Here is a 71,845-nt window from a genome sequence, read left to right as displayed (position 1 = left end):
ATCCTGGACAATGATGATATCAGGCCCTATGTAATGCATCCATTACTTGTTGCAGCTTAAGGACTGCCAAAATGCCGCTCACGCAATATTAGTGAATTGCCGAAGTGGAGAACTTTTGAGGTCTAAAAATATTTCCACCAAGAAGCCATAGGTAAGTACTTGGTAACACAGGGGCTTGTTATGCCTCCTGCTACTTACTAAAAAACACCATCGTATTCAGCATGTGAAAGATTACTGGAAAAGCAATCACAACGGACACTGAAGGAAACGCCAGATCCAGCTCTGTCGACAGAGGCTATCCAGCGCTTTCAGTATCACCAGGCAAGAGAAAAGTTAAAAGGATGAAAGTGTTGATTTTTGTCACCTAGGAGATTTCTGTCACCTGTTCTTTGACCTTCACATTTTTTTTTTTTTTCAGAATGTGGGAGCGGCTGAAGATGAATTGGAGCCATAGCAGCTCTGGCACGACGTGAAGCTTAGATTTTATTGCACCGCCTCAGAATTACCCTGAAGCAGAAATTGTGAGCTTTCACTTGCTGTCATTAGAAGGTTCCCCCTCGCCCCAGCCTAGACTGCTGGGCATTATTTCACCTCACAGATTGGTTACAGTTTGAGCTGCAGCAGCTGTCCACGGAGGAAATGCTTATTAGCTTATCCACCGTCCTTCTGCGAAACGTACTTGTAAAATGAAATCTAACAGCAGGAGAATTATCGGAGAAAATCCCTTAGCTCCTGGAACATCACAGAAGCCCGCTGTTACATTTCAGCAGAGTTATCTGGAGACTGTATGTTTATCTGCTGTGTGTAACAATAAAGGGAGGCAGGGCATCGGATAATGGGACTGGAGATCAGATTTCATGTAGTAGAGGCAAGACGGTGCTAACAAAAGGGAATTGAGTTCACCTATCCCTCTAAAGCACTGAACTCTCCTACACCAGCCTAAAACACCTCTGCAGAAACATTACATTAGCAGTTTCTGGGTGACTTTAGATATGAAGAATGACATGTTTTAGTTGATACACCTTCTGGACTACAGACTTGCCTGCTTCTCCCTGAACTGCTGCAAATGTTCTGAAACCTTGCTGCACTTCAACGAATAAATCCCAGCAGCTAATCAAGTGCCTTAGAAACCAGGTGGTATTTTCGTTTCATTTAGTGAGTTTTCATTTAGTGGTAACTAGAGTTAGACATTCTATACCATTGTGCTATAAGGCAGGGAAATATTCTATTAATAGTAATTGTACTTTCTATAGGGCAAAAGGTTGATGGTGTTCAAGATTTGCTTGGTATCTTACAACTGCATCTCATTGCAATATTGTTTAATGTAAACTCTAAAGTCTTAATTATATAAAATACAAATAGCATTCTATTGTGAAAAGTGTATTTATACCGAGGACAAAAATTTATTTATTGCTCAAAATAGTTCAAAAATCATTGCTGTTTATGATATATTTGCATGGACTAGAGCAGATAACCTAAAAAAAATGTTTCTCAAGAAACATTTTTTTGACAAAGATGACAAAGATTTTTTTGACAAAGATGACTGTTCCCAAATGAAACAATAGTTATTAGACTTATAACAAACATTTTATTATTTGAGGTCTCTAGAGTAATTTGTATGTAGGAATTCATAGTTTAACTCTTAGAAATGCCTTGGCACCGATTCAACAGTTCTGATATGTTGTGTTTTCATTTGATTTTTAGCAGCATGCTAACTTCTTTATTCCTTCAGGGACTGCGGTAGCTGGCATGAGAATGGCCCTCATAGGCTCGTCTATTTTAATATGCACCCCCAGTTGTTGGAAATGTTTGGGAAGGGTGAGAAGATGAGGCCTAAAATGAAAAGCTTTCATTAACGGGTTGTCTTGGTCATGATGTATATTCACAGCAAGAGAACAGTAACTGAGATAGTGATCAACTGGTTCAGTACGTGCTTCAGTGACTGCTTATAATTTCACCGCGTGGAAGGCAGAGACTGGCCCTCCACAGCAAGCTGACTCACTAGAAAATGTGTATGGGAATCTTCTTCAAAATTGGTTGACTGAACTTGAGTGGACTTATATGAATAGACTTCTAGTCTATTCTGTTGATCTACATGTCTGCTTTTTTAAGGGAACCTGGCTTTTATTATCCTGGATCTTTAATATATCTTGAAACAGGTATTGACACATCTCCAGTATTGTGGGGGTTTTTTTGTTTTGTTTTGTTTTTGTGATTCTATATTAATTTTAAGATTTTTTCCATTTATATGAAAAATGGTACTGGGATTTCATTGAATCTGTAGATTGCTTTTGGAAGGGTGGTCATTTTCACAATATTTATGCTTCTGATCCGTGAGCACAACAGATAGTTCCATCTTCTATTGTCTTCCTTGAATTGTTTTTTTTCTTCAGTATTTTGAATTTTTCATTGTAGAGGTCTTTCACATCTTTTATTAAGTTTATTCCAAGGTATTTTAAGGCTGTTTTGAATGGGATTGTTTTCCTAACTTTTCTCAGTATGTTTATCATGGATATATAATAAGAAGGCTACTGAGTTTTGTGGGTTAAGTTTGTGTCCTTCCACTTTGCTGAAAGTGTCTATTCTCTCTAAGTATTTTCTGCTGAAGCCTTCAGTGTGTTTTATATAGAAAATTACGCTGTTTTCAAATGGGGATACTTTGACTTCCTTCTTTCCTATTTACCTCGTATTTATTTCTTTCTCTTGTCTTATTGTTCTAGTTATGATTTCAAGATCAATACTTAATAAGAATGAAAAATGTGGGCACCTTTATCTTGTTCCTTTTTGTAACAGGACTACTTTGAATTTTTTCCCATTTACTATCTTATTGGTATCTTATTGGTTTGTCATACATGAGTTTTTTATATTAATATAAGTTCCTTCTGTCCCTAGTTTCTCAAGTTTTTATCATGAAAAGATGTTAGATTTTGTTAAAAGCTTTCTCTGCTTCTATGAGATTATCGTGGTAGTCCTATTTGAGACCACTTACATGATGAATTACAGTTATTAGTTTACATATATTGAACCATCCTACACCTCTTAAATGAACCTAACTTAATCATGATATATGATGTTTTGATGAGTTCTCAAATTCAGATTGTATTTTACTGCAAAAATTTTTCAAGTATGCCAACCTCTACTGCGATTAAAAGTTTCTTGGATGAGAGACATATTGATCTCTGGTTCTAACAATGTCACTGGGAGTTGGTTTAACACCATAGCCATTTTTAGCATTATAATAATAAAAGTTCTCCTCTAGGGCCTATGGCCTGTCTATCCATATTGTTTTAGCCTAATAATGGTGCCAGGTATGGGTTTCATCTCATGGAGTGAGACAAATCCAATCAGAAAGCATTTGGTTATTCTCATGACATACATGCCACTCTTGTACTAGGGGACATGTCTTGCCAGGCCAGTCATTGTTGTAGCTTGCAGAGTCTACATCTTGGTATGATTGATGATTGCTTTTCTCCTCTGTTAGAATGCCTAAAATAGAGACATGCAACTGGCTAAGATATCTGTGCAGTATATATAAAGTATATATATATATACATATACAGTATATATATATATACATATACTTGTAATGTCCTTTTGATAGGTCATTCCCTTAATCAGCATGAAATGATCTCTCCTATCCCTTATGACTAGTTTTAAAGTTTATTTTAGCACATGTTTCAATATTGACTCCTTATAACACCTTTGCCTAGCCTCTCACCCCAAGGTAGTGTTTATCTTTAATAGTGAGCTATGTTTGTTGAAGACAGAAAAAAAGCATTCTGTTTTCTGATCCAACCTGCTAGTTTATGTCTTTTTATTGGGATACTGGGAATGTTGCTATTCAGAGATTCTTTTGAAAAGTAGCTTTTAATTCCTGTCATTGTATTGACTTTCATTGTGTTTAGAGTTTTCTTAGTCCTCTTTTGTGCGACAACTGTCATGGAGTCATTTTCCCCCTGTTCCCCTGTAGTTTCTTGGATGTGTTCATTCTTCTCTTCAGGCTGCAGCATCCTCTGTAGAGCTGGCCTAATGGCTAAAAAATGATGGCACAAAATTGAATTGCTAGGGAAGGGAGAATGGGTCTGGAGGGCGTTGTGGGAGAAGAAATAAATATGATCAAAATAATTCCTGTAATCTCAAAGAATTGATAAAAAATAAATAATCACTTTAGTCTATTTATCATGGGCACATTTTATTTCTTTTTCTATTATGAGAGATAGTTTTCCAGAAATAGCAGTCTTTTTAGCAGCTATGGCCTTTCAGAACTTTAGATACATCTTTCCAAGCTCTTCCAGATTTAGAGTTTCCATTGAAAACATGGCTGTTATTCTGGTAAGCCCTTTGTATGTGATTAGCTCTTCTCTCTTTCAGCCTTAATATGGTTTTTTTTGTTGTTGTTTTTGGTTTTAGTTTTTATTGCTGTTCTGTATACTTAGTGTTTGGGGTATAAGACGGCAAAAGATATTTCTTTTCTGGTCTTGTCTATTTGGTGTTCTGTATGCCTCTTGTAACCAGATAGGCATCTTTTTTTGATATTTGGGGACATGTATTCTGTAAGTTTCTTAGAAGTCTTCTGTGCCTTTTGGCACGGACTTCTTATATTAATTCTAGGCCCATGGTCCAGAGGTTGTTGTCTTTTCACGGTGTCTCAAAATCTCACATGTTCTGGTATGCATTTTTAAAGTTACAATATTCCTTGATTGAATAATACAATCTATCTCTCTATCTTTCTTCAAGACTTGTGTGGTCGTTTGAATGTGGTACATAAGCTCATAGTGAGTGGTGCTATTAGGAGGTATGGCTTTGTTGGAATAGGTATGGTATGGCCTTGTTGGAAGAAGTGTGTCGCTGTAGGGGCAGGATTTGAGGTCTCTTTTGCTCAGACTTCCCTCACTGTGACACTAAGACCACTTTCTGTCGCCTGCAAGATGAAGGACTCTAAGCTCCTTCACCAGCACCATGTCTGCCTACACGCCGACATGTCCTACCATAATGATAATGGACTGAACCTCTGAGCTGTAAGCTAGCCCCAATTAAATGTTTTGCTTTACCAGAGTTAGCATGGTCATGGTGTCTCTTCGCAGCAGTAAAAACGGTAATATAAACTGATATCCTGTCCTCTACACAATACATTCTGTTGGTGAGGCTTTCCACACAGTATTGAAATTTTCATTTTTAGTTTCAGCTCCGTTTGTTTTGTTCTTCAGTATTTCTATCTCTTTATGGATTCTATTTTTGTATCCTGAATTGATTTCCCCCATTTCATTCAGCCATTTAGTTATATTCTTTCAAATTCATTCAGTTGTTTATTCCTAGCCTGTTTAAATTTATTCAGAAGTGTGTGCATGTCCTCTATTATTTCCTTGAATATATTTATGAGTTCTTTTGAATTCTTTGTGTGGAATTTCTTCTAAGAGGCTCTCATTAAGAATCATTACTAAGGAACTGGCAATTTTGTAGGGAGACTTGTTTCTTTGCTGTTTCTTTTGCATTGGAACTCGCACATGTAGGCTTAGTTTTCGGTGTTGCTTGTTTGGGTATAAGTGTTCACCCCCCCTGCAGTGAGGGGACAGTTGGATCTATGCTTGGTGTTCCTAGGGCGTACATGATTTTGGATCTGTTGGTGATGCTTAGAGCTCATCTGTGAGGAAGGTTGCTGCTGATCATGGGTAGGAAAGGTGAGGTGATTCTGGTTCTTTTGCAGGAGATATAATACAGGATGTGTCTGGAACCTGGAGAAAGGCAGTGGTCTGAGGTCAATGGTGACTTTGAACAGGTGCCTTGGTTGTCTAAATTCCTGACTGCTATGAGAGAAGCCTGGAAATCAGTGGGTGTCTTGGCTTTTGGGTATGTGACCACCTCATCCCAGCCGGAGCCTAAGGAAGGGAAAACCCATGGGGTATTGTATCAACTGATTGTAAGGGCTAATGAGAGTTCATGTGGGTCACAGTGGGAACTGAGACAGGAAGATCCCCGGGGTCACTCCTCTATAACCACAGGCAGCTGTCAGAAATATGGGGTTGGGTCAGGATCTAGGGTCACAGTTGCTTTAAATCTCAGACAGGTGCCAAGGCTTTATTTGAGTTTGTCCAGGTCTCAAGAGGAGCTGAGACCTGAGGGAACCTGAGGTCATGTGTCTGTGACTTTACACAGTCCTGGTTTATGCAAGTTTGTGTGGTCCTGGGGAAAGCTGGGGACAGAAAAAAAATCATAAATTCCAAAGGTTTCATGATAGAGCTATAGAACTAAAAACAGCATGGTATAAAACAGATACACAGATCCTGGGGCCAGACCAGACTATCTAGAAAGCTACAGCTGCCTAATTTTTCACAAAGATGCCAAAAATACTTATTTAACAAATGATGGTGGGAAATATGGGTGTCTGCATGTATAAGAATAAGACTAGGACTTATGACTCACCCTGTATACAAATTAAACCCAGGGAATGGCAAAATAGCTTGGTTGTTTAGAGCACTTGCTGTTCTTGCAGAGGACCCATGTTTGATTCGCAGTTCCGACATGATGTCTACAAAACGTTTGTAGCTCTGGTACCAGGTGCTCCTCCATGGTCAGTCGCCATGCATACACGCAGTACATGAGCATACATGCAAAAGAAAAGAGCTATGAAACTGAACAACTTCTCAAAGGAAGAAATAGAAATGACCAATAAGGTTTTTTTGAAGTGCTCAATATTGTTTGCCATCAAGAAAATTCAAATTAAAACTGCTTTGAATTTTGAAGTTTCGTGATAACTTGGTTACAATGGCCACTATCAAGAAACAAATGGTGACGAGTGCTGGCAAGGTTCTGAGGAAAGGAGAACTCTTACTCACTGTTGGGGAGAGTATAAATTGCTGTGGCCACTATGGAAATAGGTATGCAAGTTCCTTAAGAAGCTAAAACTAGAACTACCATATGAGCCAGATTTACCACTCTCAGGCATGCATCTGAAAGATTCTGCACCCTGCCATCAAGAATCTGGTATATCCATATACTACTGCCCTATTCACACTAGATAGGAAATTATGTCAGCCTAGATGAAGATCAACCTGCAAATGGAAAATGAAAATGTGATAAATATATACAATGGAATTTTATTCAGATATTTAAAAAACAGAAATTAAGAAGTTTGCAGGAATGGGTCTAGAAAACATATTGCATCAGTAATTTAGGGTGAGACAAATACCACATGTGGATGCTAGCTACTAGTATATGTAGAGGACAAGAAGTTCAGAAGGGACCATGAGAGGGGTGGAAAAGACAGACTAGAAAGGGCAGTAGAAACACAAGGCGTGACAACGGTAGTGGGGACACTAGGAATGGAAAGGTCTCAGTGGCTGTGAGTGGGCAGGAAAATGGTGGGGAGCAGGGCCACCCAAAACGAAGGATGTATGAAAAACTCTTAAGTAAATCTGCTACTTTGTAAAGCAATTACAAAACCCATCATGGACTATCTTGCATACATGCACTTTACCTGAAAAAGAAAGTTGCACCTAGATGCCATAGGTTGATAAGTGAAAGTCCCAGAGCTGAGCTTTGACTATCTCCGTGTGAGTTGGTAGTCAAGGAGGCTCCTGAGGCCCCCAAGTCAACACAGGCTATTTCCACTGCTCTTGGCTGCCCAACACAAAATGGCGGTAAGACTGTTTACACTGAAGACGCTACACGCTTTGGTTGCATAGCTGCTAGGGGATAAAAAGACATCACCAGTCTCAACCAACTGTGGACCCTGGGCTATAACACTGTCCTGACAAGAAAGATATGCCTATTGATGAAATTGTGGCGTGGCTGACGCTTCTTGTGGGTTTGAGACCCGCTCCTCATGAGGAAGTTCATTACTAATACTGTAAACCTGGTCAAATAAAACCTGTGGCTGAGGAGGACATAAGTCCTAATGAGGAAGTGGCTACTGCTGTGGCACTGATTATGTTGTGCTTGTCAAACTACTTTCTCAAGAAGTGATGTGCATAGATGAGTGTTGTCACCTGTGGTCAGAGAAGCTTCTTTTCTGTTGTGGGTGTCAGTTACTGCAGTGATTCATTAACTGATCAAAGTGATAAGAATAAGCGACTAGCGCATGCTCCACCATAAACTAGCATGGATTAGCATCAACCATAAGGTTCAAGGAACGTTGCGGATGAGGGGGCAGAGAGACTGTACGAGCAAAAGCAAGGTGAGGAGTGTTGGACAAGCCTGCCATCTGGGCATAATGTAATCGTTAGCTACACTTGGGAACAGCACCGAAGATTATCTGCATGAGACCTACAGAAGATGGGGACTCTCCGGGCTTAAGTCATCGTTGAGGGAAGAGATCACAAGGCCCCACCCTTCCCTAAGGAACAACTGGCCAGAAAGAGAGAGAGAGAATTTTCTTTAGCGGTGTAGCCACCGATAAATTACTTGCACTCGTGGAAACAATTCTAGTAGAATCCACTGGGTTACCAAGAAAAAATACGTAAAAAGACATGCAAGTAAGAAGGAGGACTGGTTGTGAAGAGGAAGGGTTTCAGTGGGAATGGGAAGGAGACAAAAGAAGGTAACAGTAAATGTGAGCAAATATACTATATCCATTAGTGACAATGCTGTAATTAACATCATAATAAGAATTTTGATTAATTAAAAATCACTTCAGCAATGAAATTTGAAAGATTTTCCCCAATCCTATATATAATCACCACTAGCACACTGGAAGTGCAGCTCTTCTTTGGGGAGCCCATACCCACTCTTTTGGGTGTACTGTATTCTTTACCTATGCACGTTTCTTTCAGATTTTAATGACACAAAACTCTGTTTCAAGAAAAAAAATAAAAGAGAAGTATCACTTCTTGCTATCAAATTTCACCAGGAAGCAATAGTAATCGAAAGAGCTTGGCAAGGGCCTAAGTAGAGCTATGCGACTCAACAAAACAGAACTGAGATCTACGTAGCTCCGAGGAATTGTTGACAAAGATGTCAAGACCATTCACTGGGGAGAAAACAAACCAGCCTGAGAAAATTGGATAGCTACATGCTAAAAGGAACAAGTGAGATTGTGTCTTTCACCACATAGAAAAATGTGCCAGCTAGGTTTTGTCAATTTGACACAAGCTGGAGTTATCTGGGAAGAAGGAGCTATACTCGAAGAACTGCCTCCCTAAGACTGGCCTATAGGTAAGTCTGTATGACATTATCTTATTAGTGATTGATGTGGGAATGGCACCGCCTACTGCCAGTTTTGCCACCCCTGGGAAGGTGTTCCTGGGTGACATAAGAAACCAGGCTGATTCACTCAGCAACTGATGGAACCAGATGCAGAGATCCACAACCAAGCACCAGGCCGAGCTCTGGAAAACAGTCAAAGAGAGGGAGGAGGGAATGTATGAGCAATAGATGCCAAGATCATGATGGGGAAATCTACAGAGAAAGCTGAACCAAGCCTGTGGGAACTCAGGAACTCTAGACCGACAGCTGTGGAGCCTCCGCGGGACCGAACTAGGCCCTCCATATGTGGGAGACAGTGGTGAAGCCTGGACTATCTGAGGGGCCCCTGGCAGTAGGAGCAGAGTCTATCCCTGAGCTTTCTTGTTAGAACCCATTCCCTATGGTGGGAGGCCATGCTTAGCCTTAATGCAGGAGGAGGGGCTTGCTCCTTCCCCAACTTAATATGCCAAACTTTGTTAACACGCCATGGGAGCCCTTACCCGTTGGGAGGAGTGGAAAGAGGTGGGCTGAGGGGGGGAGAGAAGGGGGGCAGGAAGAGGGATGGGGGAGAACTGTAGATGGAATGTTAAATAAAATTTAAAAAAATAAAATTAAAAAAAGAAAGCAGAACCAACTATGGAGAGTAAGCTACAAGCATGTTCCTCTCTTGTTTCTGTTTCAGTTTCTGCCAGCAGGTTCCTGCCTTGAGATCCTACTGGAAATAACACCATGACCAAAGTGAAGTCACAGCTCATAGAATGGGAGAAAAATGCCAACTTATCCTTAATGTAAGAGAGTGCTCACTAACTATATAAAGGTCACTAAGGATTCAATAATAAAAGTGGTCCTGGAATTTGAATAGACATTCCTTCAGGATAGTTATACAAATAGTGTGGCAACTTGAAGTAATAGGCTCCTATAGGTTCATAGGGAGTGGCTCTGTTAGGAGGTGTGTGGCCTTGTTAGGGCAGGTGAGGCATTGTTGGGAGGAAGTGTGTCTATGTTCACTCTCTGCTGCCTGAGGATCAAGATGTATAACTGAGGTCCTTCTCCAGACGGCGGCAGAAAGATCCAAGTTCACCGTGTCTGTGCATGCTGCCATGCCTCCTGCCATAATGATAATGGACTGAACCTCTGAACTGTAAGCCAGCCCCCAACTAAATGTTTTCCTTTCTAAGAGTGGCCGTGCTCATGATGTCTCTTCACAGCAATAAAACCCTAAGATAGACAGTAAACATGTGAAAATAGTCAGCATGAGCCTGAGCTAATCACGCAGGCTCAAATTTGCAGCTGCTTCAGAGACGGCGGCAGAAAGATCCAAGTTCACAGTCAGTCTGGGATACAGAGTGATTCGAAAAGCAGCTTGGGTCACTCAAAAAAAAAAAAAAACAAAAAACAACTTTGTCTCAAATTTGAAGGATGGGAGCTTGGAGATAGACTTAAGTGGTGGTCTATTTGCCCAGAGTGCACAAGGTCTTAGTTTCTTTTTTTTTGGTTTTTCGAGACATGGTTTCTCTGTGGTTTTGGTTCCTGTCCTGGAACTAGCTTTTGTAGACCAGGCTGGTCTCGAACTCACAGAGATCCGCCTGCCTCTGCCTCCCAAGTGCTGGGATTAAAGGCGTGCGCCACCACCGCCCGGCAAGGTCTTAGTTTCGAAGCCCATTGCTGACAGTAATAACCAAAGAGTAGAAACAGCCTAAAGATCCATCAGCTAATGACCATATAGACAAATTATGCTTTATTCTTAGAGTGGAATATTATTTGACCATAAGAAGGAATAAAGTAAATACATGCCCTAACATGGATAGACCTTGAAAACGTTATACTGAATAAGAAGACCATCTGCTACATTAGTCTATCTTTTTGAGATTCCAGGATTGGAAAATCTGTAGAGACCAAAAAGCCACAAACAGTAGATTGGGGTGCAAGTATCTCTCTAGCAGGATACAGAGTCCTTTGGGTATGTATCCAAGGGTGGTAGAGCTGGATCATGTGGTCCGTCTATTTCTAGATTTTTGAGGAACCTCCACACTGATTTCCATAGTGGCTGCAAAATTTGCACTCCCACCAGCAGTGAGTAAGTGTTCCTCTTTCCCCACATCTGTGCCAGCATTTGTCGTCATCTGGTTTTTTGGATCTCAGCCGTTTTGACTTGGGTAAGGTGAAATCTCAGAGTAGTCTTAATTTGTGTTTCCCTGATTGCTAGAGATGTTGAGCATTAAAAACAAAACAAAACAAAACAACCATTTCTCAGCCATTTGTATTTTGTCCCTTGAAAACTCTGGTTCAATTTTTTAAATTGTTTTCTTGATATTTAGTTCTTAGTGTATTTTAAGTAGTAACGCTGTGTTAGATGTATAGCTGGTGAAGTCTTTTTCCCTGTTCTGTAGGCGGCCTCTACATTCAAATTATTGTATCCTTTGATATACAGAAACCTTTTTGTTTCATGGGATCCCATTTATTAATTGTTGGTCTTAATGCCTGAACTGTTGGGGTCCTGTTTAAAAAGTTCTTTTCTGCACCAATGAGTTCAAGCAAATCCCCTTTTGATTCCATTGATCAACAAATCCAGTTTTTGTGTCAATCACATTCTGTTTTTATTTCTGTATCTCTGTAGTGTAACTTAAAATCTGAAACGGTTTCAACTGCTTTTTTATGGTTTAGGATTATTTTGGATATCCCAAATCCTCTGTGTTTCCATATGAAATTTAAGATTATTTTTCAATTTCTGTGAAAAATTGTGTTGGAATTTTTGATGTGATGAATATGTAGATTGCTTTTGATTGGATAGTCATTTTTATTTATCCTTCCAGTCTATGAGTAAGGGAGCTATTTCCATATTCTTCAATTTCCTTTTTTGGTGCCTAAAAGTTTTCATTTCACAAGTCTTTTAGTTCCTTTGTTAGATTTATTCCAAGATATTTTTGAAGCTATTGTGAATGGAATTATTCCTCTGATTTTTTTTCTCAGTCTATTTCACTTATGCATCTTCTGCAAATCATGATACTTTGATTTCTTCCTTTCCAGTTTGTATCTCTTTCAGCTGTCTTACTGCTCTAGCTAAGACTTCACGTACTACATTGAATAGATATGGAAAGAGTAGACAACCTTGTATTGTTCCTGATTTTAGGGAATTGCTTTGTTTCCATTTAATTTGATGTTGGCTACAGGCTTTCTGTAAATCACCTTTGTTATGTTGAGGTATGTCACTTATGTCCCTAATCTCTCCAAGACTTTTATCATGAAGAGGTGTCGGATTTTAAGACTTCTTCTGCATCTAATAATGGTTTCTGTCCTTAAGTCTTTTCACATGGTGAATTATGTTTATTGACTTACACATGTTGAACCATCCTTGCATCTCTGGGATGAAGCTACTTGGATCACAGTGTAAAATATATTTTTAATCAATATAATTGAAACATTCTCCCCTTCTATTTTCTTCCTCCAGCCCCTTCTATGAACTCCTTCACCCGCTCTCAAATTCATGGCCTATTTTTCTCCAATTATTATTATGACGTATGCGTATAGATGTATAAATATATAAATACAATAGAATGAATCTGTTTTATGTTGATTGTATGTATATGACTTCAGGTTTGACCACTTGGGACCGGACAGCCAATTGGTGTGCTCTTCCCTGGGGAAGACTCCTTTTCTCCACTCTCAGCGTTCCTTAGTTGCCTGTAGTGCATTGTCTAGGCATGAAGTCCTGTGAGAGTTGCCCTTTCCATGATAACACATTTATTGGTGTTTTCATTGTTTGGTTCCTATTTAAGAGAGCTAAATTTTTAGTCAAACATTTTTTAAATCTGTTTTTATCATGGCAAGTTTTTATTCACCCTTTGATTTTAATAAATAGTTTTTTGCTGAGATTAATAGCCTGGTTTGACAGTTATAGTCTTTGGGGGCTTGGGGTATATTTTTGGACCCTTCTGGCTTTAAAGATTTCAGTTGAGTAATCAGGTATTATTTTAAGAGGCCCTTTTTCATACGTGACTTGACCTTCCTACCATGCGGCTTTCAATACCCGTCCTTATTCTGTGTTTTTAGTGCTTTAACTATGATATGTTGTGGAGACTTTCTTCTTTGAACTGTTTGACCACACACAGTTGCAATCATTCTGTCGAATGCTTTGCAAGTTCTTTCAGACCATTTTCCTTACAGGCCATTAATATGAGACATGTAATTTTTGTAGGTGACGTTAGTTTGGTTTTTCACTTTTTTTCTCCTTGTGCTGGGTTTTGCTATCTTGAGTTAGTTCATTGGGTGAATTTTGCTTCCTTTATCAGAGATCTTTACAGTGTTCAGGATGGGGCTAATTCAAAAAATCATAGCAGGGAAAATCAATTTCCTCTGTTTGTCTAGTATTTGGGAATATAGCCTCTATTCAGGTCTTCTGTTTCTCTGCCACAGTTGAGTGCCTTCAGCAGTTTGATTAAGGAGCCTGGAGCCAGCTTCTCCAGGTGGTGTGTACTCAAGGCCCTGTAGGATAGGGCAACTGGCATTTCTCAGCCAGGAAGAGGCACGGTTCTGTGAGTCTTGGTAATATGTGATGGCCGAAAGGTCCCTGGTGAACACTGGGGGTGGAGTATAGGGAGTCCTAGAGGTGGGTAGACAGGCTGAGAAGCGGAAGCTATCCCTGGCAAGATGGTAAGGAACTTGGGTGACCCAAATGGTGGGGAACCAAGAGGAAGAGTGTGGGTAACCTACTTAGGTCCTCATTATGAGTGGTGGCTACAAGGCCCCCAGCAACAAGTGATGTGGGGATCAGATGAGTCCCAAAGAAAGAGAGATGGGTGGGGAGGATGTGAGTATTCCTAGCAAGCATCCAAAGGACTTTGAAAATCTGAATGAAGGAGAGTGAGGACAGGGATCGGGTAATCTACTTGAGTCCACAACACATACGGTGGCTAGAGTTGAAAACAGTTGATTATTTTGTATCTACTTATTTTTTACTTATTTTGAAACATGTCCTCATATAGCTCAGGCCAGACTGAGAGTCACAATCCTTCTGCTTCACTAGTGTCTGGAGAATTCTTGATTTGTACAATTTTTCTTTTCTTTTTTTTTTTTTTACTTTATTTGATTGGTTTTCATGTAGGAAGGTAGACCAAACCCCTTTTACTCTCTCTTAGCTAGAAGTAGAAGCTTCCCTAATTTTTAAATTGAAGAAGTTGAGATCAAAGGCAGCCAACTGCTTATAGAAAACTTAGACGAGTTGTTGGCAAACTCAGAAAAATGGTGGAAAATTGCCCGTTTGTAGTTTGAAATTGAAACAAGTGCCTTCTTTTAAAAGGGATGTAATTTATTACATTTGTTTGCAAGTGTGCTTGCTCAAGCACACATATGTGTGCGTGGGTACTTACATGTCACTGCGTAGATGTGGAAGACAGACAAAAGCTTACAGAAGTAAGTTCTTTCCTCTCACTGCGTGGGGTTCTAGGGACAGAAGCTCAGGTCATCAGGCTTGGTGGCAAGTACCTTCACTGGCTAAGCCATTTCTCTGACCCACAAGTTATTTCTTACCTGTCTAGCATCTTCTGGAGCAAACGGACTTCAGAAAGGTTAGTATTCTGGATTCCACTAAGTAAATATCTTTGACTTGAGAGTCCCTGAATGGTTCTGATCTGTTCTCTTGTCATCTCAATCTGTTCACCGATATGGCAGGGCCTTATTCCTGAGGGTAAAGAAGCAAGTGGCACCATCTATGACAACCAAACAGGCCTCGGAATCTGGGAGAAAACTGCACATGAGACCGTATCTGACTGGAATGACTCAAGCATATTTGTCTACAAGATCATGAGTCACTCGGCGATGCAGCTAAGGGAATCAGAAGGGATCATGGCATGTAGGCTTCTCTCAGGAAGGGCTCCTCAGGAGAGGAAGCATGTGGGGCTTTGAAACAAAAGCAGTGTTCCGTGAAGGAGGAAGTAAGGCAGGCTACCATCTCCGCATGCCCACAGTAAGGCACGCACAGGTCCTCGAAGGGTCTTTGGTTGTAGGAGAGGGATGGTGGTGCTGTCCTTGATAAAACGCAAAGAATTTGGTGGGAGTTGTGTAGTGAGTGAAAAAAAAAAAGAACGAAGAATGGGGAACCTTCTTAACCTGCCACCCAACTGAAGCCTCCTGGGGACCTTGCTTTTTCTAAGAAAGCAAGCTTCTTTCCAGGTCTGCGAAAGCTTGATTGTCCACATGAAGCCATGGGGCAGACATTTCAGACACAAGCAATTCAGTCATGCAGTGAGCATGTTTTGAGCGCTTACTGTATGCCTGGAGTTTTGCTGTGGACCGAGAACGCACTGGTACCTAAGACGTACGGCTTGCCATACTTTACAATCTCCATGGTGTGAACTAATGGATATGATACCAGATCTCCTTAGGGAAGGGCATTCTTTCCCATCCCTCTCCCTCTACCACTCACAGAAATGGCCAAATGCAGATCTTCAGATGGGGAGGGGGGCGGCAGAGGGAGACTCCAGAGTATACCACCTGAAGTATTTTTTTCATATACAGCCAAAAAAGACAGGATGTATTCCTGGAAAAAATCAATTAAAGCCTCCCCTTTATATCCTGCCTGAAAACGAACCATGTTTGGGAGACTTCTTTTCTGCTTGTGCTCAGTCCTCCACGCTATGTTGAATTCAGAAAGACGTGCTTAGGTCAGTGTTTAGCTTTTCTGGAAAAGCACAGCCTTCTGAGAGGTCATACCCAAGATTTCCTCAAGGTTTTATCACCTGTGGCACCTGCCATGGGATTCTGCACGGGATGAGTATTGGAAAAATGTTCCTCGAATAAATCCGGGGCTTTGGAAACCCTATCACCCTTAACAGTGCTTCTCTTCCACGTGCACTGGGTCTAACTGTGCACACAGGCCTTCCCATGCTGCTTCTTTCATTTCTTTAGATGCCTTCAGGGGCATCAAACGAGATCACTGCCCTTGTGGCTAGTTATGATTGCCCTGGGATGCTGAAAAAAATGAGGATGTTATACTTGATATGTGACCCTGCCTCCACTTTGCACATGTGGCAGGAAGCCCCTTGGCCTTTCACTGACTTCCTAGTTACCATGCTGCAGAGAGAGGGTACTGTAGGTGCTCCTCAAAAAAAAAAAAAAAAAAAAAAAAACCACCCACACAGGGTGCCTCCTCCATAGAACGAGAGTAAGGCGCCCAGGGTTCTCAAACTCAGCCTATCGTGCTGCTCATGCAAACTTTGGAAGGGAAGCAGGGCCTAAGAAATGCTGGCCTCTTACAACAAAACCTAACCTTGATTCTCATATTCCAAGGACCTTCACCGTCAAAGTACTGTGACCGATACAACTCCAGTGTTGGGAATGTAGTTGCATTTGGCTGCTCTGTTTTTTCTGTTGAGTGGGGACTGCCCCCCCCCAGCAGCTTGTAGCCCCCTGTGCCTTGTATCACCCCAGTCTCCTTTGCACTCACAGCCTTACCTAGCTGGAAACAATAATTGCTACCATCATCTCCCTCTGCATGGGCAGCGCCTTGCCATTCACTCAGGCGATGCTCCATCATCTTGATGCCTCAGGGTAGGTACATTAGGTGGATGTTCTGGAAGCTGTAACTTCGTCTCCTTGTTCATTTTTCTTCTCTCAGTGAATTTTCCATCCTTGCCAAAATAAAATCTTCTTAATACAAGTGTCCCAGATAGAAACATACCTATGTATCTTGGGTTGACAGTTTGGGTTTGATAACACCATGCTCAGCAGTTCCAGGACAGGGACATATTCCCAAGTGAACAAATAGTGGAGTTTTGGAGAAAATTCCTCTTAACTCCAAGGACATTGGATCAGAAAACTCATTTGCTGGGCATACTGATAGGTGAGTATTTACTTAGTTTAAAAGCACATTTATTTTTAAGAGGTATTCATAAAGTTATTGAATTTGAGTGCATTTTTTTGTCTGTTCTCCCTTGATTTTCAGATAGGAATTTATAAGACAAATGTGACTAGCTATGTCTCACAGCTATTTGCAAGTGACACTGAGTTCTTTAATATAAAATTCTCATTATCACTTCTTGACCTTTCGGCTACAATCAAGTGATCTTTTGTGTCGGCGTCTATTTATTGTACATGATGATGGATTTCATAAAGACCTTTTCGTACATCAAGTACTTTGACTATATTCTCCTCTCCCTCTCTCCTTTCTCCCTCCCTCCTATTATTCCTAGTCATTTCCCCTAGGCACTCTTATTTCTGTTTGCAGGTTCTATATACATGAGTGATGCTAAAGTCCAGGATATACAAATTGCTGAAAATGTGTTTGTCTGCGTCCAATTGCACGCACTACAATTATTTCTAGTTGCATCCATCTTCCTGTAGATGACATAATTCTTCTCTTTCTGGCCTTTTCCAGCTTTTTTATCTGAGCCTCCCTGGGATGCAAAGGTTCCCTTGTAGGCTTCTTACTCACTTAATACTCAGGCAGATGGAAGGGGAAAGATCTGAAGGTTAAGGATTCAAAGCCATAGTGCATTGATGACCAATTAAGAACCGATAAATGACTTCTGAAATGACTTACTATTGCACAACAGCCACTAGGGAAGCAGGGCTTGGGGACCATAAAGGGATTTACTCATGCAGATGTAGAAACTTGTCTCCCAGCTTCATCTATCTCGTGAATGAGTGAGATGTCAGTGTGGAATGCCAGAGTCCATATGACAGAAAGACCTTGTACAAGCTACTTAGCTGTTCTCAAATCCCACTGTCTAGCTCGAAGGAAACTGTACTAACACCTAAATCTCTAACTGGCAAAGTGCTGACCGAGGTCCGAGGCTGTCCATTCAGTCCCACTGCCTAGCTCGAAGGAAACTGTACTAACTAACACCTAAATCTCTAACTGGCAAAGTGCTGACCGAGGTCCGAGGCTGTCCATTCAGTCCCCATCTCTGCTCTCAAATACTGTGCTTCTTTCTTTTCTCAGCTATATTCTAGCCTCTCCTCTGTGGCCAAAGAGATCTTTCTAGAGGATATATATATATATATATATATATATATTCTCTAATCCTTTGGCCAGCTGTCTGTTATTTCCAAGATAAAGATTCCAACTCTTATAATTGAGTGCAGTAGCTTATGTAGGCTCTTGGGGGATTGCCAAGAGTTGGAGGGTCAGCCTGAGCTACTGTTATGTTTGAAAGAAAAAGAAAATATTCCAACCCCCTTCTCTGGTCTAAAAAACTTACCATGACTGATGAGTGCTGCACTTTCCAGGTTCTCCCACATCACTCTTTCCCTAAGACTGCAGTCATAGCAAACTGACAGTTCTTTCCCAAGGCAGTCTCTTTCACCTCCAGCCTTTGTGCTAGTTTTTGCTGTACCTAGAACACTCAGTCCTTCCAGCTTGCCCTTTTCTTTCTCTTCGCTCTTGAATTGTGAAGAATTCTGTGCCCTTATTATCTTCCCAGGAGGTCCTCCCCCAATCTGAATTGCTTTCTTCCCTGTTTCCTCCCCTTTGTGCTCCTGTCTTCTTAGCGCTCATCAGCCTGATTGAAACTGCCCTTTCCCTGGTGTATTTCTCCCACTCAGCTCTCCGGGACTGCATCTTACTCGTGATTATGTTCTCAGCAGGGCCTGTTGAATGAATGATACATATTGAAGTGTTTTTTTGACACTGCAACCTGCTATACTAGTATTAAGTATTGCATAATACTACCATGTTCAGCTTGGTTATTTAATATTGTTGGATAAAGCTTTTTGATAGGAACTAATACCACATTTCAGTGATGTCGTTCTCGTTCTTTCTTCAAGCTGATACTAAAGAAGGCCTTCCAGTTATTGAACATTTAAAGTGGGCTCGACTGAGGTAAGATTTGATGTGACGATGCCATTTACTCCTCATATCAGTCTTATAAACTTGATTCTCTCATACATATCACCTTAATTTTTCAGATGAAGCCGGGCGGTGGTGGCGCACGCCTTTAATCCCAGCACTTGGGAGGCAGAGGCAGGCGGATCTCTGTGAGTTCGAGACCAGCCTGGTCTACAAGAGCTAGTTCCAGGACGGGCTCCAAAACCACAGAGAAACCCTGTCTCCAAAAACCAAAAAAAAAAAAAAATTCAGATGAAAAGAAGACAACAAAACAAAAAAAGTTAAGCCCACAAATGTAGGTTCAAAAACATTGAGAATCTTACCCAGTGTCTCATAGCTAGATTTTTATTGTTGTTTTTGAGACAAGATCTGCCTGCCCTGCAGGCCAGGCTGGTTTTGAACTGGCATTGGTCCTTGCACCCAGTCTCCCGGATTCTGATTGCAAATGCATCCCACAATGTCTAGCATGCCTAGCTTCATAGCCAGATTTTGGAAGTAGAGATTTCAAGTTCAAAATCCTAATCCTGACAAACTTCTCAAATAAGAAAACTGCCAAAAGACTAAAAAGGTAATCCACAAGATGAGAAAACCATTCGTCAGTGGTGCGTTTGCTGGGTTACTGACAAGCAGCAGAACTACCAGTACTCAGCGATTTGAAACAAGTCCAACATGATATTAAAAACGAATACAGAAACTTGGCTAGCTATTTCTGTAAAGAAAATATATAAGTGTCCAAAAGGCATATGGAAATACATTGAACATCATTGATCATCACAAAATGCTAATTCAAACTACAATGAGATAACACTTCATAACCCACTAGGGCGGCTTCTATTTTTAAAATGTGTTGGCAACGAAGTGGGGAAGTTAGAACCTTGTGCATCGTTCGCGGAATGTAAAATGGTTCAGTTGTTGTGAAAAACTGTATGGGGATTCCTTCAAAAATAGGAGTACCCACCATGTGAGCCAGCAATTTCACTTCTAGGTATATAGTTCACAGAGGTAATCACAGGATCACCAAGGGATATTTGTTTACCTCAGTTCACAGATGTTCGATATACAATTGCTCCAAGGCAATGCAGTCTCAGTGTTCATTAATGGAGGAATAGATAAATGTGTAGATAGTCAGTGGAACATCATTCATCCTTTTAACCTTAGGACATTCTGTCATATACCATGATATAGGTAAGACCAAAAGCACAGTGCTAAACTGAAATCATTCAGCCATAAAAAGAGAAAATCATCAGGCTCCAAAACCACAGATAAACCCTGTCTCGAAAAATCAAAAAAAAAAAAAAAAAACAAACAAAAAAAAAACAAAAAAAAAAGAGAAAATCATATGATTCCTCTTATTTGAGCTACTATCATAGTGCACTAGCCAGACTGACAGTAGAATGGCGGTGCCAGCAGTGAGGGGATGGGGGATAGGGTGCTCGCATTGAATGGGCTGTGCAGTCCTTTTCACAGTGGGAAAGAAAAAGCTCTGGCTGTTGATAGTGGTCATGTTTTTTCAATGGCGTGACTACACTTAATGCCACTGGCCTGTGCCCTTCCAAACGGTTAAAGTATAAAGCTTCAAATGTAGATTTGAGGACAAGTGGAAAAGCTAATTCTAATTAGCGCATTCTCACCGGTTTTCAGTCTTGTTGATGTCTGAAAATACACTCCTGATTGATTAATCTTTTAATTTGTATTTTATTTTCTCCGTCCTAAGGTCAGAATGCTCCCTGTCAGGGCCTCTAGAGCTTTCACACTGGACACTGCTCCCCTGGGTGCTAAGGTAGGACCCAGACATACACGTCTGGTTCATTCTCCTCCTGGGAAGAAGATGCTTTCTCTGAAGGCAACATACACACATTTTACTCACAAGCATGGGCAGATGACTTGGATCCCTTCTGTTCCCAGGAATGGTATAAGACTAGTTACAGTGTGCCCTTTCCATCACTGGGAGATAATCCCGACAGTGACATTGGACATGATGATTAACAGGTGAAGAACAGACATAAAGAGAAGGGGAAAGTGGCTTGGCCTGAGTCACACCGTGAAGTTAAAACAGCATGCTCCCAGCAACAAGCATCACCCTGGCTTTCCTACGTGGCTGCCAGCTCCACAACCTTGCTCCTTTTTTGTACTTTGGACACCAGATTGACTGGCTTTGGAAGCAGGTCTGAATTGTGTTGTTAATAAATGAAGCAAACTTTCCTCAGTTTGCTATTTTATGGTCTTGCTTTGTTTCCTGCTTGGCAGGAGGCCTCATCATTGAAAATCTCTAAATGTTCAGTTTGCCCTCCACTCAAATATAGCAAAGAACTCTCGATATCCCAGGGGTCCTTTGGGGATACTGAGGATGAAGTAGGGAAAGAAGGACCTGTCTCATCTGTAAACAGAATGCTCTTTTGTTCCTGGACTACCAGACCCGAATAATCACACAGAAACTATATTAATTACAACACTGTTTGGCCAATGGCTTAGGTGTATTCCTAGCTAGCTCTTACATCTTGAATTAACCCATTTCTATTAATCTGTGTATCGCCATGAGGCTGTGGTCTACTGGTAAGGTTCCAGTGTCTTTCTCTTTGGTCAGCTACATGGTGTCTGCCTGACTCTGCCTTCTTTATCCCTGCATTCAGTTTAGTTTTCCTGTTTAGTTCTATTCTGCCCTGCCATAGGCCAAAGCAGCCTCTTTATTAACCAAGGGTAATAAAACATATTCCCAGCAAACAGAGGGGAATCCCACACCACTCATTTTTTCCACAGGTGAACGTTAGACCACTTGGAGCATCACAGTCTCTTGGAGACCTTCTAAAACCACAAATGCTCGGGCAAGGAGTGCAGCACAGTGGTACACCACCTGTCGAACATGTGTAGGGCCCTGGGTTCAATCCTCAGGGCCACAAAATGATACCCTGGGGCTTGGCCAGCTCAACGTGGAATTTTCCCCTTCCCCCCAGGGAACACAGCCCCAATACCAAGGGAGACCTCTTGAGTTGAGAAGCAGCGGTTCAAAGCTGCTGTCACCTAGCTGACAGGCACCTTCTTCGTGAGATAGGAAGTGCCGTTGTTTGTATGTAATCTTTGATCGTTCCCATAAGCACACTGTCCCTCCTGTCTGGGCATTTTTCACATGCTACCTGTTGTCTTCATGTCATTGCTTTAAATCTTTGTTTCTCATACCTTCAGGGAGCTCCCAGAGAGTAGGTAGTGTGTTCATCATAGCCTATTATTATTGTAGCCAAATGTCAGCTTTGCTAACACAACAGCGCATGTTCAGTGCACATTAATTGAACTGATGGAAGTCTTATAGATGGGAAATCTGACATAATTTATTACTTATTTGGACAGATGCTCTGTGTCCTTTGGAAGCAAAATGATCACATGGGAAAGTACTCATGGAGACAGAAGCCCTGGCTTCCGATCCTGACTGTGTCCTAAACTCCCATTGTGACTTGTAGTAAGTCACTAGCTTTCTCTGGCATTGAATTTCCTCATATATGAAGCCAGGAATGATATGTAGGCTTCATCTTAGTGCTGGACTTGGGATATTCTGCAGAGCAATGGGAAGTCTTTGTCTCCTGTGAAGGTGTGAGTGTCTTTAAGAAGTGCGAGCCAGTTCCAGGTTCTGACATGAGAAACTCGGGCAGTGAGCAAAGCATGTGCTTTGGTCAAGGGTCTGTGCCTTGTGTGTGTGGAGAGGAGAATGTTGCTCACTTCTCATTCATGTCCTTGGCTTTGACTGAACTCTTCCATCCCAGGAATGTCAAACATTCACTATCTACTTGCCTGTTCCGTTCTTTTTATGAATGAGCTGTTGCATTCCAGCTGGATTTCTGCTTACTCCTCGGGATGTTTCTAGTCTGGACTAAAACATTCGTTATTGTGTTTGATAAAGCTGTTCAAGTGACGTGCTCTGAGGAGGACAAGAGCAATGCCAGGCCCCAGACTTTCCTCTTTTTCTTTCCTTCCTGGAACATCTCATTTACTCAGAAAGTCGGCACACAGACATGGGGGGAAAGTTGTGCTACTGTCCATAACACATGGGAGCTGAGGGTTGCTTACAGAAATCTCCAGTGCCTAGAATGGACTGTGTTACATAGGTGATACGAAATATAAATATCTGAAAGTGAATGAAAATGTCCGTAACTCTCCAACTTTTTGTTTTAAAGACACGCCTTTAATGGCATTGTACCTTGAGCTCACGAAATGAATGAGGTAGAAATGCTACTGTCTTGACTGAGGAAAGCTAGGGTCCAGTTCTGTGTACTCTCTCCTCTGGGATCCAGAAGATTCCTCCAGTAGAAATGAGAAGTGGTTCAATTCTTGTTCTCTCCCCAAGTTCATTCTGGCCATGGACAATCTTAACAAAATACAGAGAATATTATTTTTCAGTGGGGACATGGGTATCTGAAAAGAAAATACCGCAAATTCCCTCCTCCCACCCTCACTCCAGGGGTCCCCCAGTTATTACTAAGAGCATGGAAGAGGCTACTTTCACTAGGAAACTTGATCCACCAATGTATATGAGACTAGTGTTTGTTTAACTTAAATAAAAGAAGGATAGAAAACTGCTGTGCTAGTTTTCTCAGCGCTCAGTAGAATGCTTGTTGGATATAGTCTACTACAGTGGATTACAGTGTAAAGCTCTTCTGTGGAGTCTGGTATGGCAGTGACCAACTAGGTGCAGCTGCCCTTTGCCCCAGTGCACCCTGCATTGCCCTTGGGGGCACCCTGCATTGCCCTGACAATCAGAAATATTCCAAACGCAATTCATGGTCAGCGTCGTGTACATGCAGGTGTCCAGAAGACCTTCGTGGAGAGCACATCCTTCTCCATTAGGAGGACTGTGACCCTCTGCCCAGCATGTCTGACATTCTTCTTTCCCCATCACCAATAGGTCAAGGAGAGATAAAGTCAAGGAGCTTACTTGACAGAGTGGTCTGAGAATCAAGGCACACCCCCATCTCTATCTTTGGAAAACAATCTGCGGTAATGTTTTAGAAAGGTCGGAAAGATAATGCTTTTCAATTAAGAGGTTTCGTTGTTACTGGCGTCATGGCCCTTTCATATGAATCTCTTTGTGCCCTACAGATTGTCCTTCATTATAGGAGGACACTTATACATATAACTTCGTTATATGCCAGAAGCGGTAGGCATAAAACTAGTTCTGAGAGTTCCATTTGACAGTAAACTAAGGGGTTTCACTCCGTTCAGGAGTGCCACAGTTCAGACAACAAGCCACCAGAAACAGCAGCTTATTCCCTACTGACTTGGCTCCACCTCCTCCATCTCCTGGTCAGTCTCCTGATGGGCTTCCTGTCTTCGCAATCTAGCTCAGGCTGGACTCTCATAGACGACAGCATTTGCTGCCACTGGATCATCTCCAGTTCCAAGCATCCCCTCTGCCCCCTGCCATGGCATATGGAATAGTTATTTGGGATTCAGTAGTTAACACTTGAAATTTGGTTTTAGGATCAAGAACACTCAAGGTTGGGGTGTGTGGGGGGGACTTTAGTACAGGGTCTGCTTGACAAAGCTAAGACTAGACCAAGTTTTCCTATGCTGATCCTGCCTTCCTGGTTGGATGCCGAGCCCACTTTCATTTCTTGCTTCCTTTTAGTCTATAAACTGCCTTCCTTCTCTGTCCTGAGCCTACTGTCCTCTCTGACCAGAGAGAGGGATCTGGAGAGTGCTGCCCAGTATCTGGACTTATTCTCGGGACCTTGGTATTTGTTAACTTATGGCTGGATTAAGGACCTCAGTGCCTGGAGAAGGTCTGACATCCCAGTTCTGACACAAGATTTCATCCCAGCTAAAAAACATCCCAGACAGTTGTTTGTTTGGAAGTGAAAATAACTGGTTTAGATGATACTGCCCAAAGTTCCCCAGCTAAATGGTCACAGCAGGAGAGCCGACTTGGTGGCACTCTGCTGGGACTCTTTTGATCACTATCCAAGGACCTCTAGGCACTGGCGGAGGGGAGGTCATTTGAGAGGAAGGCTGGACTCTGCCTCCCTGTTTGGAGCTGCACAACTGTCCCTGAAGTGTGATATTCCTCTCTGTATGGAAACCTGTGTGTTCATTGTGTGCATGGCTCTGGTCTGAATAAATCTCTGAGTGCTGTGGAACCAATCTGGCATTTTTTTTTAAAGTTTGCCTGGTCGAGATCCCACCCCCATCCGCCCAAGTCAGGCACTACTACTAATGTCCAACCTAGCCCAATGGTGTAGCCCCTATGGTGAGGCGTCTATCTACCTGTGCCACAAGTTGGGAAACTGGAGGCTGTTCAGTAGCTGGGCTGCGCCTGAATTCTCTGACTTTCTTCTGGATTTGCTCTGATTTGGGACCCTATATTCTGCCTGCTACTTTCTCATGCCCCTGAGTGTTCACCAAACTCAACAAACTCAGCTTGTGCCTATCTGGTGTCTGGGTCCTGGGGTCCGCGAAGCACCAGCTGAATGCCCACTGATCACTCTTGCATTGGTTCTGGAGTTAGGGGAGAAGATGAGGAGGGCCCGAGGGACACCTCCCCAGGGTCCGAGTCAGCAATCCTGGTCTCCGTGCTCCCATTGCTGCCCAGCACGGGCTGCCCAACTTTTTTCAACCACTGGATCCGTTGTTTGGAATTCGCAGCCTATGTGGGAAACACAGAGCGCTCTCCTGAAACTTCTCTAAGTCTCTTTGGGGAGATTCCCCCAGGAAATTCAGGAGCTTCAGTCGAAGCACTTAGGGCTGTTCTAGGGAACAAAGGGTGAGGGCTTCTTGGGTGCCCCTCGGCTACCCATTGTATTTGCATACGGCAGCCATTGCCCCCTGGAGGGGAGCCTGGCATTCCAGCAGATCCTGTGCCTGGAGCCTATTGGGACTGGCCTCTGCGGCTGGCAACGAGGACCTGTTTGCTGGCTACTTTGGAGGTGAGATGGGATAGAGTTTAGAGATGGAAAAGCGCGAAAGAAAAGGTGGCATTCCTCTTCCTGGTCCAGAAAAGATCCAGGTCGCGAGTGGGAAATAAAGAGTAAACACAAACAACCTCGAAAAAGAAGCCAAGAAACACGAAGCCAAAAGAAGCAAGCACAACACTGTTACAAAACTGTCTGGTTTTGTAACAATTTCCCCGCTGCCGGCCAATGAGCAGCGTGGGGGTGGAGTCACGTGGTGACGTTTTATATAACACTTTGCTGAGACAAGACAGTTATTAGGCGGCGCGGGGCAGCCGGCATGGAGCTCCGGGAGACGAGGCAGAGCCGGGCGCACTGCGATCCCGCGTTCACGACAGCGCAACTCATTTCCGTCCGCCGCTCCTTCCTGCGAGTTTCCTGTTCCTAGACGCCTCTCCTCCACCTACCCACCAGCAACCTCCGCAGGTCCCTCTCTCTACGGATTCTTTTCAGACTGCACAGATGTTGAGCTTGCCCGCCGAGCTCGGCAGCAACAACTTAGAACTGGCGGAGCTGGCGGAGCCGGAAGAGCGGGCGGCATCAGTCGCCCGAGGAGACTCCGTAGCCCACCCAGAGGCATCTCCCGAGGGCTCTGAACCTCCCCCGAAGCAAGAGATGGAACAAACACCGCCACCGGGGACCTCGACGCCGGCAGAGTGCAAAGTCCTGCTCACACAGGCGAACGCCTTGGCATCCGGAGGGCGCCTTCGGGAAGCCCTCGAGGTATACAGGCAGCTCTCGGAGAGGCAGCAGCTAGTGGCCGAGCAGCTGGAGCAGTTTGTGCGCTGCCTGGCTCAGAGCGTCCCGCAAAAGGAGCTCGTGGTGCCGGCGCCCTCGGATCAGAGCGGCAGCTCGAGCTGCTGCGTGGCGGCCGTGAAAAAGGCAGGGGAGGCTGCAGCCGTGGTCCCCGAGGTATGGGATGGCTTTAAGTGCCGGAAGTGTCACGGATTTCTCTCGGACCCCGTGTCCTTGTGGTGCGGCCACACCTTTTGTAAACTGTGCTTGGAACGTGGGCGGGCCGCGGATCGGCGGTGCGAGCTCTGCGGGGTCAAGCTCTCGGCTCTTATGGCCGGTGGGAGAGCACGCGGGTTGCGATGGGCTGGGCAGCAGGCGCCCCTGAAACTGCGAGTCAACGTGGTACTCAGCGGCCTTCTGGGCAAGTTGTTCCCAGGCCCGGCACGAGCGTCGCAACTCCGGCACGAGGGAAACCGGCTGTACCGCGAGCACCAGGTGGAGGCGGCTCTGCTCAAATACAACGAAGCAGTTCGGCTGGGTGAGTCCTCCGCGCCGCCACCGGGCCACGAGGGCTTGGTCACGACACGAGGGGGGGGGCGGGAGAATGAACCCAGCTGCGAGGTGGGGGATGGACGGGGCAGAGTTGGGCGCGCGCGCGCGCGCGGGCGAGGTGGGGGAAGGGAGAGAATGGCCCGTGGCCCACGAGGAGGAGGAGGAGGGACCTTTCTAGGAGTTTGTCTTTTCTACTTTAGCTTTGTTTGGCTGTTCCTTGGTCTCTCTGGTGCTATTGCTTTTTTAGTTGTTGTTCATTTCCGTATCTCCTGTTTGCTTTTGTGCTTCTATGCCTCCCGGCCCCAGTTTCTCTGTTTCGTCCCATTCCTCTTTTTTTGCGCGTTTCTTCTCATCTTTGTCACTGTTTTCTGCCTTGCTTGGTGTCACCGTCCCTATTTCTCTGTCTTTCCTGGACACTTCAGCGCTCCCTCTTACACCTGCCGCTACCTTCCCTGCCAGAAGAGGAACTTGGCACTGTTTCTCAAACTCCCACGCGGTCCTCCCGGCTTTTGCCAGCCAGAAGTGGCCCGCCGGCGCCCGAGTCCGCGGCTCCCGTCTCTGGGAGTTGTCCCTTCCGGGGCCGCGGCTCCCCGTGGGGTGGGTCCGGTCTGGAATTAGGTCAGGAGAGCACTGGTTGCATAAGGACCTCGAGCCGCCCGGGCCGGCGGCCCCTCCTCCGCGCGGGCGGGCGGACGGGCAGGCGGGCAGGCGGGGATTGTGTAACGCTGAGGTAACCGAAGTGGGCCACGCTCGCCTCGGAAACCATCCCGCGAGCGTGTGCGGGGGGCAGAAGGGGGGGCTCGCTCCCCGCTGCCCTGTGACTCATTGTCACCGCTTCCTATCACACGATCCTTGGCTGAAATAGATGCACTTGCCCCACCCCCTCTACCCGCCGCAGTCAGACAGCCTGCGCCCTGACATCGAACCCTTTGACCCCTCTAACCCAACGGGCGGCAGGACCAGTCAACTTCTTGGAATTCCCAAGGAAACAAGGGACTGTCTGCACAGGGGGCATGCCTCTGTCTATCTTCTCCAAAAGTTTCCAGTAGAGGAAGGGTGGGCTCTGTAACTTTTAAGGGCAATGCGGGAAGCCCCACATCTCTCCTGGAGTGGATGAGGCACGGGAGTTCTCCCGGGGACCTGTTTGCTCCACCAGCCTCCTCCTATTCAGACCTAGGAAGTGGCCTTGGAACCCCAAGCTGGTGCCAGCACCTCTGCAGGCAGGCTGGGCGCGGTGTCCAGAAAAGCATGCTGGGGAGGAGGCAGTGGGGCTAAGCAGACAGGGCTGTGGGATCCTAGGGCGCCCTAGACCATCTCTGATAGGTGGAGGAGGGATAGGAGGGAGTCTCCACATGTTGAATCCCGCTCAAGCTAGCAACAGGTAGTGTTGGCGGGAGCAAAACCAGGGCTGACTGGACCCCATGACCGAGGGACACAGACCTACTCACAAAACACATCCTGTGTATGCCTGTACAAAACAGGCTCTGAGCTGCCGGTGTGCAGTTCAGAAAAGTGACAGAGAAGAATGCAAACTCTATGCTAAAAGTGAAAAGCAAAAAATTGGCACCCAGGTCATCTCTGAGAGTACTCCTGAGGGATGGTCGGGGTAGAGGTAGATGTCAGAGCCCAGAACTTGAGGAAGAATGCAGCAATGTGAATGGAACAGGCTCTGGCCACTTATGAATGGAATTCCAAGGGTGGCTCTGTTTCTTTCATCCATTCCCCAAAGGCTGGCCAGGAAAGCCCTTTCTCAGGGTCCTCTTCTATCACCACCACCACTTTTCCTGGGAGCATCTTTCCTACACTTTTGTTAATTTCTTCAGAGCAGTCAGGGCAAAAAAAAAAAAAAAAAGGCAATAGTACCGTCACCCTGCTAAGAGGAAAAGGGACCTCTTCAACCGACAGTATGAAATGTATCCTGGAAATGGCTAGTGTCTTATTATTCGAAATGCTGGGCCCACACTCAGAAAAGGAACTTCCCTTCACCCAGGCCTCAAAAGATTAACCAGCTGTGTGACTTCTAGCCCTATCACATCATCTCCTTGGCCTTGTTTTTCCTATCTAAAGAATGGGTGGGTTGAAGACCTGTTCAGGCCTGAGCTCTAGTGATTCGGTGATGGTGAGGGTAGGACTCCTAAAAGCCTTGTCAAGGTGCTTTTTCATTTGGCCATCGACGGGAGGATGGACCTGGTAAATGCGTATCTGTTTCCTCCAGGAAAGCTTCATATGCCCTGACCATATGGTGGTTAATGCCACAGGTAATCCCCGTCTGGAATACTAACATGGACTTGTCTTGTTAGATGTCTGGCTGCCTCTCTTCCCTGGCTTTGTTTTCACTCAGAAGCCAGGTTGCTGGACACTAGCAGCCTGCATCATTCATCTGGCAGAAGAGCACCAGGGTTTTCTTTAGGGAAAAGTTTCTAATGTATCATGGACACCACACCACCTAGCGCCAGCTTGCAGAAGGAGGGCGACATTATTCGTTTGCATGGAGAAGCTAGGGTGTAAAAGTCAGGCCGATATTAGGACTGGAAATGACATTTAAGCCTTTGGGTCCAGTGGAAAGAGCTTAGGATCCATCCTCATACAGGACTTATCATATGCTTGTGCTGGGGGCCATTAATGAGGGCTTTTTTTTCTCATTTCGGCAGCTCCAAATGATCATTTGCTTTATAGCAATCGGTCTCAAATTTATTTCACCTTGGAGTCTCACGAGGATGCACTGCATGATGCAGAAATAGCATGTAAACTTCGGCCAATGGGTTTTAAGGTGAGTGTGGGACAGGAGGGATGGGAAAGGGGCTGTCTGCAGCCACGGATGGGCAAGAAGGCTGGCCCTCTGGGCCAGGAGATATTAGAGCCTGGGCAGTGCAGGGCATCCATTGGTAAAGGAAAGTATAAGTCTGCAAGGAATCTTAGTAAGTCCACCTTCAATTGGTGACCTTAAGGATAGCCTTGTCTTCGTTTTTTTCCAAGTATGGAATCAGTAGCCACACAGCCTGACTTCGTGTCTCAGCTCGTAACTTTTCTTAACTGTATGGTCTTGGGAAAATCACTTAATTTCTGTGTCCAATGTCCTTATTTATAACATGTTTATATTCAAGGCAACTACTAAATGAGGTTGTCGTGGGGATTATACAAGATCATGTAGAGAAGATGCTTGGAACGATGCATGTAACATTGTATAAGTATTTTCCATCACCACCACCATCATCATCACTCTTACAATTTTCTAGGGAAAATAAGGAGAGGAATCTGAGAAAGATATTGCTGCCCTGGTCCTTAAGAGTGTCTACTGATAGCCAGGCTTCTTGGGAGCTTAAACAGCTTTCTTTAAAGCGATTGTCAAATTCACACAACAGTTGTGCCATTTTGAATCATTAATACAGTCATTTGCTCAATGCTTGCAAAGTGTGACCATGGGGAAATGGCTGCACTCTCCGACACTCACGTGTTCTTATTTGCTATACGATGCTAGTGCTATCGGCCATGATCGTTTTGCAGGTATGTGTAAGGATCAAAGGTGAGAAGAGAAAATTCTGCAAGCTACAAACTTTATAGGATATTGGTTTAAGGACCTCTGTCTACAGCCTGAGGATGGGAAAAGCAGTGTCTCCAAGACCAGGGCCACTGTGCCTATCTGACGGTCACAGGAACAGGTATCCTCTGAATGCAGAATGTTTCTCTGACCTTGGATTAGGCACCACCTTCATAGTCTCCAGATAGCCTCCCAGTGGGTCTAATTAAACATACTTCTCTGCAGCACTTTACGTGCAAAATCACACTGAGCAGGTAAATACTACAAAACCGTTTACATCAGTTTAGTTCAGATGTTGCTGCCCAATGAATTTTGTTGTTGAACCTATGAAAACATCGGATCATTGAAAGTTTTACAGACTTAGGAACTTCAGAGAAGGCCTGGTGAAGTTGGGTGTGGTGGCACGCACTTATAATCCAAGCAGGATCCGGAGTTTGAGGTCAGCCTGGAGTATGACAGCGAGTCTGTAATATTAGAGTGAAGCTCACTGGTCTTTCATGAGAGCGTTTTCGTGGATGGTAATGGATCATTGTGTTCTCTTTCCCAAGGAAGACATTTACAGCTTAATACAAGTCACCAGTGCCTTAAGTTGCCATGGGGACGGGCTATCTAACATGAAAGCCTTGGGGTAAGGGGGGCTTCCCTGCAGCCTTTTCTACTGGAAAACTAAATCTAGATACCACGATGGGAAGAGGCCTGAGAAACATGTTGTAGACATAATGAGAAAAGGGGTTTCTACAGTGAAGGAAGAACTGGTATAAGTACTTGGCAGGGGTTTCGTTTTTTCACAGCTGGGAGGAAGAGGAAAGGGAAAGTTCAGAGAACTCTGTTGTCTTGGGGATTGAAAGGGTCGAATGCTCTGATTTCTGTATTTCCCACTATTCCTGGGTGAAATGCCATAAGGCCAGTAGACAACCCAATTTCATCCATCCATCCAGGGCTCTGTGTCATTCAGTGCATCTTGCCGGCAGTACAACTGTCAGGATAAGCTGGCCACCCTGAGAAAGTAGGCTGTGTGAGTCGCACTGGATTGGTTACTAGTCACCCAGAGGTCTCTGCAGGTTCCCAGCACTGAAGCTGCTCTGCAATGACCGACTAGCATTTCTCCAAAAGGTCACTTTTGGCAGGAGCAAGAAGGAGGTGTGGCAGCCAAGATTTGGATCCAGAAAGAATTGAGGGCATGGATAGAGGTCCCCAAGAAGTTTGTAGCTGTGGCCACTGCTCAAGAAAGTAGATCCTAGCCAGGTCCTGACACCATACAGCCACACGTTAGAAGGCAGAGGGATGCCTGACAAGGGATATTCATACTAGGCATTAAGAGGGGGCAGCCCCTTTACTCTGTTTTTTTTTTTTTCTCTTTTTTGCCCTTCTCAGGATTGCTGCTCAGGTCCTTATACAGAATTTAGTCCGGAGCACTTGGGTTTAAATCCGGAGGCCATGAAACATCCTTATATCTATAAAGTGTGCAGCAACAGAGGAAAAATCAGCTATGTTTCTAGAAACAAAAACATTGGCTCAGTGACTGGTCTTCTGGAAGGCAGTCTGCCTTTGAGAGGGAAGAGCACTCTGGAAGTTCTCAGGCCACAGTTTCAGTTTGAGATTGCTGCTAGAGAGACCATGGTCTTTCAGGTCTCTGTAGAAGTGATGGGCTCTCATGAGCCACCACTGTCTTACAGACCAGTTCAAAGAGAGGCACGGCATCTCTGGATGAACATCGAAAACTGAGCTATTAGAGTCTGTCGTTAAATGGAGGCTCTGACATGTTTGTGATGCTCAGTTGTGGGGTGAGAGGAGGTAGTAAGCCTAGGAGCTAAGAATCTTGGCTTTGTATATAGTCAGTCTCGGGTTTAAACTTGAACTTTACAGCTTTCTGACTGTTGTACTTTGTTTAAGTTATTTCTCGGGATCCCCCTTTCATTGCCTTTAAAATGGGATTCATAATAGTTTGCCATTGTTACTGGTACAAAAATCAAAGTCTTTTGACAACACTCCACCTGATAGGGGCTACTCGGTAAGCACTCAGCGATCGCTGTTGATAGTAGCTACATTAAGATGGTTATTAAGATGTGATTGACTGCTAACGTTTTCTTCCAGGCACACTTCAGAAAAGCACAAGCTTTAGCCACCCTAGGCAAGGTGGAGCAAGCACTCAGAGAATTTCTCTACTGTGTATCCCTTGATGGAAAGAACAAGCAAGCCAGAACTGGCGCTCAGAGGGTGAGTTGAATAATCCAGTGTCAGCTGCCTAGTGGACCCCCACCACTTTGTCTTCCTAGGGAGAAGGATGAAGATGCGACCCTCCTCAGTATCTGTGATCCTGAGTGGGTGGTTCTCTGGGTTTAAGGGTCATGAGAGAGATGCCAACTGATTGCCCAGAAGCACTGCCACTCTGGTATGTACTATCAAATTGGCAGCTCCTACTGTTTTTGTAGGAGCCAGTGATGAATGCTTTGCCTTAGAATCAGTGGGATAGAAACCACACTGAGCCAAGTAAGCTAACCTGGTGGTGAAGGGTCACTGAGGATAGTCTGCTTGTCGATGAGAGATCAGGAGCTAGGGGGTGGGGACTGCTTGCAGCTATATGACTTTGCTTTGCCTGAATCACACATCTCATCAGTCACACATGGAGGACAGCTCCCGGGAAAGAACACTGATGATCTCCACATTGCTTGCCACATACAGAACTCAAAACTTCACCTCCTCTGCTAGAAAACTCAACCCAGTATCTCAGAAATTCAAGTCAGAGTCCATTATGAAACAATCCAATTCTTGGGCCCGGGAGATTGCGGCCGTAAAACAAATACCATGAGAAATACCAAGAATTTGGCTGAAGGGTCAAACATCCTCATTTGATCCTCAAATGACTTTGTCATTTATCCTAACATATTCTTCTGGTGTCTGGAAGTGAGATGCTGACATTCAGTGGCTGTATTTTGTTTCCTGTCCCCATACACCATTCACCACCAGACCACAAACCCTCCTATCCATTTATAATGGTTTGACAGGGAAAGGGAGGAAGAAAGTGAGCAAGAGACAGAACTTGTTTCTGAAGACTCTAGAACGGAATATTTTAGCAAAACTGATAAAGTTGGCAGAGGCCAGACTCTGGATTTTCTGACTCTGGCATAGAATTCCCTGTCTAGAAAAAAAAAATTGGCCTGGTTTGTGTATGTGGATAAGGTTTAATTGAAAGGGGCATGGCTCAGGTAGAATTATTTAGCAATCAGTGTAGTCTGTTCATAGTCTAACATGACCTGAGCATTGCCTATGTAAGCCACTTGGTTGGTACTCTCTGTAGAAGGTTCCATATCATCCCCATAACCTCGCTGTTATTTCTCACCATGTCATAGATGAGACATATAGGTGAGGACTCTAAGGCTCAGTGACTTTCTTTCGTTCATTTCTCGGGTGCCCCAAGAGGTTCTGGTATTATAAGCTGAACTAACTTCTCTCTTCAGTTTGCTTTTAAGGATGGCCTGTTGTCATTTCGATACCTGTTTGATGAAAGACAAGGCATGTGGGAGACTCTAGAGGCACAAGAAGGCCTAAGTTCCTCGTGGAACTTGTAATATTGTGTTGGTGAATATGACTGCCAGACAATATAAATGAATGTGTGCTTAAATTAATGGTTATAAAATTCTGAAATTAATGTAATAATTTGGAGGCAATTTTTATGCTGAGTGTCATGGGGCTATAACAGCCATTTAAATACAGTGAGTGGCTTCAACTGTGTGTTCACTGGATTATTCCAGTTATAGGGCTAAACATTTGCAAACTGTCCAGATGCGCTAGACATCGATAAGCCTCCTTAGAACCCACAGCCCTATACTTTATTTTAAACTACAGATTCTTAACCCAGTTGGGTCTTTGTCTGGCTGAAATTATATCAGAATTGACTTTCATTCATGTGGAACGATTATTCTCACTGAAAGCTGACCCTAACTTGTGTTTTCCAGAACCATTGAGAAGCTCTGGTCGGAGATCTTAGGTAGTAATGCTAAGAAGGGCACGGTTGTATTATTCCTGCCTGGTTGCTTTTGATTCTGACTCCTGGCCTCATTTTCTTCACACTACCTTCTGTCTTTTCAATTTTGTACCTGGGGCCTATATGGCCCCCTTCAGGGAGACTGTCTCAGAAGTGGATATACCCTTTTGGGTCCCTGAGTAGGGTTTCTGTGAGCCAACATTGATTCCTAGGGATGAGTTAGCTCTGAGAGATTACATTTATGACCCTGAGTATTGTGTGCCTTTCCACCTTTGTCAGCTTATGCCTCGAAAGTAGGGGTTTTAACAGTGGAGGGAAACAGAAACATCTCTCTGAGGAGTTGAGGCCCCTGAGTGCTGGATCTCATCCTTGGATGTAGAAACACCTTCCTCACTTCCATGAGGGTGATGTGGATTTAGTAGGCATTTATCTCTGGCTGGAGAGAAAGACTTATTTCGTGACAGACTTCCAGTGCTGAGTGAGAGGAAATAGTTTAAGGTTCAGTCCCGTGGTGGTCTGCAGAGAACATGAAAGGACGGGTGCGATCAGAGAGATGTGAGTACTGAGGCGAGGCAGCTCTCAAGCTGAACTTTAAAGGCTGAGGAGGGCTTCTGTGCAGAGAAAGCGCTGAGGCAGAAAGGAGCATCACGAAGAAACTGCGAAGGACAGACAAGAGAACAAACCAAACTTTGTGTTTAGTGTTTTTTCAAGTTCTCTTGATAAAGTAATGCTCCCGATTATGTAGACTGAACTACAGTGTCAGGCATTCTCTAGCGAGTCTCCAAACATGGCAGGGTCGACTAGGTGAGAAACATTTGAGTGCCTTTGAGAAGGCCATTGACATGCCCTCTCTTTTGCTTTCTCTCTCTCTCTCTTTTTCTCTCTCTCTCACACGCACACGCACACACACACACACATGCACAGGTAGATACATACATACATACATACATACTTACATACGGTCCCTGACCCCTGATTGGCACAGGGGAGAACTGAAGCAAGAATGCGAACAACTAATGCTGCAGCTTGCACTCAAATGCGTTCCTTTGTCTCCTAGACCCTTTCCTTCTACTCAACTTCTCCCTCATCGGTATATCCGATTGGAGGCGAACCTGACACTTTATACAGAGATGACCAGGAAGAGGAAGAGGCTGAAAGGAGAGAGGAAGTCTGAGCTCTGCTTTCCTAACATTTAATCACTCAGGTCCCCAGCTCTGAAGGGATTTTAAAAATCCAGGTGTGATGATGGGGGACTCGAAACAGACAGACAAAGAAAAACAGCAATAAGGAACCCAGTGTAGATTTGTGGACCTCTCTGCCCACGAAACTACTGCGGGCTTGACTCTATATTCTTCAGCTAAGGTGTCCTCGTTTGCTTTGCTATTGCTGTGGTAAACTCCATGATCCAAAGGAGCCTAGGAAAAAGAGGGTTTTCTTTCTTTACACATTCTGGCTTATAGTCTGTCACTGAGGAAAGTCAGGGCAGGAACTCGGAGGTAGGAACTCCTGCAGAGGCCCTGGAGGAATCTGCTTACTGGTTTGTGTCTCAGGGTCACATTCAGCTACCTTTCTCATACATACTGGGAGCAGCTGCCCAGGGGTGACACTCCCCAGAGTGTGCTTGTCCTCGTGCATTAAGCATTAAACAAGAAAATACCCACACAAACTTGCCTACAGGCCAATCTGATGTAGGCATTTTCTCAATTTAATCACCCTCTTCCCAGGACGATCTAGTTTTTATCAACTTGACAAAAACAAAGAAACAAAAAACAAAAAACAAACGAAAAAAGCCACTAACCAGTACAGGCAGGCATCTCTTCTGAGTTAACTCCTATGTTTCCTTTGGTTCAGACAGATTTTCAAGCTCCATTGCAGGTATTTCTGCAAAATGGTGGCACCATAGAAGTGGCTCTTAACCTTGGTTAAGTAACAAAGGCATTTGTCTTGCCTTCTCTGGGTCATATTTCAGACCTTGGGGGACTGGAGCTGGACCCAGGAACCAACATTTTCATAAGTTCCTAGGTGACTCTTTTGATAAAAATACATGTATTTTACTTTTTAATATGTGTATGTGTTTGAATCTGTGTGTGGGTATTTGCACATGAGTACTGACACCTCTGGGTGTCAGAGGTGTCCACCATCCCTGGAGCTGGACTTACAGGTGATCGTGAGCCACCTTACATGTGTGTTGGGAATCGGACTCAGATCTTCATACAAAAACAGTATGTGCTCTTATTGAGTAAGTGATTTCTTTTATCCCTGTCCCCCGCTCCTAGATGATATTGATGTGTGTTGATGCAACAACCTCTCCTTAGTGTGTCTAGGGACACCGCTCCAAGGCTTCCTCAATGGAGTTTTGCCTTGCAAGCTGTGCTCTCTCGTCCCCCATCCCTCCCCCTTCACCTTAGTCTAGCACCTGTAGAAACTTGAGTAGTGAAGTCTTCTGTTTTATGTCACAGCTTCTCTTTAGTTTCTTTTCACCATCAGTCCCGGGGGAGTCTCAGGAACATTCTCCCGATATCCTGAAGCTGTTGGCACCTCACCCTAGATTAAAGGAACACGTAGAGTCAATGGCTACTGAAGGCACCAGCCATAATCTACCAAAGTTGTCACAGGTAAAACTCAACTCACCCAGCTCGCTCATGATGCTTCGTTTGGCTCTTTTGTGGGCACACGAGAAGTGAGCCCTACCTCTCCTACTTTGGTTCCTGAGGGAAAAAGAAAGATGTAGTCGGTAATGGCTGTGTCCTTTGCTTAAAGCTACAACTGGGAATTTCAGGCATGCTCCAAAAGTTGATTTATTGGTTAATTTATTTGTAGTCTTGGTCAGATCTGGAAATAGAAAGATTTGATAGAAGTATAAAGAGATTGGCCCACTTCCCTTGGAACCCTGTAATTGGGGTGTGCTTATTGGTTTCAGCTTTGGGGCACATTCAAGCTGATGGCCTTTGAGCACCAGTGAGAGCTTTGTGCAAGGGTGACTCCATTTGGGGAGCAAATGGAGGGAATTTCTTGTTCTTGCACTATGCCTTCCACATAAGTAGGCTTCTCATGCACATTTCTAGCAAAGTAGAGGTGCGAGAGTTGACTTGAGAGTGAAGACAAGTATTTGTAGTTTTCTTTGAAAACAAGGGAACAGAATGCAGAGGGATGGGGCATTAGGAGCTGGCCTTTCTAGCACAGGGTAAGTGGGCAGAAGTTGGGGCTCAAAAAAAAAACAGACTTTAAGCAAGATTTAACATTGAATTGCTGGGCACCTTTGGGGAGCAGTTTCCATTTGTGCCTGAAGTTCCTCACTTGTATATAAGCCCTGGATGCTCACGTCTTCCCAGTTTTTGTGACTGCTCTAGAGAAGGAATAAAACGCAAGGTGGCTGGATTTTCTTGGTAAAGGCAGAACTTGGAATATCTCCTGAAATCAGAGAGTCCCCAGTGGTCGTTAGTAGATGACTAAGGCAGCTAACACTAGGACCCAGGGTCTGCAGTGGGGAATTCTACTTGCCACTCAGTCTGAAATGAAGGAAACAGAGCTTCTGGCTTTCCAATGTGAGCAGACTGGGGAGCAGCAAGTGCATTTTCACCCAAACATTGTTTTGCAAGGCCTTGGGGTCTTATGTGGACAGTGCTCTGGGTTCATGGAAAGTCAAGACTGTAGTGTTATTTAATTTAGTACTTGAGAACCCCTGAACATCCAGGGAAGTAGGATGAGAAAAGCCACGTCCTCTCCTTTCCTCTCCACTTCTTTGTTTCTTCCCGCCTGTGTCCACTACAATTGCTGGCAAGGATAGAGGAGAAACAAGGATGGTGAGCCATTTGCTGTCAAATATTGATTTAGATTGCAGAAGAGAGTTTCTCCGGAGCACTGTGCATAAACACATCTTTGGAATTACTTCTAGTTCCGCTTCCCAATACCTTCCTAGTGGACCAAATTCTCTAAAAGGCTAGAGACCAGCTATTATGCCAAACTATTATGTCTCTTTTTCACACTTTTCACCCAAAATTGATGAAAAGGAATGGATTGTCCCCTGCTCCTTTGATGAGACTAGCATACAGCTCTGGAGCATGGGCTGCTTTGGAAGGCCTGTAGAGAGCTGGCCCCAAAGCCTTTCCTAAAGTCCTTTGAAGAATGGCTATGATTGACAGCAAGGATGAGAGGAAGTATCCAGTAACAGGATACCTCTCACAGAATGCTTTGCTTTCCTCACAGACCACTGGGGAGTGATTTGGATAGGAGGGAAGAGTCGTGCCTTCCCTTACAGTCCCCTTTCTCCCCTGCCCAGGAAGCTTTTTCCTCCCATGTGCCTTCTGGCCATGCCTAGGGAAGTCCCCTAACTCTATTTAAGCAAGGCAAGTCTTTGACATAGATTGGGTGTGAGCAGTAAGCCCCATGACTGGCCCTCCATTGAGTTATGTATCCACTGAGAGCTCAGGAGTGAAGAGCAGGATTATGTTGTTTCCTTTTTGTCCCCTCAGGGGACAATATTGGAGGACGATATTGGTCTCTAGTTGATTCTGATATCTGGCTTTTGCTTCATCTAGGAAAGTCCAGAGCTTCCGCACTGTTCAAATCAGGAGGAAGCAGCAGCTCAGGGAGACAGCAGCAGCCTGAAGAACTCAGCTCAAGTAAAGGTGGGGAGTCAAGAGGACAGTGGAAAAGATCAGAAAGAAGAGAAGCACAATACTGCCTCCATCAGGACCGGCAAATGCCAGGAAAAGAAAAGGAACCATTGCCAAATTGATGAAATCCAAGACGACAGGGACGTGCCTAATAAAGTCCCCAGACAAGGTACTAATTCCACCCGGGGAGAAAGGAGCTTAATGCAGATGACTGGGCTCACTGACATATGTAGTAACCCACGGTTTGTTTGTTTGTTTGTTTGTTTTTTGGTGGTGGGGGGGATCCTCTGGCTCTGAGTTTGTGACCTAGCTCTGGCACTCACCAGCTGTTAAATCCCAGGGGTTGCTGTGAGGTTTCTCTGAGTGTGCAGGGTAGCCACCACACAGGAAAGTGCCGGGTGATAATTAGCATCCATAGTCAAGACAATCCAGGGGTAGCACCCCATCAAGTAACAGCATCCCATGCTTCCATCATGTCACTTTCTTCCAGGCAGCCAATTCCTGCCCTCATCCCTGGTCTGAGAATGTAGGATGGGAAAGGTGTGGTCATGTCTCACTTAGTTGTGTTCTGAGAAGCAGGCTCCCCATCTTTCCAAGATGAAGTGTGAGCTTTGAAGCTGGCTCACTCCATGGAGTCGCCACTGCTGCTAATGAATTTGAATGCTCGCCGGGAGCTCTAGCCTTGGCCTTCTGTCTATGGAGACTGCTCAAACACCCTCTGGAAGCCCACTTTAGGGAATGCCATTGGCAATTGCTCAGGCAGCCACCAAATTAAACTCTGGAGAAAGTTTGAAACTTTTTTTTTTCACTCAGAAGTACTTGTCTGTAAAACCAAGTTGATGCAGCTCTGACTTGCTGTGTTCTAAATCACAGATCACCCTGCTGATGAGGGGGCCAAACCTGATTTCAGTATTCCGCCTGCATCCCTTGATGCGACTGACCTCGAATGCTCACTGTGTATGAGGTATGTGACGTGGGTCATCACTTAACTGCCTGCTAGTTCCTTCTCTTTGTTGACTGGGCCTTTCCCTCTAGTAATTCTTGAGTTAGTTAGTATGTAAAATCATGGCCCAGATGAGATGGAAATCACATTGTCACGAGACTGCCGGTGTCCCCAGCTTACAAATGGTGTTCTTTACATCCTTAAATCATGATTTCAAAAGATCTGGGGAGTAGCAAAGCAAAAAAGGTCAAAAACTGATGGACCACAAGTGGAACATGTCTATTTGGTCCTCATTAGATCTGATGTTGTTATGTATGACTGTACAGAAACAGGGCATACACTTTCCAGCTGGTCATGATCCCATGAACTTATCCTAGCCTGTCTCACATTATTGCTCGAGCCTTTGAGGTATTTGAACTTGTGACCCCGAATCTAAACTACTACATTAAGGACTCAAGGGTTAATATCAATGCCATAAGCATTTTCTTTGGAAACCAAATAGAAGCCTACATTGGTGTGTATTTTATGCTGTCTAAAGAACAGTACACATGAGTCTTGGCCAAGCATTTTCCTTCCAACTAGTATGTTATCTATACTTCCTCGGGGCTCTAAAGAGCAAATTATCTATATGACACACTTCAAGGACAAACAGAAAGATTCTGTTGTTGTGGTCTGGTCACCACCTTGAAATGTAATAGTTTATTTCATTTCATAGCTGTGGTGTAGTAGCTGAGAGAAAGGACTCTGAAGCCACTGTTGGGACCCTAGCTCTTCCCACCTACAGACTCTGTCCTAGAGCAAGTGACATTTTCTGCCACTCTTTTTTCTTTAGTAAAGTAGAAAACAGGGCAGTGAACTCCAGAGTTGTGATGACTGATTAAGAAAAACTATTTAATGCCTAGAGTAGTGTCTGAAATACAGGGAGTTCTCAAAAAATTAACTGTTTTTTCTTCTTACCTAGAGGTCTTTCATGTTAGATCCATAGACCTCCGAGGAAGATCTTTGTGTATATTCAAATAGATTCATGAGTTCACTGAAGTAATAAGCAAAAGTGTGTGTGTGTGTGTGTGTGTGTGTGTGTGGCTGTGCATATTTCTAAGAGGAAAAGCATATAGCATTCATTAGATTCTCAAATGAGGTGACTTTTTCCAAAAGTATTAAGAAAGAACTGAGACACTTGAACAAATGTTTGCCTGTCCTTTGCGAGCTTATACCTCTCCTATAGGTCATGTGAGTTTATATTCTGAATGACTTTTCTTAATCGTCTGATTAAGAATAAGGTAACTATTACCTAAAACATAGACTTTTCTTAGAGAAAATATACTTGGGTCTAGGGGAGTAGCTCAGTGGGAGAGCACTTGGCCACCATTCATGAGGTTCTGGATTTAATAATCAGTATCACAACGATAATAGTAAAATAATAATACACAAAATATCTGTCGTAGCAAGATTTGTTCATAAGAATAGGCAGGTCTTAGCCAGTCATCAAACTAAGCTACAAACACACTGTCAAGAGTCCGCTTAGGTGGTGTAGACAAGAGTGTGATGAACGGTAGAAGCGGATCCTTTACACTGCTTCATCCCACCCCTCACATCAGAGCGGCAAGTGCATCATGCTAAACCAAGGTAGGAGACAGCAAAAACCTGCTTTCAAGTCAAGGAGGGGCTCGGTACCCACTGCATCAGTGGCTCTAGAGCCCATGATAGGCACTGTGAAGTAGATTTAATTTAGCTTCCTCAGAAAGAGCAGGTCTTTGTTCTGCTTAACCCTCCTTAACACTCCTGCCAAAACCCGGGCGACCCACAATCAAACATACAGACTCATCCTGTTTGTGTTTTCCCTGTGGAATAAAAATCCTGAGGTTGAAATTCTTTTGTTCGTCTTCCTTTTCTTTTCCTCTTTCATCTTCTTTGTCCCTAACCACAAGGGACTTTGTAGAAGAGTTAGGAATTTGGTTCAAGAAATAAACACACAGAGACTAAGCACCCCGTCTAGTTCACACCCCCTAAACTTAAAAGCCACTGTGTCCCTCTTTCTGACCCCTTGTTCCGTCTTTGTCCAGAGTAGCTAGCTGTTATGTAGGCTTCTAAATTATAGCTAGACTCTCGCTGTCTTATGGTGTAAGGAACCTGGCTAGCCTAGAGGGCTTTTTGATTTGAAGCTCTTAACACTTCAGCGGTTGGGAAGAAACACGCAGCTTCCCTTCCAACAGGCTCGGTCTGGAAGTTCCACATCAGATGCCGACAGAATTTCTTTAGTGTGGATGCCCTCGCCTGTGCTTTTCTAGGCTTCAAAAGTTCCTTTTCCCACTTGTAGCCATTGGTAGTTTTGTCACGATTGTTGATGGGTTTTGTTTTGGCCCTGGTGTGTCTTTGGAGGAGAGGCTTTGTATTTGGCTACTTTTCTTGTTGCTCTGACTAAATATTTGACCAGAAGCAATTTCAGGGAGGAAGTGTTTATTCTGGCTTGCCTTTGGTGGGTTGGTTCTCTCATGGTGAGGCAGGCCTAACAGCAGGTGGGCAAAGTGTGGCTGTAAGATCAGGAGCCCTGCCTCTTGCTCACATTGAGTTCCCAATACACAGGAAACAGGCCGTGAGGAATGTCAGTGCTTAGCTCACTGGCTCCTTTTCAGTCAAGATCCCAGCCCAGGCCATGCATGGCACTGCCTACAGTTCAGATGGGTCTTTCCACCTCAGACTAACCTAGACAATCTCTCACAAGTGTCCTGGAGGGTTCTCTCTTTGGTGAATCTAGATCCGTCAAGTTGGCAATGGGTATTAACTGTCACAGGTCTAAAATCACAGGTAGTTTCAAGCTGCTCGGGTGTGAATTAGACATTTGTACTACCTGTACAAGATTTTAGACTAAAATCTAAGCCCTGGTGGAGAAAAGGTAGACAAAGCATGAATTTATACATTTTTATTCGAGAGAGGAAATAGATTGGGTTGTAAGTTTCAGAGGGAAAGGGTGGAAAGTGTGACTGGAAGCCAGAGGTAGCAGCCGGCACACACTGCAATCCCAGCACTTGGGACATTGATGTAGGAAGGTGAAGAGTTCAAGGTGATTTTTTGGCTACATAGTGAGTTCAAGGCCATTCTGGGCTACAGGAGGCCCTATTTTTCTAAAAAGTAGAAGAGTAATTGGAGGGTACATAAATGAAACCCCTTTTCTGTCTTCAAGTCGACACTGCTGAATTGGAAGGACTCCATTAAGGGAAGTCTGCCCCAGTGACCCCCACATCTCAGAATCCTGCCCTGCAATCATCAGGGGCACGAAATTCTCCTTGAGGTTTACCTGGCGTGCATCGCTCTAGCCATTGGGGCTCATCTCTGGGCTTCTGTAAAGCAATACCTTTGCGATAATTCTGTATTTTGAGATATGAAATGAGACTGTTTGCTATCTGAACTAGTTCTCTGGTGGCAGAGTGACCCTGGCGATAAGCAAAAGGATGAGTTTTATATATAATCTTGTTATAGCTCCCTAAGTCACTGGGTATTAAGGTAGTTTACTTTTCCTTTCCTTCTCTCTTTCCCTCCTGCTTCTTTTTCTCTCTTTGCTGTAACCTGATAGCAAAAGAACACAGTGCAAGGCTGTCACTGGTGAGGAAAGATAGCTCTTTCCAGATAAGCCAGACGTTTTATCTGGACTGACATCTAAGGGAAGGCATTTTTTTCTTACTATTGTTTACCACATCGCTCTGATAATGTGAAATGCTTTCTTGTGAGACAAGCCAGCCCTGCTCTGATTTAAAGCTGTCTTTCTGAAGTGTTTTCAAAATCCTTATCTTAAGTGGAAAAAGGACAGACGTCCCAGTATATACCGCTCTCTTTGTAGGTAAGACGCTTTTTGTGTCTCTCTCTGGAGAACAGAGGGAGGAGGGAGAGTGGCAGAAAGGGAAGAAGCAAAGTGTTTGTGGAAGTGCACTTGTGTGGGCAGATGTCGGCTGAGTGGCTGGATGCAGCTGAATATAAGGACGCATGTAGTCCTGGCTGTCTTGTAGACCGAAAGAGGAAGATTAGTTGTGGAGTCAGATTTGATTATATATCCCAAGCTTTCTGTCTACCAGCTAGCTGTGTACTCTTGGGCATGTTATCTCGTCTGCTTGCATTTTAATTTCCTCAGCAGTAAAATAGTTTATCATAATTGCCACTTATTAATATATAAAGTTAATTTTAATGAAGAATAGTGTTACACACAACCATAAATACAGCAGGATAAATATATTTATGGTCTTAAAAGAGCAGTAGTCTCAATCATCAAGCTCTCAAGAAAAAATAGTTTTGTATATTAGCAGTAGATAGAATTTATCAATCATCCTCATATGTATAATCAATAATATCTAAAAGTATTCAGATATCATGAGTCCGGTGGTATATGCCTATAATACCAATACTCAGAAGTTTGAAGCAGGTGAATTAGGAGTTACAGGCCAGCCTGAGCTACAGAGCGAGAACCCGCCCCTGAGAAACAGCAAGGGTGAGGAATCTAATCCCAGCAAGCAAGAAACTGAGGCAAAAGGCTTGCCAGTGCTCTTAGGCTAATGGTACTATAGAACAAGACCTTATCTTAAAAAAAAATCAAAGAACAAAGAATGGGTAGTGGTGGTGCGCGCTGTTAATCCCAGCACTGTGGAGGCAGAGGCAGGCAGACCTCTTTGAGTTCAAGGCCAGTCTGATCTACAAAGTGAGTTCAGGATAGCCAGGGCTATGTAGATAAATCCTGTGTCAAAAATTAAAAAAAAAAATGCAAACAAAGAAACAAAAAAGCCCAAACAAACAAAGATTTGGAGATGTGGTTTAGTGATAGAGCACTCCCCTTACTTGTATAAGGTCTTGGGTTTTATTTACACACACACCCTAAAACAGTCAAATTCACAGACTTCGAGAATTCAAGAAATAATTGTTCTATTTTGGCAGTTGTGGTGGTTTGATCAACTCGATGGTTCTTGAATCAGCCCTGAAATCATACTTCAGAAACCCATGTTGCATTGCAAAATATATATGCTCTGAAGAAAACATTGTAAAGACTCATGTAACCACTTGGTGCAAGAAGAGTAAGACCTCAGCAGGACCGCAGAAACTGTCCCTATGTCTTTTCTCAAAGGACCATACTTAACAACTCCTACGGTGGTTTCAGGCATTTGTATGGTCTACAGTCCTGTTTGGAGAGGCTTACTACGGGTGGCCTTGCTGGAGGAGGTGCATCCCTGGCGGCAGGCATTGAGTTTTCCAAACCTACCATCTCCAGATCACCCTCTATGTTACCTGTTGGAGGTTTGAGGGATGAGCTATCCGGTTCCAGCTTCCAGCTCAGCCACTTGGTCTGTCACCTGCTGTCCTGGCAGGACCCTAACCTCCTGGAACCATAAGCCTCATAGAAACTGTGTCTTCTATAAAGGTTGCCTTGGTCAGGGCGTTCTCTCGCAGCAATATAAAAGTAACTACTGCAACCTCCAAGCTACACTCTTGAGTTCTAGTTTGTTCCTTCTTATATGTTCGCCATGTGTATGTGCAGCTGTAAATGGCATACTCTGATTTGGCCTAAATTGTAAAACTTAGATTGAATTTTAGTGTATTTCTTCAGTCTGGTTGCTTTTTTTAAAAGTCCGTATCAACATGTAAGCGGTTTGTTCATTTTCATTAGCACACGGCGTCACATTGTGTGAGTTTACCACAGTCTTCTCGTTCTATTCTAAATGGGTACTTAGCTGGGCTGGCTCTAGTTTGGAAATATCACGGATGGCCACTGTTTTTGCGTGTGCCAGTGTTTGCCTGGTTTTCTACTAGGTTATTGGTTTTCCCTACTGCTTTGGGTGTGCTTTTCTTACAAGTTCTAGGTATATTTTAGATACAAGCTTTTTCTTACCTGGGCATGGCAAGCACTCTCCCCTACTAGGTGCCTTGCCTCCTTGCCCTTTTAGTTATGCTTTTAGATGAACTTAAAAATTCTTAATCTTAATGCAGTTGAAATTAGCGATCTTCTCACTTATAGTTAGTGTTTCTTTGAGTTTTCTCTACTTCCATCTCTGTTTCATCAAGATGTTCTCCAATTTTACGTTCTGGAAGCTGTTTTTCTTTTCAGATTTATTTTTTTCACATCACCTGGAATTGATTTTTGTGTGTGGTATAAAAGATGGCCCACTTTCATGTCTCTGTCCAGATAGCCGCTCTAGCCTTTATAGAGATTGTTTGTGCTTTCAAACCCTCCCGTGGCCCTGTTTGAAAATGTCACATTTGTCATAAGTCAAGAATCCATGCCTGGTTCTATTCCTGAGCTTTCTATTCTGTACCATGGATCTATTTTTTCTTGTGCTGGTACATACTGTTTTAACCATCATAGCTTTATAATAAATTCTGATGCTTGGTAAAGCAAGTCCTCCCACATCCTTATTCTTCAGATGTGTCTTGGCTCTCAGCCCTTTGTATTTCCTTATTGCATTTAGAAAACTGCTTGCCAAGTTTTTCCTCAAACAAATCAACCAATAAAATAACTCATTGGGATGTATTGAGGTGCACCAAATGTTTACAGTTCTTTTCTAATTGATTGAGACTATCATATCTGAGTCCTGTATTTACATTATTTTCAGCTCTCCCTTTCCCCCTCCAACTCCTCCTGTGTCTCCTTCCTCCTTCTCAAATCATTGACCTCTTCTATTGACCTCTAATTAAATATATGTGATACCATATACCATGAGGCTCACAACCTCTTGCTCTAAATTGAACACTCTTGGGAAGTCAAAAGAAGCTGGCCAAGATTTGTCTCATCTTGCTCAATGTAAAAGCCACTTGCTCCTCCTCCTCCTCTTCTTCTTTTTTTTTATTTATTTTATTATTATTTTTTTTTGAGACAGGGTTTCTCTGTGTAACAGCTCTAGCTATCCTGGAACTTGTTCTATAGACCAGGCTGGCCTCGAACTCACAGAGATCCACCTTCCTCTGCCTTCTGAGTGCTGGGATTAAAGGTGTGTGCCACCATCGTCCGGCTGAGCCCCACTTAATAGTCACCACCAGCTGTCCCCTAACTCTTGGTCCTGCTTCAGGTGAAACTCTCTTTACACAAAGTAAATCTATGCATCTCTGAATGTGTAGAATACTTTTTATTAAGGGTCCCCAGTTTCCCCAGATTGATTTAAAAACATCCTCCTGCCGGGTATTGGTGGTGCAGGCCTTTAATCCCAGCACTCGGGAAACAGAGGCAGGCAGATCTCTGTGAGTTCAAGGCCCACCTGGTCTATAAGAGCTAGTTCTAGGACAGGCTCCAAAGCTACAGAGAAACCCTGTCTCAAAAAACAAAAAAAAAAAACAAAAACAAACAAACAAACAAAAAAATCCTCCCTTCTGAAAGCAATAAGATCTATTAGGAATATGGTACATATAAACATACTTTTATTTGTAAGAATGTAAGTAGATATATGCACATGTTTTACACGTCTATTGATAGGAGTAAATGTGTTAGCATATTACTTACTACTGCTAGGAAAATTGTCTATCCACACAAGAGGCAGGCACATGTTTGTTACAGTTGTAAGAGCCTTCAGGACCAAATGTCACTTAAATGAAGGAAAGATTAAAGGTTAGCAAACAAATTGTGTTTTTTCCCATAGTAATATGGTATACAGGGTCTATGTGTGTGTATGTATGTGGCTATCTCTCCGTGCGTATCTGTGTGCTTACTGTATACTCAGGTAAACAGGTTGGCCAGATACTTTCTTAATAATGGAGTCTGTTCAGACACTCTGAGCACTAATCTGAATTTTTCTTAGACCAGACAGGAAAAGGGTAGAACTAATGTTACAAAATGATTTGGTTATGCCCTAAATATGAAGCTCTGCATCTTTCTACATATAGTTCAGGAATGAAAAGGAAAATGCTGGTGATGAGACACACAGAGTGCCCTCCCTCAGGTTTGGATGAAGAGTTCTGTGAACACTTATCCATGAATGCCCCTATCTTTTTTTTGAAATCTCATTAAAATTTCTTCTATTTCATTTTCTGAATTTCAGATTATTCTATGAGCCAGTCACAACACCTTGTGGGCATACCTTTTGCTTGAAGTGTCTTGAGAGATGCCTAGATCATAACGCGAAGTGTCCACTGTGCAAAGACTCTCTATTCCAGGTAAACCGCTCTTTCTTCCTCGGTTGTGTTAGCTTATTTTGTACTAACTCAGTGCTCAACTGGGTCCTAAGCCACTGTACTATGCTTGGTCAAAATATCTCCCCCCATCCCCCCCCCCCGCTTACCATCTGTTTATTTCTGCTGTCTCCTAAACATCCTTCCTCTCTCCACAAAGTCCTTCAGGAAAATGAGGCAACATCTAGCTTTTCAATAACTCTCAGTAATGAAGTTCATTTGTGTTAGAAGCAAAAACATGAACTAGACGATAAACACAAATCTTGGTTCTGGTCCCTTTGTGGCACTGCATAAACAATAATCTTGAGTGAATTTTGCTTCCACTATCCTTGAACTAGATAGCTCTGACTTCGGCATACAGTGATGTTTACTTATGCTTAAAGAGGTCAGCTGCTGTAGGCCCCAGCCACCACCTGCTCAGAGAACCATCTCAGATGTCAACGTGGTCTTTCAACAACTCCTCGGGAGCCACCGCTCTTATCAGCAGATACTTGTCAAGCTTCGAGGACTTGAGAGTCATCAAAATTAACAATGCAAGCGTATATCTTCATGTGGGCCTTATGGGCTTTCCTATAGCAAAAGAAAGAGATGTATATTGCTTCCCTTCCTTCAGAGACTCGAGGATCTCAGCTTACAAACAGTATTACTGTTGTTTTCCCCTTATCATCCCTGAAAAGAGGCCGCAGGAGCTGGGTTATCTCTAGAGAATGGCAGTGCAGGCTGGTAGTTCCAGGGTTTGGGAAACTAAGACAGTGGCATTGTGAGTTCAATGTCTACCTGAGTCACCCAGGATAGACCTTGTCTCATGAAGAAAAGTGACTATTTATAGGTTCTTTTTTAACAAATTTTATTTATTTATTTATTTAGTATATAATATTCTGTCTGTGTATATGTCTGCAAGCCAGAAGAAGGTACCAGACCCTATTACAAATGGTTGTGAGCCACCATGTGGTTGCTGGGAATTGAACTCAGGACCTTTGGAAGAGCAGGCAATGCTCTTAACCACTGAGCCATCTCTCCCAGCCCCCCTATTTATAGGTTCTTATAGGCCCACAGAAGTGCATGCTGAGCCTCTCTTACCTCTGACATTGACAAAAAGGAGCTAGAGCGAAGCCATCGTCCAGGGTAGCCTTGAGAAGGAGAATGGGAAACCGCTAATGGAATAGCTTCACTTAGATAAAGACGTGGGATTCACAACCTGATTGTAGATAAGATTCTCATGGTTCTTCTATTTAAATAAGATATCCATGCTGTGTTAGTTAACACCACGAAGTTCACACCAGCAGAAGGAGAAACATCTACCATATGCTCAGCCTCTAGAGAAAAGCGCTGTTACCATTTTAGGGTGTCCGCTTCCTGGAGTTTTGTTTTAGCATCAGCAGAGGGATCACTTTCCCACGTAGACTGCCTACCTCTTGAGGGACCGCTTTCCCCTAAAACCTGGGACTGGACATTATGGGTTTTTTCCTGTTGCCATGCAATGGCCGTGCCTGATAAGGCATCCAGAAGGCAGAAGCCGTGGGATCTCAGACTCAGAGGCTAGAAGATATTCTCATCTAGCTCTGTATTCATCCAGGGTCATACTTACACCATTTAACAGATTGATACATATTCCAACCATGTTAGTTGTTGAGTAGAGACTCCTGGGGAAGAAACAAAATTAATTGCCTGAAGCCAGCAATTCGGTACTCAGGAGCTCCCTCTCCTGAGTCCCACAGCAATCAATTCTCTGCAGATATTAATTTTTTATTTATTATTATTTGAGAATTTCACGAGTGCTGTATTTACTCCCTTTTTTCTCTCTCCTTCCATCCAATCCTGCCTTTGTTTCGTCCCCCCACTCCCTCTCAATTTTGTGACCTCATATTCTTTAACAGTGTTTAATATATGTGTGCATATACATATATAACTACGACTTTCCGAGTCTAGTTAGTGTTGCTCATACGCATGTGCTCTTGGGGCTGATCACTGATATTAAATGACCAATTAGGGGCCTTCTCCCTGGGGAAGACAGATCCTTCCCTTCCCAGCTGCCTTTAGTTGCCTGGAACTCCTCATCTAGGAGTAGCTTCATGGGATTTCCTCATTACACAAATAATAGGTTTTCTGGTGATGTCATTTGCTCAAGCCTTGTTTAGAGAATTGTATTATTGTTCAGATTTTATGGGTACAACTTTCCAGGCATATAGAGAAGGAAGCACACATCCTGGTCCTCTGGCTCTTACTGCCTTTCTGTCCCCTCTTCTGTGATGTCCTGAGCCTTACATACAGGGATTGTGTTGTAGTTGTTCAATTGGGGATGAGCAGCCCACAATGGATTGTTTTCTACATTTTGACCAGTTGTGACTTTCTGTACTAGTCTTTGTCTGCTACAAAAATAAGCTTCTTCGGTGAGGGGTGAGAGCCACACTTCCCTGTGAGTGTAAGGATAAGTATTTAGAATACAATTACAAATAGATTGTATTGCTTTAGGAAAGTGGAAGTAATAAGTTCTCCTCTAAGGTTTTACTGTTTTATTAGAAGATATCTTACCATTCAATGTTTGGGCCATATTATTAAATACATACTGCACTTAGATCTCTGGGTATGCATATGGTAGGGATGTTTGGGAAGAGCAAGCTGGTGACATTCTAACCTAAGTCTGATTCTGAGTTTCAGTGATACCTAAGATGGTGACATAACCTGGCAATAAGACAACCACCTGTATTTGGCCATTAGTGTATGTGTGGTTTCTATTTTAACTAAAGTTAAGACATGGAGACTTGGCAATATCTAGGAGTCAGGCATTCGATTGGAGTGGAGGTGGGCGGGGCAACAAAAGGTACGTGAACACAGCCGTCTGGTTCTCTGGACCCTTTGTGTTTCAGCACCTCCAAGATAGAGTTCGTAAACACAAAAATACAGTGAAAAGAAAGTATGGTCCACCCTCTTTAGTTCAGACATGAACCTCTCAAATCCAAAGCTTTATGGCATCTGTGAGATTTTTCAAAAGCTTAATGCAACATTTTTTTTGTTAAAACATTTTTAATTATAAATGTTCAATTGAATATTTTTTTAGGAAAATCAAAACTCTAACATCCAAAAGATACATATATTGTGGCTGGATTAGCTTCCAAATTATGGGTCCAAATTACAACACATGCACGATTTGATTACATCTGGGCTCCATCAGACTACATCTGGGCTACACATGATTGTCTGTGGGTTTTTTTTTCGTGTGGACCGTATAATATCTCATTACCTTGATCCAATTCTAGTGCTTTCCATCAAGAAAGTATAGCAAGAACATAATAATGGAAGAACTAATAGCTAAATTCCTGCCAGAAGAACTCAGGGAACGAAAGCGCCTTCATGAAGAGGAAATGGAAGAACTTTCTAAGTATGTTCATGCATGTTTCTGGCTTCCGTTTCACGTGCTTCCGCTCACAAAAACTGACACATTTCCTAGCAGTTTCTGGTTCAATGATACTGTGTCGTTGCTAGCTTGACATGGCCATGGGGAGAATATTTGCATCGTGGAAGTCAACAAATATTACAAATTGCCCCCGCCCCATCCCTCTCAGAAGCAGTTGTTAAACATTTACCAGTATGTCTCCTAAGAAGCTCAGCGGCAAAGCACAGAGGCACCTGATGCATCTCAGCACTAGGAACTGCGTGCTATGGGCTGGACTGAGTTAATGGGCAGCTTAATCAGCAGACCTCATGAGACAACTGGGAGATGCCTTCAAGTCCTTAAGTGGGTGATGGCTGGGTAAACAGTGGTGTGAAGCCACACCTAGGGTTAAGGCCCAGTTCTAGCAGGGAGTGTGTTTCGTGGTCGTTCAGTTCCCTTGCCAGTTACTTGAAGCTGATAGCTCTTGTATTGTGGACTTATTCTGAAGACCCGAATGAGTTGCTGCACAGCAAGCACTTAATAAAAGGCAATAGTGTCTATACTCGCTGTGTATTTCCTCTGCCACACAGTATGAGAGGGGAAGGCTCGGAATGGACACATAATTGGATCTTCCAGGGCTCTGAGTGCCATGCACTTAGCAAAAAAGCAGGAAATACCAGCTAAGTCCTGCACCTCTGGCTGTTGCCCTCCTCCCGGCCCTCCCTAAGAGTTCTCACAGCGTTCTGATGGTAAACAGCTTCCTGAGGGAAAAATCACGGCTGTTTTTATGCCCTCTGGGAAGAGATCACTTTCAAACTGTGCGTCCCATTTGTCTGGATGTGCCTTCACTTCACATGTTTTTCTCAGAGACTAAAATTTTTTTTTATATTGAAACTGCTCTGTACAGTTTTATCTCGTTCCTGATCCTTCACTTAGTCTTTAACCCAGTGGTTCTCAACCTTCCTAACGCTGTGACCTTCTAATACAGTTCCTCATGACATGGGGAGCCCCAACCATAAAAATATTTTCATTGCTACTTCATAACTGCAAATTTGCTGCTGTTATAAATCATAATGCAAATACCTGCTATGCAGAGTATCTGATATGCAACCACTGTGAAAGGGCTATTTGACCCCCAAAGGGGTCGTGACCCACAGGTTGAGAATGGTTGTTTTAACCTTTCTGAGTCCTTTTTCTCAACTATCACACAAAGTTGTCCTAATAAATAGTGGTACATACTGAGGGGCTTTGTGTTTAAAGGCATCTCAGACTGAACCCCTTTCAGGATTTATACAGATGGTCTTACATTTCTTGGCCCCTTTAGATGTAGTGTCCCTGCACCGGTTTTACTGGATGCTTCAGGGAACCAGGATCTATGAAGAGCTGGCCCAGTTGGGGATTCCCCATAGAGCCATGTGCCTGAATTTTCAAGGGTATTTATTGAAAGGCAGATTCCTGCATCGCAATTCCAGAGGGAATGCATCAGTATCTCTGAAGGTGTATTGGCCCAGTCATCTAGACTTAAGGGTCCCCAATTATTCTTATGTCCATGAGCATTTGAGCATCACTGGGCTACATTGGTCTTGGCGGTCTCTTGCTGGCTACTCCTCCTAGCCGGGTCTGCTCTCAATGGTCTCTGAGAGACTTGGCAAACTTGAGACGCATGTAAGGACTTTGCAGTACTGGCCATCTGGAAAGCTAGGTGCATTTATAACGTCAGTGCTCTTCCTCATGCCTCAAACACAATGCATGAAGTGGTCCAAATGAGAGAGAGGGAGGAAAGAAAGGTAGGAGCAGCATAGTATTATGGTATTAGTATTATAATACATTATTATGTATTATCTTAGTATTATATTATGTGTTAGTATACTGTATTACTGTATTAGTATTATAATACAGTATCATGGTAATAGAGATTTGATCAACAAACTTAGAATGTGTGCAATACCAGTTTAGGCTTTCAGACTTGGATCATGGAACTTGCCTTACAGAATCAAGTGCACTTCAATGTTTCTCTATCCACCATTAAACTTTGATGACTCCTTGTGTTACTCCAAGGAAACATACTGTGACATTGACCAACCTGTTGGTTCCCTGCTCCATTGGTTTAAGATCCATCTCATCTTCTCTTCCCAACAGCTTAAATAAGAATGTGCCTATTTTTGTTTGCACCATGGCCTATCCCACTGTCCCTTGTCCCCTGCATATCTTTGAGCCTTGTTATCGCCTGATGATTCGGAGATGTATTGAGACAGGCACGAAACAGTTTGGCATGTGCCTTGGAGATCCTGTCAAAGGGTAAGTGAGGAGACCTAGGGAACAGGGAAGTTAGGTATAAAGGGATTTCTCTTTTATTTCGGAGGGCTTCTTGCGGTGGGTTCAACCAATTTTGTGAGGTTAGCCAGCTCAGAACACCCAAACATCTGTGAGGATCACGTTCCCTCTGATACCTACTTTCTGTTTTGAGTAACCCTGGAGGTAATCTTTCATTAAGCAGGTTCCATACAATGCAAAACTTGTCTTGTAGGCTAGGGCTGTAGCTCAGCTTGCCTGTCCGTCACAAAGCCTGGGAATCTATCCTCCACATTACATAAAGCTGGAGTGCTGCACACTCACAATCTAATAGTAGTGAGTTGGAGACAAGATAAAACAAAGTTTAAGGTCACCCTTGACTACATGCGAAGTCCACAATACGCGAGAGCCTGTCTCAAATACAAGCGAAACCCAGAAACACACAAACAAAATTGTCGTGTACAAAGTGTTAGCCCTACAGCTAAGCCACCCACTTTAATATTTGAGTGATGGCCTTGGAGTTACCTTTGATGTTGGGCAAATCATTTAGCCTTTCTGTCTCCACTTTCTTTGTGTGTTAAGTGGGCATGATGGTATGCCTACCTAGCTAGTCTTGCTTATTGGGAGAGCTGATGGGCCCCAAGCATTAAACAAGGTTCCTATCCAAATAAGTCCATTGGGGATACTGTAATATAATGTTGTATAGTAAGTAATTTATAAGCAATAGGGTTTTTTTTTTTTGAGCCAGGGTTTCATACTGTAACCTAAGGTGACCTGGAACTCACTGTATAGCCCAGACTTGCCTCAAACTCATGGCAATCCTGCTTCAGCCTCCCCAGCATTAGGATTCCAGGTGTGAGCCACCACAGGCAATAGACATTTATGCCTACAGTTATCAAGGCTGTGATGCCTACAACCAATGTGCCAGCATCTGATAACAGTAATCTTTTTTTGTTATGAATCCAGAGCCTAGGTAGGTGTCTTAGTTAGGGTTTCTGTTGCTGTGCAGAGACACCATGACCATGGCAACTCCTATAAAGGAAAACATTCAATGGGGGTGGCTCGCGTACAGTTCAGAGGTTCAGTCCATTATGGTCATGAAGGGGCATGACAGCAAACAGGCAGACATCTTGGTCAGAAGGCAACAGGAAATAGACTCAGACACTGGGTAATATCCTCAGTATAGGAGACCTCAAAGTCCACCTCCACATTGCCACACTTCCTCCAACAAGGCCATACCTACTCCAACAAAGCCACACCTCCCAATAGTGCCATTCCATATGAGCTTAGGAGGGCCATCATTGCATTCAAACTACCACAGAAGGTATTCTACCATTGAACTATATCCTAAGCCTATTTTATTTCATTTAAGACCAGGTAGGACTAAGTTGCCTAAGCCAGCCTCAAATTTGTGGTTCACCTGCCAACAGCCTCTTTTGTGGCTAGGACTATCATTATATGCTCTCATGTCCAGGATGTGATAAGAGCTTGGTAGAAAGACAAGGAGGAAGGGAGAGAAGGGAAGTCCAACCCCCCTCTTGCTAATGAACACACTCTTGCAGTAATTAATCCACGCATATGGGCCATGCCTTCAAGGCCTGATCACTTCTTAAAGGTCCTGCCTCCTCTTAATAGTGTTAAAATGGCAATTCAATTTCAACACAAACTTTTGAGAGGGACAAACATTGAAACCAAAGCACTGCACATAGTATGCAATCAACAAATGAGAGTCAGCTTACCATTCTGTTCAGATCTTTTCTCCTCACAGGTGCTGTCTGACATATAGCTGCAGTTGTAGATCAGGGCAAAGAAGTCCTCTAGCAAACAGTCCAGGGTGCTAGGCATGGTGGTCTAGGCCAAGGACAGCAGAGCTCATCAACAATCCACTCTCTTGACTTGATTCTCAATAACCAGCTTTGCAGAATACGGCTGCATGTTAGAAATCAGAAATGTCCAGTTCTTTGCTGATGGCCGATCGGTGGTTGACAGCATAGGCAAGAGGCGCTTCAAGGTGCTTAATCAGGGCCAGCGGGATGGCTACAACACAGCTGATATTGAATACATTGAAGATCAAAAGGTAAGGGTAGCCAGGGTCAAGAAACCTAAAAGCCAAATTATTATTGTAGCTTGGTATACAAAGATAATTGTGAAGGGGTTTCTCAGAATTGGACTGGGGCCTTGGGATTTCTCACCAAATTGGTCCTAGATGAATGCCACTGGATAGCTGCCCACCTGCATCCAAAGCCCTCCCTCCCCCTTTCCCTCCTTTTGGGGGCTCGGTTTAGAATGGGGTGTACACATAAGCATTTTAACTACAGATTGATTTTTATTTTCCAGTGCATTTCTTTTGAGATTATTGTAGATTCCAATAGAAATTCATTTTTAAAATGTCCAACCTGCCTAAGAACTGTCTTCCTACCTCAGAGTCATTCAGCATCCCCAAAAGTAAAAGCAAAATGTCATATGCCCTGAGCCAAGGGGTAGAGGAAGAGGTCAGTAATCCCATGCTCATTTATATAACTTAGGTTGTAGATTGATGCATGATGAATGGATAAATTCATTTGGCCTTGAGGATGTACTGAGGCACAGATACAGTCGTATCTCCCTTCCCAGTGAGTAGGGAAGAAAAGGACATAAAGATGGAAGGGACAGAGGCGTAAAGCAGCCCAGTGCACTTTACTCATATGCCTTCACCTGGGCTAGCTCAAGCTTCCCGCTGCTGTCTCTCTGCCTGCTGTTTCGGGCATTTTTCTCAGTTAAAACTTTCCTGCTCTCTCTGCCATATTCGTACCCCATCCAGCATCTGGCTGCTGGGTGTTTCACATCTGACTGAGGAGAGAGCCAGAAGGGGAAAGGAAAGGCAGGTCAAAATTTCAAAAGAGGGTCGGGTGTCCGAAAGCAACTGTGAGGTGGGTGGGGAAGGCAGAGACTGCCTCACTTGCATTTTGATGTTTGCAGGTTCAGGGAGAAGACCGTGCCGAACTCATGGGACTGCATAACTGTGTGTATGAGCAAGCTTCCTCGTGGTTTCATTCGCTCAAAACATCGCTCAAGAATCGGATACTAAATCATTTTGGTCCGATGCCAGAGAAAGATGAAGATCCCCAGGTATACACGAATATCTGTTCAGAACAGGTTGCCCTACCAGGTGGGACATTCCAGGCTTTGTAACTAGATGGGTGTGGAGTTAGCATCCAATATAGTCTTGTGTGGCTAGGTAGTGAGCATGACAGGTAGGACCAAAAGGATCCTGAGTCAGAATTGGCTTTATAAAGGTAAGTAGTAGGAACTTGGAACTAAGACAAATATTGAGACATAGGTGAGGTGAGAGGAAGGGAGCAGCCACACTACCGACAGGAGAACCTTCGATGGGAGTCCAGACCCACCGCCATGGTAATGTTAGGTGACAGGGACACATGTAACAGCCAGGGAGTAAGAGAGATGAAAACTAAGGTTGCGCCTCTAGCTGGCTTCATGTCCCCTTTTCTAGTCCTGCAAGAGCTAGGAGGTAGGATCACCTATGCTGCAAGAGTCCAGCTGCAGAATCCTTCATAGCTGGTCCATCGATATGTAACCCTGCGAGTCTAGACCCTTGCCATTGTTCCTAGCTTGAGCAGGTCCTGAGAAAGCTGGCCCCAGGACATAGTTCCTTAGGTTCTACTGGATTGCTCTTCTTCCTTGAGGCCCGGGTCTCTACAAGCTCAGGCTGCAGATCTAGAGTTCACTAGGAATGTGGGGAGAATTCCGTTTCCCCACAATTTGCCTGCCTTGTTTCAATCAGGCAGTGTTTGTGGGGACTTCCAGTTTGGAGAAGAGACGGCCTAAGCTGAACTATTCTCTTAATGCTGCCTTTCCCTATATGCTAAGCTGGCTGCCCCCACGGAATCACTCCTGGAACCTCTCTGATTTCTTTTCTAACGTATGCTTCCTGATTCTATCGCCATAGAAAAATCTGAATATATATACATACTCTGACTTTTCTGCCTACCTTTCTGACAGTGTGGCTTTGGGTAAATCTCTTTCCCCTTTCTCAACTTTTCTCTAAAATCAGAGGGGATCATTAAGAGTCTGACGTTCCTCCTCTTCCTTCATTCTGAGACCTCAAAACACATGTCTGCTCCCTAATGGGCTGAACTGGCTTGCTTCCTGCAGCTCACAGAGTGGCTCTTCTCCCTCTGTATAACGGCATCCCTCGCATGTTCTAAAGAGAGCAAGGGCAGCAAGTGCTTTCTGGTGACCCAGCTCTTGGCTATGGTGATTTAAGAGGTCAGCGTAACTCGGAACAAGGTCATGTTCGAGCTTAATGTTCCTCTTCACCTGCTGGGGAACATTCTCTGCCAGTCAGGCAAAAGATACAGAATAACAGTGCTAAGCACATCTTCCACAGGAGAAAGCACAGGTGCCTCGGTGTGATTCATAAGGCCATAATGACATGGCAAGTCCGAATCATTTCCTTTCTTATTAGTTTTGTTATCACGTTGCCTTGGTGGTAGCGGCGGCAGCAAAAACTCATCCAGTTTGCTGTATCTAATCCTGCAACCCCAAGCAATTCCACGAATAAGAATTTCGCACCTCGGTGGGAGGTTTCTTAGAAACAGCAATGGTATTAACATCAGCTTAAGTCTCCGCCTGGTGATCCTGGGAAAGAAAGCTCAGAATAGCAATCTGGTATCCAAAAGTGATTGTAACAGAAAATAGATTGCAGACTACAGTGAGGTACACACACACACACACACACACACACACAGACAGAGACAGAGGAGAGACAGATGGGGGTGTCCCAATGAAGCTAGAGGTACAGAAAAACCAAGCCTTCAGGGACATTCAGGGAGAAACCCACACAGCATTTGGAGTCAAATAACCTCATATGGAGGGAGCGAGACCAGCAAGCGCTTCTCTATGAGCCGAAGCTGACTCGTTCTGAAAGTTGTGGGAAGAAAATTCATTTGAGGCTTAGTAATAAATGTCTAGGATGTGCGCTCAGGAAGCTGATGACAAAGAGAATGTCGGTGAAGGATTGGTAAGGGAGGAAACCCCGAAGGTTAACAGGAATGTATTTTCTAATTGAAATGTTTGCTTGCTATTCTTTGAAACTGGAAATCATAGCTCTTGGTTTCAAGGGAGAAGGTAGCTACGGTTCTGTTTGTGACATGGTATATTTAGACTACAGCCGTCCACCAAAGTAAGAAAATGATGGGTGTTAAGCCATCATGCCAAGCCCAAAGAGTCCTAGGATTAAAGGCCTGAATTCTAAATGGATAAGTCCAAAGGGTCTTCTGAATGAAAGAGAGAAAATAGTTGGTACTCCAGAGCTTGTAAAACCACGCTGCTTAGGAAGCACAGAGTATGTGGTAAGATCCTGGTTTGCTTGGTTTAACAAGTACTAAAAGAGACTGCAGTTCCAATGAGAGAGAAGGCCCCAGTCTTGGAGGACTAAGACAGTTCTATTTCAAGAGAGCATCCAGGACCCAGCCTCTTCCATCACAGGGCTGTGCCATCTCTACAGAGTTTTTTCTTGACTGAAGAAGACTGGCCATCACCATGTCTTCAATCTTGCTAGAGAAAGGGGGAGAGGCTGGAGAGATGCCTCAGACGTTAAGAGCATGGGCTGTTCTTGATGGCCCAGGTTTAATTCCTAGTACCCACACAGGGGCTCACAGCCACCAGCCCAAGGGAATCAGGTGCCCTCTTCCAGCCTCTGTGGTGCACAGACATACATGCAGACAAGACCCCATACACATAAAATAACAAAACTTTAAAAAAAGAAAATGAAAAAGGAAAGAAATATGGAGACAAAGGTAGTCAGAGCCCGCATGCTCTTTTCCCAGAGCACGACCCAGAACTTACCACTTCTCTTTAGCCACAGTTTTGTCTATGGCCTCACCTAGCCACAAGGGAGACCAGGAAACAATAGTGTCCCCTAGCCGCTGCCACCATGTGGCTGTGGGCTCAGCTGAAATGAACAAGGAGCAAATGAAGTGATGGAAGCTCTCAGCAGTCTCGGCCACACACCTAAGTGGGTCCATGTGGGGTGTTTACTTTATGCGTGAGGATTTGTGTTTGTGGACTGCACGGTAGTAGGATCAATGAACTGTGTTTCTTTGTTGCAGGTTAATCCGAACGGTCCAGCCTGGTGCTGGTGGACACTAGCGGTTCTTCCCCTGGAAAGCAGAGCTCAGCTCCCCTTCCTAGCAATGAAGTCCCTAAAGGATAGACTGAATGGTATTCGGCGAATCCTGGCCTTCATAGCCAGAAACCAAAATTAGGGGGAGCAGACTGGGGAGGAGGCATTTCCACCCTCTCCACTGCCCTGGGGTGATGTTCTCATATCAGATATCTAGTTGTAATAACACGTTAACAGAAGAGAGTATCCTTGAGAGATGTTGCTCTGCGTTTTGACCACACAGAAGTTGAGTAGGAAGACCGAAAGGATGTGACATGTTTGACTTTCTGTCTTGAGATGCTTTTTGACACTAACAGCCAGAGGTGTGGAAGAGGCCAGTAAAAGTCGCTGTTTAGCGTCAGTTTTTCTAAACGTAGGACAGGCCATGTCTGTCGTAGCTGAGTGACTGTGTGGTTGGAATGGGAAGCGGATGCAGGCGTCACTGTGTTCTTTCACTGACTTGAGGTCTCATTTCAAATGGTTCAGGTTTTATAGAGCATTGTGTAAAATAATGTTCATACTTCTTTCTGTTTTAATAATTTATTTTTTGCACTACTGTATCCTTTTTCTACATGTACGTTTGTAACTATTTAAGTTTACGTTACTGAGAAGTCCATTGCTTTATTTATTGAAGTGGTTGACTGTATGTAGGGGATTAACAGTACTAAACATGTGCCATGTTCTTTCTTTACGTTTTGCTGAAGTAATCCTAGTTCTTGTCTATTCTAGTGGACTAAGTTTCAAAGAATTTCAGAAGGATTCTGAGGTGGTTTCTCTTCACAGATTCCACTCTTTCGGTTTAAGTGATAGAAAATACTTGATTTGGCTTAAGTTGTGGCGTGTGTAAGAGTGAAGTGAAAGGGTACATTTTGTGGGTGTCATGCAGAACAAGACTGAAAGGATTATTCAGAAACAGAGAGATAAATTAGAAGTGTCTTTTATTACAACCTTTTAGAGGTATTTGTTTCAGGCAATCTGATGACAAGTGTATTAATTTCTCCCCAGTTCGGTTAAGGATAAGATTGATATTTACCGGGTGTTTCAGAGCGAATGGCATCAAGACCCGTACCAGCACCTGCTGGAATACTCGAGGGGCTATTCCATCTTCAAATGGTAAAGAAATCAGATAGGTTAGAGCCCACTTTTAAATCTCTATAAAAGAACAGAGAATGAATCTACGATTTTATGTAAACACTGCCTTCCCTCTTGGTAACAATGGACCAAAGATTTCAGTGGGAAAAAGATTTTCATGGGGAGAAAAGAAGGGGAAAGGGTAGGATAGCATTGTTTAGCTTGATTACTGCTAGTTTGAGTCCTTTAGTGTTAGAGAAAGCTGAAAAACAGTGTGGACGTGTTTTAAAAGCAGAGAAGAAAATTAGAGCCAGGAAAAAGAAATTGTCACATTTCTTTCTTGTGCAAACTACTCCCAGGTGATTTTGGACAGCTATGGTGTGTTATTCACGTGTAGCCCCTCCATTCTGTTAGCAGGACACAGAGAGAGAGAGACTCAATGATCAGTCTGGGTTCCTCTGTAACCACCAGTGGGGTTTTTGAGTGTGTGAGAGAGGTGGTCTCCAGATGCTGTCAAAGAGACTCATGTAAGCAGAAGGTACATGAGTCATCATCTGCACTTGCTTATCTAGGCTGTACTGTCAGAGCGTCATCAGCTCAGCTTTGATGTTTGGAATAATCTGGGCGAGTGGAGAATGCAAATGTATGGAATGAAAATGCAGAGTTAAGTCTAGAGGGTTCTGAGAGCGGGAAATGAAGATGCTTTACCCTCCCGCCTGACACCCAACTATATGGCCATGGCGAAGTCCTAGTATGATTGTTTTCTGTCCTGCAGTGCAAACACAGCAGAGAAAAAGATCAAAAGCCTCTCCACGTATTACACGTGGTACTTTGGCATTAATTTAACTGGCACTGAGCCCCAGTTTCCTCATACGAAATGGTACTGGCGCTCACTTCAGCCGCACAGATACTAAAATTGGAATGGCACAGAGAAGATTATCACAGCCCCTTTGTGAGGATAGCATGCAGATTTGGATAGTATTCTGTATTTTGTATTAAAAGATGGAATGGTGGTGAAGTTAATAGCATTTAGGTTTCTTAGGAACATTAAATTCGACATGTCAGAAATTACTTAGCACAGTGCCTTGATGATGAGAGAGACAAACTCTGTCACCAGCCATGTCAGACACTGTCATCAGTAGTCTACAGTTACGTGAAGCCCTGCCTTTACTGGCTGTTCTCATTTACAGCCACGTTAACCTCAGTGGGGAAAGTTCAAACCACTGATTCTTGGATCACAGCTTGATGGTTTGCAAGTAACTCCTACTGGGGGTGAAACTAGGAAAGCCAGGCTGGGGATATGGCTCAGTCGCTTGTGTTTGCCTTACCTGCATGGGTCACTGGGTTCTAGCTCCAGTACTGTAGAAATAGAAGAAACGTAGATAAAACGAAAGGACTGGAGAACAAAAGAGTATTAGCGGTAGGGACTAATTTCTATGTCAAGAAAATAGCTCCCATCTTAATAAGGCCGAAAAAGCAATCCTGTATTTGGGGGAATCTACAATTCATGATAGAATGGAAACCTTAAGTTTTAGCTCTATGAGCATGACCACACCATCCTTCCCCATTCTTCAAAATGTGTTGAGAATTTTAGCTATAAATAGATTTCACCATCTATAGGTTTTGCACATAGCTAATTGTATTTCATTATGCTCTCCCAAATAACAGGCTCTACAATAGTGTGTTGAGAACCTACCATGTACCAGGTACTAAACTGAGTGATATCATTCACCTGAATACATGGAATAACCTTTAGACAGCGTTGTTAAGCAACATATATGGAGAAGGAAACAGGCTCAGCAATTTTAAAGAATATGCCTATGTAGCATGTTCATTCAATGAGTGGCCAAGCTTGATTCTTTGCCTATCACATGGCAGATCTTTCAATGTTTTGAACAGTTTGTTACACGTTTTATTCAATAGACATGGCAGTCAAATCACAAACTACCTTACGAGCTCAAAATGAGAAGTGCTCAACACATCTCTTGTTAGTCTAAGGGAAAGAGGAAGTTTGGCTCCTTAATGGAAGCTAAGTTGAGGTACCCATTGGTAAGAGGGTAGCCTATCTGAGCACATGGAAATCTTGGCTGGGCTGCATAGCATGTTCCTCTGAGCAGCCTGAATCCATGTTGGGTTAATTCTCCAGTCAGCTTTTGTTTCAGTGATGGCGGGAAGCAGCAGCGTAGGCTTTAACTTTCTTGGCGATGTGCGTGAGAGGGATAATCAGTTGAACTTGACCATCTTTAGCGCTTGCAGATTGGTTCTGCTTCTAAGTCTCGGCTGGAAGGACAAGATTCCCCCCTTGTAGACAGTGCCACTTTCTTGGGTTAGTCCTCCTTTCTAGTGTGGCCGACCCAGTCCTTTCCCCATAAACTATTTACTTTGTGTGTATGTACATGTGTATGTCTCTGTGTGTGTGTGTGTTTGTGTGTGCGTATGCACACACATACACTAGGTAGCAAGCAGACCTTATGCCTTTCTGCTTTGTACCGTACCACTGCTGCTAGCTAAAAACCAGCAAAATGTAGAAAGTGAAAAATGAAGAAACTACTTTTCCGTAGATAATTTGAAGAAAATGGTGTTTGCTCCTCACTTTTGGGGACATAGAACTATTCCAAAAGCTTGCCTTCCTGAAGGTCAGCTGCTTCAAGTTCAATGCTGCCTCAATAGCAGAGTTGAGTCATGGCACATGTGACGCTGCCATCTCTGCCTGTGGAGCTGACCTGGGTTCAGAGAATCCCCTGTGACTAGCCACAAAAGCCTCAGAACTCCCATGCCTGGGTCACTGCACCCAGAGGTCTCTTACAGCCAACAGGTCATGTCTTGTTGATGGACTGCAACCCAGCGGGGCCTGCATTTCCTGTGCCAACTCCATTTCCGCCTTGTGAATTTGAACTGTCGATTCATTCCTTGGGTTGCAAACTTGTTGACTGTGTGTCCATTTCTACTCATTAAAGTAGACGTGAGCAGGCGGGAAGCCCATTCTAGGGCCTAAGGAATGAGATTTTGATTCTGGATGGAAGACAGCTCTGAAAAGCAACCAGGGCATGGGCTTTGCTTTCTGGCATTTCTCGTGTACAGAGAGCAGGAAGGGAAAGGAGCCATGCACAGTGTATACATCCAGTTCCTTTTAGAATGGTAGAAGCCGCCCACTCCACTGCTTAACTACTCGATGCTCTGGACTTTACTCATCCACAGGTGAAACAAAGAACTTTTCACTTAGAAGTGGGTGTGCCCAAGCATGTTAAGTTAACCTCCGGAGAGAACTGCCTGGAACCGCTGTTCCTGGTGTCTCTTTCAAGCTTTGGCTTCACGACCTTGTAGCATTTAAAAACTGTTCGCAGCCACAAATGTGATTAACAGAAGTTTACACTGCAACACTGTACCTTGTGCATTATTTGAAAAGTCCGCTGACATTCATCCGTTGTTCAAGTGATGAAGACAACCCGGGAGATACAAAGAAGAGCCAATAGCTCAGCGTGCCACCATCGGCCGATGTTAGATAAACGAGTCTCATTATTGTATGCAGTTCTCTGTGATGCCGGGATTAAAACATGAGGCCGCTTAAACAGTGGCAAGTGTGTGTGTGTGTGTGTGTATTTGGTTTCCACTTGTTTGTTAAGCAACCATTTGACTTTTGCACAGAGTTGAAGGGAAATTAAGATAACGCTCCCTCCCCACCGACGCTATTCAACTACCTCTATATGCCTGGTTTCGTTTTAGGCGTTCCCTTCTTCTAAATCCGCACATAGTTTCAGCTCATCTGTTGTAATCGCAATGTGATGCAGCCAGTCTGTGTGAAAATTGTTTGTTCATTAAACAAAAGTTTCCTGTTGTCTCTGTGTCAAAGTGTATTCTCTCCTAGAAAAATAATTAATGGGCTCGAATGGGCCTGGTGATACAGGAGCGCAGTCCCAGTTACAGGGGAACCTGAGGCAAGGGGATTGCAAGTTCATCACCGACCTAGGGAATGTAGACCTTGTCGCAAGAATTAAAAACTGGCCTTAGTTGTGCAGGCCTGTAATCCCAGCTGCATTGGAGGGCGGGGCAGAATGGTTGTAAGGCCAAGGCCTGCATGGGTTACAGAGTGAGTTCGAGGCCAACCTGAACAATTCCATGAGATCTTGTTTCCTAAATAAGTAAATAATATATAAATAAATACCATAAGAAAGGATTGGAGATACAGCTCAGGCAGAACACTTGCCTAGCATACAGAAGGCCCTGGTTTCCATTCCCATTCCCACAGAAATATCAAAAAGAGAGAGCAGTGACCGGCTGCTTTCAGTAGCCCCAGAAAAGAGGCATGTACCCTGTCCTCCTATTGGCGGTAACATATTTTGATGACAAGACCCTTTAAAGAACTGGGTATGTGGCTCCGTGGTAGTTCACTTGCCTAGCGTGAGCGAGGTCCTTAATTCAATCCACAGCAATACAAATGAAAACATTTCTTCATGGTACCAAGACTGCGCCCCAGCAGCAAACACTTGCATATATGGCAACGAGGCAGGTGTGAACAGATTGTCATGACTAATATGTTCTGAAACACTGGCTATAAATTGAGTGTCTTTTAAATACAAAACAAAAGCACTGGAAAGGTTGGCTTATATTTAACAACGTATTTTTGAAGCATTTTTCTTTCTCCCTTTCCAGCCATCCTTGCTTTTGTATTTACCAAAGAGAATCTTTTGAACATCACTTTTACTCTTTAATAAGTCCGTAGATGAATCCAGTGTAGTTTGACCCTATCCATCCCGTACGCCCCGCCCCTTTTCTAACTTCTCCTGGACCTCCCCTGGCATGTTTCCCTTCCACCTGCAAACCTGGACCCCTTGTTTTCTCGAACCCACTGAGTGGAATGAGTGCTGCCTGGATGTGTAGAGGTGTGGGGCCATTCCCTGAGGCATGGGGAACATACCAGGGATCACACATCCAAAGAAAAAGGCATCTTTCTCCTCTAGTAGTCAGTAGTCCCTCAGCTAAGGGTTTAAGCATTTTCCAATTATCTATCTAGCTTCCTTGTAAATAAAACATTCCTGTATCGTGGTTGAGTCAAGCAGATCACCTACCTGCTGTTTCATCACTAGTGCTGCCATGGAAGAAGGCAAGACTTTTTGTTACCTTATCATCCAATGGCTAATATGTTTGATGAATTTTTTTATCTTTTTAAATTTTTTTACGTTTAAGCTTTTTAAATTTTCATTGAGTGGTTTACCAAGAAGATCTTAAAGGGAGCTGAGGAGATGAGCTGAGGGGGTAAAGGCACTTTGCTGCCGAGTATGATGACCTGAGTTCAGTCCCTGGAATGTACATGGAAAACACACGCACGCACGCACGCAAGTACACATGCACGCACGCACACACACATGCACTAGCTAAATAGATATAAAAATGATTTTTTTAAAAAAAATAATAGCTTAGGGAAGGATGGGAGGGTGTGTGGAGGGAGTGGGAGGAGGGGAGTGAGAATTTGGATTGATATTTTTTTGAAGTAATAAAACAATAATGTAAAAAAGAATAGCTTAAACCTGGCGGTAGTAGCGCACACCTTTAATCCCAGCACTCAAGAGGCAGAGTCAGGCAGATCTCTGTGAGTTTGAGGCCAATCTGGTCTACAGAGCTAGTTCCAGGACAGCCAGGATTGTTACACAGAGAAACCCTGTCTCGGGGAGGGGGAGAATAGCTTAAAGGCAAAGCCAAATCATGAAGCAGTTTTATGGCACCGAGGATAGAACCTGAGTCCCACAAGCCCCAAACGAGTGCTGTGCCACTGAGCTCCAGACTCAGCCTAGCAGCAACTGAATGATAGGAAAACTGATAAAACTCTCTGGGCCATTGTGTGATATTAACCAAACTGGCCCCAGCAAGAGAGCTCCAGCAATGCGTCCCAATTTTTTTATGCGGTGCTGATTTGTGTGTTGTGCAAGAACAGAATTTATGAAACTTCTATTTTACCATTGGAAAAAGGACACAAGAGTGAAACAGTTTAAAAACGGACAGAAGCCAGGGATGTGGCTCAGTTGGTAGAGTGCTTGCCTAACCTGTAGAAGGCCTAGGCTCGCTCAGCAGAACTACATAACTTCAGCATGGCACGCCTGGGAACTGGTAGCAGGAGGATTAGAAGTTTAAGGTCATTTCCCTTACGTAACTATTTCAAGACAAGCCTGGGATTCTCAAGACTTTAAAAACAAACAGAGAGAGGGAGGGAGGCAGGGAGGGAGGGAGGGAGGGAGGGAGGGAGGGAGGGAGGGAGGGAGGGAGGAAAGACTGAAAAACTGAACTGAAAGATTGGGATATAGTTTAGTGACAGGCTGTTTGTTTAGTATGTACAAGGCCATGGGTTCAATTACAGTTACCAGTAAAGAAAAAAAATTATTAATAATCCAGGTTCACTGTCACACCCCTGTAATGCCCACTAGAAAGGCCCAAAAAGGATGATTTTGAGTTCAAGGCCACTTTGAAAAATATGAGAACCCTTCTCTCAAAACAATAAATATGAAGTAGAGAATCACATAAAATAGAAAGACAAGCATGTTGGCACACACCTATGATATCACTTACTCAGGAGGCCTGACATATGGGGATCTTGGGTTCAAGGCTAGCCAGGGCAACATAGATCCACTCTTAGAAATGATAAAATAAAATGATGGGAAAACTCTATCTACTTCAGTCCAAGTTTGTTTGTTCTAACAAGACCCATGGAGTAATTGAGAAAAATCAGAATTTTTGACCAGTTAAGGCCCAGAAGGAATGGTTGTCTGTGTTGAACTGTGCTGCTATTCTGTGTCCAATCTGACCGTCTGTCTTCTCAGGAGACACACTACACTTAAGCCAAAAGCTCAAGTTCCCTTTCCAAGTCAGTTTTTGCCCCCAGCCTGGCTGCATAGCTTGCTCTCTAGAGAACTGGATTGGGCTATCTTTAAAGAAAGCTAGTCCCTATCTGGAGTTGCTCCAGAGCCTCAAGTAAACCCACAGCTCTCAGTTTCTGCTTCCTCCCCTTGGATCCATTCTGGCTCCTTTGAGTTTTCCAGGGCTAAGTATGGTTCCCTAGAAAGTTCTCCCAGTGACAAAATGAAGGTCTAGGAAGTGGAGAAATGTGCCTTTTAAACTCATGGGTTCCCCAAATCCACGACACCACCTTCTTACATTTTGATTTCTTCATACCCAGGAAAGATTGAGGGAGGCTAGGAGGAGAGACTTGACCATGGTCAGCTCAAAGTGGATGTGTATAGTAGTCGAGAAGCCTTGCCGTCTCCATACTTCCTTCTACCGCTCTCCAGAGTTTTGCTTACCAATTGTCCCATTCCGACCTATAGTCACACCAATTGACCACCTTCATTTCCCTTCCACGTATACACATGTATGTCCTAGCACATGACACTGGTGCATTGAAGAGCACTGGAAAAAATTCCTACATCTATTGAAGTGCAGTCCCCCCCCCCCAAATTGTACCTCATTGCAAATAGTGCTTCTTGGAAGTAAGTATCAACAATGTCTGAATGCTTAAAGTTCAGCAAAATTAAGTCCTCAAAATAGCTCATTTGCTCTAAATCCAATCTAAATACCTGGCTTCTTTTGGATGCTAGAGGTTTAGTATAGTTCTAAGTAATAATCACAGCAAGAGGCAAGGTCACTGCCCTTTTGGGCCACTGGGATGTCTATGGACACGTGGAAGCATGCAAGACAGGACTGACAGAGAAAATGATCTAGATTTAATATTTAATATTTATGCATGTATAGAGATATACCTATATGACACTAGAATAGGAAAACTGTGAGGAGGAAAGAAGAGGCATAAAAAGGGGCAGTGAACAAGAGAGTGTAATGGTAGGTGTACTGGCTAGTTTCATGTCAACTTGACACAAGCTAGAGTCATCAGAGGAAGGAGCCTCAGTTGAGAAAACGCCGCCATAAGATCAGGCTGTAGGCAGACCTGTAGGGCATTTTCTTAATTAGTGATTATGTAGAGGGCCCCAGCCTATTGTGGGTTAGATAAGAAAAAGCAGGTCAGTAAGCAGCAGCCCTTCTTGGCCTCTGCATCAGTTCCTGCCTCCAGGTTCCTGCCCTGCTTGAGCTCCGGCCCTCGGGGATATGATGATGAACAGTCATATGAAACTGGGAGTGAAAGCAACCCGGTTCTCCCCAGGTTGCTTTTGGTCATGGTGCTTCATCACAGCAGCGGTCCCACAGCAACTGTCTCACTGACACAGGAAGGAAGAAATAAGTATCACATTTTCCTGAAATGTGGAATCAATCTCTAACACAAAAGGAGACTATGTGGCTGGAGCAAAGGGGACTAGTAGATGTGGCAGAAAGCGTAGAGATGGTAGTGACTCAACATGAGCAAGGCACAACAGTATCTATACAAAGATATATTAATGAAGTCCACTATTAAAGTGTCACCTACAAAAGTCAGTTGAAAATGGAAAACGGAAAAAATAAGGAGGCTTGAGAAGACAAAGTCCCTCCCCTGTGGGATCTAAGTTGTGTTTCTTAGGCGTTTCAACACAACTGACAGAATTAACACTGCTGTAGAGATGGCTTGCAGACGTGACACTCCTTTTTCTGGGCCATATCACAAGCAAGAGAATCAAAACACTGAGCAAGCCCTGCCAAAGCAAAACACATGTGACCTTTGAGTTTTGACCTGAACAGCCCTTCTCTAGCCTCCATAAATCTTAATAATGTAATTGCATCTAATAAACCAACTCGGGATTTCATCTACAAAAGGACATTTTTATGGAAGAAATAAATGGACTAAAAATTTTCACTTAATTTCAAAACTTTGCCTAATTTTTAAGCTTTTAGTCTGATTATAATTGTATCCTTTGACCAATGTACCTTCTGAAGCCCAAACCAAAAATCAATATAGCTATTATTTAAGCCAATTAGGCATGACCATCCGTCTCTCCTAAGAAGCTTGCCTGGGTATGTACTAGCTCACCATTACTCAATGGACAATAACTTCATATTAACTCATATTAACCTCTCCTGACCTTTTTTTCTGCTGTATAAGTCATGGTCCCAGCCTTGTCTAAATGGAGCCTCTTGAGTGCTGGGATTAAAGGTGTGTGCCACCACTGCCTGGCCATATCTTCTCTCTTAAAAGACACACACACACACACACACACACACACATACATCAGACTCTGTGTGTATCTTACCTGAAGTTTACAGAACTTTCAATCAATGATCCCATTTAAGTCTTTGTGCACACATAATAGGAAGTCTCTAAGGCACAATTGTTTGAGTCAGTTCAGCTTGTATTAACCTGAGATTGCCATAATATTTCAGAAATCTTCTGGGGGTCTTTCATATCAAGATTTTATGCTAAATCTGGATTTGTCTTTAGATGATCACCTATTCCAGTCTAACAAGTTTGAGACTGACCCTCCCCCCTTTCTGGTTTAGTCTATTAAGCATGCTGGCTATTTGGTGACATCATAGAATCTTAGCAATAATCAAATTATAAAATATTCACTGAATCGTTCTGGGGCCATTTTGTATAAAAACATTGATTAAAGATTATTCTACCTTTGTGAAACAAAGCCATATAAATGAACAGATACAGCAGAGTGTTCTTCCTTCCCCTGCCATACACTCACTCAGCAACCTGCTCCATTTGCTCTCTGGCTTCTGATCTGTGCTCCTTGGGGAAGTCTTTCTCTCCTTCTCTAGAGCCTGGAATAAAGTGATTGGATATTCTCTCTCTATCCCTTCTCTCTCTCTCTCTCTCTCTCTCTCTCTCTCTCTCTCTCTCTCTCTGTCTCTTGTCTGGAGTTTGCTATCCTTGCCTTTCCACGGTTGGACTCACCCGTTTGGGTGCACAGTCATAGACTACTTCTTTAGTCCCTCTTCCTTCTTCAGCATCACACTTTGCCTCTGTTCTCTGTCCCTTCTCCCACAATCTCTGAATGTTACACGCCCACTTACTCTCTGACTGTTGTTGCTTGGGGCTCCCCACATCGCCCTTGAACGGGCTTTGACTTCTAATCTGAAAGTTTCCTATGATGTCACAATGTACATTTGCATTACCGACCTGATCCTCCAAGATTTCTGCTCTGTAAAACCACTCCAAATATAAGATACTCTAAAAAACACTCCCACAACTCAGGAACTCACGTTAATACATGTGTTACAAATCCAGTTGATGCCTCTGTCTTCCAGTGGCTCCCTTTCTTTAGGGGTAGCACTACATCTCTTCCCTATTCTCCAGTCTCTTAGCTGCAGGACTAAAGGGGAGAATATTCTAGTTGGCTAAGGACAGAATAAATATGTAAATATATACATATACATATGTGGGGGGGCACATAAACAAAACCATCTTCATATATTGTTAGAAGGGCCACTTCTACCAATGCCCATCTATTGGGAAAAATTAATATCAGTTAACCAAAAAACAAATTTAGGAAATTTGCAAAATAGGAGCTGTTGAGTTAACATTCCTTAGTAACCTAAAAGGATATTGAAAAATCCATTTCTGGTCTTTCAAACATGGCACCTATATACAGC

At 43.7% G+C, this 71,845-nt stretch overlaps 1 protein-coding gene and 1 non-coding gene across 2 annotated transcripts; both read left to right on the top strand.

Moving 5' to 3' along the window:
* The first annotated feature begins 26,209 nt into the window (after positions 1–26,209).
* Lonrf3 (LON peptidase N-terminal domain and ring finger 3) lies at positions 26,210–65,161 on the top strand. The gene is made up of 12 exons (XM_057759423.1): positions 26,210–27,208; positions 29,874–29,992; positions 32,855–32,977; positions 37,205–37,360; positions 39,284–39,530; positions 40,235–40,325; positions 48,308–48,422; positions 51,695–51,816; positions 53,950–54,108; positions 56,017–56,179; positions 57,061–57,210; positions 60,213–65,161. Exons 1-12 carry the CDS (start codon positions 26,398–26,400, stop codon positions 60,366–60,368), a joined length of 2,412 nt encoding a protein of 803 aa, XP_057615406.1. The 5' UTR covers positions 26,210–26,397; the 3' UTR covers positions 60,369–65,161.
* LOC130868705 (U6 spliceosomal RNA) lies at positions 62,223–62,329 on the top strand. The gene has a single exon (XR_009056532.1). It is a non-coding gene; the product is annotated as a U6 spliceosomal RNA (small nuclear RNA).
* Positions 65,162–71,845: the final 6,684 nt, after the last annotated feature.

This window comes from Chionomys nivalis, chromosome X (assembly GCF_950005125.1).
Source record: "Chionomys nivalis chromosome X, mChiNiv1.1, whole genome shotgun sequence".
NCBI lineage: Eukaryota > Metazoa > Chordata > Mammalia > Rodentia > Cricetidae > Chionomys > Chionomys nivalis.
Note: the sequence above shows the minus strand (reverse complement) of the source record. Positions and strands in the feature narration are given on the sequence as shown.

What these genes read in the sequence shown, in the direction of transcription:
- Lonrf3 (XM_057759423.1), top strand. Translation starts at nt 26,398, where the DNA reads ATGTTGAGCTTGCCCGCCGAGCTCGGCAGCAACAACTTAGAACTGGCG. An exon ending in CCAGAACTGGCGCTCAGAGG is followed by an intron (nt 32,978 to 37,204) that starts GTGAGTTGAATA and finishes TTTATGTCACAG; the next exon opens with CTTCTCTTTAGTTTCTTTTC. An exon ending in CTTGGAGATCCTGTCAAAGG is followed by an intron (nt 54,109 to 56,016) that starts GTAAGTGAGGAG and finishes CTCAATAACCAG; the next exon opens with CTTTGCAGAATACGGCTGCA.